Below are 72,089 nucleotides of genomic sequence, written 5' to 3'. Positions count from 1 at the left end.
TTGGCAGTTTCTTATAAACATATGCTTACCATATGATACGTCAATCCTATCCCTAGGTATTTACCCTACAGAAATAAAAGCTTGTTTCAGACAAAATCCTATATATGAATATTTATAGCAGCTTTATTTATAACTATTCCCAAATTGTAAATAAGCTACATATTCTTCAATGGATGAATGAATAAAGACACACTGGTACATCCAAAACATGGAATACTATTCAGCAACAAAAGGAACAAGCTATTGATGCATGCAATTATGTGGCTCTCACAGGCATTATCCTGAAAGAAACTAGTTCCAGAGACTGCACATCATGATGCCATTTACCTGATATGTATGTAAGAAAGCAAAACATAGGGATGGGGATGGGTCAGTGTTTACCAAGGATAAGAGAGGGTGAAGATATTACCACTGCATAGAGGAATTTCTGGGTGATAAAAATGTTTGGTATATTTTTTTAAAGATTTTTTTTAATGCTTATTTATTGTTGAGAGAGGCAGAGTGCAAGCGGGGGAGGGGCAGAGAGAGAGAAAGATACAGAATCTGAAGCAGACTCCATCAAGCTCTGAGCTGTCAGCACAGAGCCAGACGCAGGGCTTGAACTCATGAACCGTGACATCATGACCCGAGCTTAGGTCAGATGCTTAACGACTGAGCCACCTAGGTGCTCCAAAATGTTCTGTACCTAGGTGGTAGTGAGGTCTATGTGCTAAAACTCATAGGACTGTACCCTCAGAAAAGGGAGATTGGGTTTACTGTATGCAAATTTTTACAAAGATAAGCCATTGGCTCCAGTCTTCCCACCACACTGCACTGTGTCTCTTAAGGTGGGCAGGCAACACTCGGAGCAACTCATAGCAAAGGGCTGGTCCTTCACAACTTCACTTCATAGAATATAATGCAGAACTGTTTGATTTTGTCTCCCAGAACAATTAATTACAACTGTATCTTTAATAGAGGAAATCTCGCTTTTCCATTTCGAGTGTTCTGGGTGGTGAGGCCATTAATTCTGGCCACGAGAATGTTATTTTTCTGTGTCCTGCCTATTTCCAAGTCTTGTTCTGCCACTCCTTTTCAATTAGGTCACTCCTGGTTACAAGTAACAGCCTTCTGAAAAGAATATGGAGATTTTATTATCTCACATGACCAGCCCTTCAGAGACTTAGCAGTACGAGGATTGGTTAGTTTTGTGAACACATGTCTATAATCAGGGATCTGCCATCTGGGAAAAAGGTGATGGAAGAGATTGTCCAGGCTTTGCACAACCCAGAGTGCCTGCTGCACCTCCCTTCTCTTCCACCCTCCCTAGTAGCCTTCTAAATAAATTGCCCTTTGTTGGAGGTACCCAGCGTCTGTTTCTGAGGCTTGTAACAAGGAATCTCAGGTGATGTGCTGGCCTGATGCAACCCTGTACTACCACTGGAATATGAACCCCCAGAGATCAGGGGCTGATCATTATATTTCCAGAATTGCCTGGCATAAAGTAGTGATCAATAATTTGATGGTCAATGACCAGCCAAGAAAATGACTAGAATGTAGAACATAGAGCATAGGCTGCATGAGGGAACATATTTTTGTTTTGTTCACTGATGAATTCCCAGTGCCCAGAAAAGGGCCTAGCACATGGCTAGCACTCCATAAATGTTTGTTGGGTCAGTGAATGAATTTCTGGAGCAAGTGGCCATGGTCCTGCACTGAAGTCTAGAAACATAACTATAAAGAAACCAAGCAAATAAAATCTGACTTCCCAGGGATATTTGGGACACACAAATAATTAGCCTTAGGAGCTTACTTCTAACAACCACTCTCAAAAACAGAGAACAGGAGTCTGAGAATCCAAGGGCAAACCAGGCCACTTTCCACAGCATCGATCTGCCCTTTCTTATTGCCATCTGCTGCCTTCAGGATGTTCCTCGGGAAGAAAAGAAGAAACCAAATAAAATTAAAGATGTTGCCAGATGCTCCCAGCAGAAGTAACATCTTGGGTGAAAATCCCCCAGGCCCATTGATACAATAATTGTTGCTGGGAGGTTGGAGAAGTTAGGATGAGGCAGATATAAAACATGTGTTGTTCCAGAGTCAGTCTCAGGGAGAAAGGATTGAGGATCCCAATTAGAGGTCATAGCTCGGAATATTGGCATAGTGCCTCGCCTGTCAGAAACGGCTTAGGTGACACCATCTGCCCTACCTCACTCTGCCTTTTGGGTTTTCGAAGGACGGAACCTGTGATTCTCAAATTCCTTTTTGATAAGCCTGTTGTGCAAGCTAGTTACATCCTAGATTTCCCACATCAAGATTTAGCTTGTTTTAAACTTTGGGTCAAGTTTTTCTGTAGTTTTTAACATGTTGTTTATAATGGGTAAAATCTCCTCACCTTTGAGTGCTTGCTTCCAGATAAAGAGGAGGTTAGAAAAATTGGGGAAAATCCAAATATTTGGAGCTTTGATTTTATTTTTGTATTGGCATCAATACCCTGGTTGTGATATTATTGCAAGATGTTACCATTGGAGAAACTAAGTGTACATATAACCTCTGAATGATTTCTTACAGCTTCATGTAAATCTACAATGATGTCAACAACAATTAAAATTAAGAAAAAAGAAAAACTTGGACCCAATAGCCTCCTTTCATACTGAGGGTCTACTAGGACACTGGCAGGTTCTGTGTGTGTGTGTGTGTGTGTGTGTGTGTGTGTGTGTATGTATATATATAATATACATATATAATATACATATATAATATATTATATATAATATATTCATATATATATACTCATATATATATTCATGTGTGTGTATATATGTGTGTATGTATGTATATATGAATATATATAATATATTATATATAATATATTCATATATATACTCACACATATACTCATATGTATTCACACATACATAATATATATATATGAAGAAGGGAAAAAAAAGGAAGTCTTTGACAGCTATCAGAGCATCCTTGAGCTGAAGACTCATACTCCAGGACTAATGTTTCACCTGTCAGCTCTGTGGCCCCTCCAGAGTTCTCCAAAGGGATATCAGTTGTTTCAACTGCTCAACAACATTTCCATCCTACAACTGCAACTGCTTCTACTGACGAATTCCCCCTTTCTTGCTCCACGTGCTTCGGAGGGGCTGTCAATCACACTGCTTTCCCCATGGGCTAGGGAATGGGCATATGACATAGACCTGGCTAATCATAGTCCCCCTCCCCACAGACAGCAATCAATGCCCAAGTTTGGATTCATGACCAGAGCTGGGCCAATCACAGACCATCATAGATTTCTTTTTCTTCCAATAGTGGCTGAAGAAGCACTATTTCTTTTAACAGTTGCTGAGTTACGTGATGTTAAACCTAAGTAAGGTAATGTCTACTCTTCATGAACTTTAAGAACAGAGTCCATCAGTGGTTGAGCAGACTGAGGCCAATGCATACAGAAAATTCAAGAATGAGAGAGCCAGGGAGAGATTCAGAGAGACAGAGAGAGAGAAAAACTTTACCTGACCCTCTGGAACTCACCCTCTGGCCTCCAGTACAGACTTTGTGCTGGAGTCATTTTGAGTTGTGTTTCTGTCACTAACCCATAGCTTAACCTTTTGTGAACTAGGCCTATGAACTTCAACTTCCAGTTCATGTCCCTGGGAAGTGGACCACAGTGAAAGCCCTCCAATTCTTCCTTAAGACCCTGATACTGAAAATAGAGGCGTGTTTCTAGCAGTGACAAATCATTAGTTCCATGGATGATAAATGGGATGAGACAGCAGAAGAGCCATGCTTGGCCAAGATGCAGCAACCAGCTCTCCCATACATGCGGGTCCTGAGCTGAGATCTTTGCAGTCCCTCTGCTGAAGTGGTGGCTATTACAAAAGATTAATATTGTTTACATGAGCTATTAGTCTAGATGCAGGAAAATATGAGCCAGGGAGAGGAAAGACTATGATGTAAACAACTTCATTTCTATCTCAGGATACAGGTACTGCTTTGGACACTCAATTCAGAATAGGTGCAAATACCCACTAGGTGCCAGACAAAATTCTGCACAATGTGGGAATAGAAAGATGAGCAAGACCCAGGTCTTTTTCCGGGAACTTGTGCTGTTTGGGAAAATGAACACCATCTTGTTTAGGTATATATATATATATATATATATATATATATATATATATACCTAGGTTGGTGTGTACTTCCATGATAGGTGTGGTAAAATGAGGTTGCCAGCAGGGCTCTGGAATCAGAATTTCTGGGTTCAAAATCCCAGCCTGGCCTGAACTATGAGCATCCGGGAGCCAGAGGTAGAGATCAGCTGTATTTCTTTAGCAAGTGGTCTAGCTTCTTCTGGTCTTGGTGTCTCAGTTTCTTCTCAGCAAAGTGAGGGTCACAACAGTGCCTATATCAGGGTTGTAGTGAGGACTGAATCAGATAATGCATGTGAAATTCCCAGTAGGTATTACATGCTTAGTAAGTTTTATCTGTATTGTCATCATTACCATCCTTGTCACCAATCATTATTACTATCATTATCACCAGTACTACCGTGAGGACTTTGGAATAAGCCATGAAGGAAATCAAAGTTCTATAGAAATAAGAAGAAAAGAGCTTAATTGGAGATCCAGAGAGACTTTCTGGAACAAATGGCACTTGAGCTGAAGATAGCCATGCTTGAGGGCAACCTAACCCGGTAAGCTTGCACACACACACACACACACACACACACACACACACACACACACACTTCTTAACCCAATTTAAGTTGGGTTTTCTGTCACTTGCAAGTCTTGATGACACAAATGGCAGCAGAGCCACCAGCTCATATATCCAAGAAAACCCTGTCTCAGACCCTCGGAGATCAAAGAGCTTTAGTCCCTGGGAACTTGTTGTCTTTTCTGCTTATTCAACAAGTATTTATTGAGCCCCTATGAAAGGTGCCAGGAAATTTTTTTAATCTCCAAAATCCTAAGTATGATTGATATACTGGTTGTCAGGGTAATCAAAAAGGGGACTTTGAGGATGTGAATGGTAAGTGAGACCTGAGGAAGTGGAGAAATGCACAGTGATCAAGTGGGACAAGAACATGTTGAGAAGCTTGGGTTCTAGATTCTGGCTCTAGCAGTCTCCAGCTGCATGATCTTCTCAGGCAGGCACCTTGGACTCTCTGACCTTCAGTTCTTCTACTTTTACAATGAGGATATGAATATCTGTACTGCTGAAGCCACCTGGTTTTTGCCAAAACAAACAAACAAAAGATACTTTGAATGTTAAAAGCAATATGTACTTGGATGAGAGAAAATCATTTTATAGGTTGATATGAGGCCCTTTAGCTTCTGACCAAGACAGAGGAACAGAAAAAAGATTTATCCTCCCTCCATAAACAACTAAAACACCACACAAAATATATGGTAAAATGGTTTCTAGACATGTGTTAGAGTTGATGCAGGATTCCTGAAGAAGGGGGAAACAAATAGAGTGAGTCCTTCAATTCTGCCAGCTTACTGTCTGAATTGAGTTTCCAGAGTGCAGTGCAGAGAGGGACATCCCAGGCAGAGCCTGGTGGCATCTCTGAGTTGAAAAGATATAACTGGAAGTTTGAAGAGGCCAAAGGAACTGAGTTTTCAGGGTAGAGTACCACAGAGGGGAGATTTATACAGAGAGGTTGCTGGAGAGTCCCCCTCTAGCATTCAAGAGAGTCCGGAACTGCATATATATATATATATATATATATATATATATATATGGAGAGAGAGAGAGAGAGAGAGAGAGAGAGAGAGAGAGAGAGAGAGAATATCCAAGGCTGGTAAAAGAGCCATTGGAAATGAAAAGGCAGAATAATTCCTAGAGCTCAGACAGCACTGGGAATAGCTCACATTCCCAAAATCCAGAATAGAGAAATCTCATGATACACAAGGGATCAGGTAGAGTACTCAGAAAGGCATTGCCTCAGTAAGGTCAAATTAGTTTTGTACTAAGGACTGGTGTGATCCAGCCTAACAAAGCTTAAATCAAGTCTTAACAGTATCAAACTGTTTAAAAGTAACTTAAATGAGCCTGAGAACAAATTTCAAGAACATTTAAAGGAATATGAAAAATCCAGCACATGAGGTAAAATTCACAATGATACTCAGCAAGAATGATCAGACATGCAAAGAGTAAGGAAAATACAACTAATAATGAAAAGAAAAATTAACCAACAAAAACAGACCAAGAAATGATGCAAATCATGTAAATGGTAGACAAGGACATTAAAATATCTACTGTAAATATACTCCATACGTTCAAGAAGATAGAAGAAAGTCCAAACATATTAAGGGCAGACATGAAAAATAGAAAAAGACCAAAATTGAACTTCTAGAGATGAAAAATACAATGTTTGAGAGAAACATTTTTTTCTGGAGGGAATTAAATTGACATGAAGGAGATGAGGTGTACCCTAATTTAGGGTACTTTGTAAAAGTGGAATCAAAGCATACGGGGCATGGAAGGTGAGAATTAAAGATTCAGAGCAGCTGCCAGAATGTACTGGGTCATTTTGAAAATTATTTAAAAGTTCCTTAACTAGAAGGACTATCATAAAGAAGACTGTTTTTCAATACTACCCAAAGCTATCTACACATTCAATGCAATCCCAATCAAAATTGCACCAGCATTCTTCTCGAAACTAGGACAAGCAATCCTAAAATTCATATGGAACCACAAAAGGCCCCTAATAGCCAAAGTAATTTTGAAGAAGAACACCAAAGCAGGAGGCATCACAATCCCAGACTTTAGCCTCTACTACAAAGCTGTCATCATCAAGACAGCATGGTATTGGCACAAAAACAGACACATAGACCAATGGAATAGAATAGAAACCCCAGAACTAGACCCACAAACGTATGGCCAACTAATCTTTGACAAAGCAGGAAAGAACATCCAATGGAAAAAAGACAGTCTCTTTAACAAATGGCGCTGGGAGAACTGGACAGCAACATGCAGAAGATTGAAACTAGACCACTTTCTCACACCATTCACAAAAATAAACTCAAAATGGATAAAGGACCTGAATGTGAGACAGGAAACCATCAAAACCCTAGAGGAGAAAGCAGGAAAAGACCTCTCTGACCTCAGCCGTAGCAATTTCTTCCTTGACACATCCCCAAAGGCAAGGGAATTAAAAGCAAAAATGAACTACTGGGACCTTATGAAGATACAAAGCTTCTGCACAGCAAAGGAAACCACCAACAAAACTAAAAGGGAACCAATGGAATGGGAAAAGATATTTGCAAATGACATATCGGACAAAGGGCTAGTATCCAAAATCTATAAAGAGCTCACCAAACTCCACACCCGAAAAACAAACAACCCAGTGAAGAAATGGGCAGAAAACATGAATAGGCACTTCTCTAAAGAAGACATCCGGATGGCCAACAGGCACATGAAAAGATGCTCAACGTCGCTCCTCATCAGAGAAATACAAATCAAAACCACACTCAGATATCACCTCACGCCAGTCAGAGTGGCCAAAATGAACAAATCAGGAGACTATAGATGCTGGCGAGGATGTGGAGAAACGGGAACCCTCTTGCACTGTTGGTGGGAATGCAAATTTGTGCAGCCACTCTGGAAAACAGTGTGGAGGTTCCTCAAAAAATTAAAAATAGACCTACCCTATGACCCAGCAATAGCACTGCTAGGTATTTACCCAAGGGATACAGGAGTACTGATGCATAGGGGCACTTGTACCCCAATGTTTATAGCAGCACTCTCAACAATAGCCAAATGATGGAAAGAGCCTAAATGTCCATCAACTGATGAATGGATAAAGAAATTGTGGTTTATGTACACAATGGAGTACTAAGTAGCAATGAGAAAGAATGAAATAGGGCCCTTTGTAGCAACATGGATGGAACTGGAGAGTGTGATGCTAAGTGAAATAAGCCATACAAAGACAGATACCATATGTTTTCACTCTTATGTGGATCCTGAGAAACTTAACAGAAACCCATGGGGGAGGGGAAGGAAAAAAAAAAGAGGTTAGAGTGGAAGAGAGCCAAAGCATAAGAGACTCTTAAAAACTGAGAATAAACTGAGTGTTGATGGGGGTGGAAGGGAGGGGAGGGTGGGTGATGGGTATTGAGGAGGGCACCTGTTGGGGTGAACACTGGGTGTTGTATGGAAACCAATTTGACAATAAACTTCATATATTAAAAAAATACTGTTTTTTATTTAATTTAAAGCTTATTTATTTATTTATTTATTTGAGAGAGAGAGAGAGAGAGAGAGTGAGTGAGTGAAAGTATGAGTGGAGGAGGCGCAGAGAGAGAGGGAGACAGAGAATCCCAAGCAGGCTCCATACTGTCAGTGTGGAGTCTGACACAGGTTTCAAACTCACGAACTGTGAGAAGATGACCTGAGCTGAAATCAAGAGTTGGATGCTTAATAGACTGAGCCACCCAGGGGCCTAGGATTATTTTTAAGGGTATTCTTTTATTAGGGCTGATACAACTCTGTGTTAGGGCTACCCAGCATGGTGAGCAGAGCATCAGCTCCATTTTGGTCCCACATGCCCATCAACCAGGTCACTATCTGTACAGCCACAGTACACACAATGGCCCAGTCTAAATCAGTCAGATAAAAGAGAAAGAATACCACAGGCATCATGGACCAGTGCTTCCTTAAAGACCCATAAACTGAGCACAATTCCAACTCTGCTTGAGAGCTTTTACCTGCTTCTAAGAATCAGCAGAAAACCTACCAACTGCCTCTTCCTCTCTCTCTGCCTTCCTCCATCACTATCTGAATTCTCCTCTGCCTCTCACTGTTCCATATTCTGGGAGTTGATTTCACACTGGTCAACAACAATTATATGCACCAGCCCTCTGATGCACAGAAGACATTAATGAAGGGGGCTTCCCAGTGTCTTGGTTAATCAGTGCGTGGGATCCCACACACAGGCCACTCTCAAGATTTAAATGCTGGAACAACGTATCCAGGAAATGTCTTGATGCAGATCCCATTCTGACCAGACTCTATATAGAGTTAAAAAATTGTAAGTAGAAAAATCTTTGACCTGTTACTGGGCCAGTCAGCAACAGCAGCAAGGGGTTGCTCAGATCTTCCCTGAGAATCTACTCCACATTTGCCAAGAAGATGCCCTCGTTCCAATTCCATGCAGCCTAAGAACCCCAGGGAATATTTAGAACCCTGGAGACAGAAACAATATAAAGACAGTCATTTCTCTCTGAAACAACAATTTGTATTTTCATATCTTTGATACACAGTCTAATACTCAAATCAATAGGCCAGTGGAGATTCACCCAGTGCAAGTTTAATAAGGAAAATAGTTTTTAAAAAGGGGGGGAGAGATTGGGAAAGCAAGAGAGATATTACCTGCAGGTGTGTTCGATTGTGAGAGTGGGGTTGTCAGTGCTTTCTTCTTTCCCTAGTGTAATGAAATAGAGAAGCTAAACCTCTGAGTTGATTATGATCAGACAGAAATGAGAGCTTCTGGCTGTTTTCTGCTCCCTATCACCCTTCCTATGCTTGCCTCAATCAATACAACAAGTTTTATCTTCTCTGATGAAAACTCGACTTTCTGGCTGTTTTTTGTTTTTGTTGTTGTTTTCGGGTGTTTTTTTTTTGTTTTGTTTTGTTTTGGTTTGGTTTTTTTGTTTTTGTTTTGTTTTGTTTTGTTTTTTTGCAATTTAGGTTTCTTCATGCTTGGTCTGGGTTTGCAGTCAGGCAAATCAGCTTCTAAATCCAAGGCATGAGTTTTGGAAGCCCCCAGCAAAGGCCTATTCCAGAAGGTGGGTAGGCAAAATTGATTTTTTTAAAAAGTCCATAAAACAGGGTTAAGAAGGCCCAGAGAGGCTGGGCAGCAGATAGAAGCTTGTTCTTGAAGACCCCTTTCCTTATCCCATGGCTGTCTTCTCCTTGATGTGTTATGATTCCCTGGTTTTTAAGGTCAAACTCAGTTCACCAACACAATGGTTTCTGGCTCCTTTAAGAATAAGAAGTGTGACCATGAAGCTTCCATATTAGTGTTTGGTTGGAGCAATTACCTTCCAGGCTGTATCTGTTCAATAAATATTCCCTGAATGCCTATTGTGTACCAAGTACTTTTCTAGGCCCTGGTGATACAGCAGTAAACAATATAGACTAGCTCATGGAGCTTATATTCTAGTAGTTTATATTTTATTGTCTATATAAACACATAAATGAACAAGTTAATAAGATAATATCATATAGTGAACATGATATAAGGAAAATATTTAAAGAGGTACTAGAAATTGGAAAAGTACTTCTTTAAAAAAAGGTGGAGGACTTGAGCTAAGGTCTGAATGAAATGAAGGAGCCAGTTATGTGAAGATCCGGGTGAAAGGTCTTTCAGGTAGTTAAAAACTGCAAATACAAAGGCCCTGCGGTAGAAACAAGCTTGGTCAGAAGAATAAAGAATTTCTGTAGAGCCAGAGTATAGCATGGAGAGAGTTGTATGAGATAGTTTAAAATTTAGTCAAAATAAAGATCATCTAGAAACTTGTGGACTTTTATAAAAAGTTGTGATGGGAAATAATTACTCTGATTTACGTTTTGGAAATATCTTTTGGCTGCTGCATGGATAATGGACTGTTAGGGGTGGGGTGGCATGGAAGAATGAATGTAGGGAAAACAGGGGCACCTGGGTGGCTCAGTTCGTTGGGCATCCAACTCTTGATTTTAGCTTAGGTCATGATCTCAGCGTCATAAGATCAAGCCCCACATTGGGCTCTGCAGTGGTCATGTAGCCTACTTAACATTCTCTCTCTTTCCCTCTGCCCCTCTCCCCCACTCGTGCTCTCTGTTTCTCTAAAAGTAAAAAAAAAAAAAAATTAAAATCAGAGAAAACAATTAGAAGGCTAAGGCTGTATCCTAGGCAAGGGACAATGAACAGTTGATCCAGGGTAGTAGTAGCAGAGAGAGAGAACTGGATAGAATTGGGGAATATTCTGGAGGTAGTGTTGATGCAACTATTTAATGCATTACTATGTAGGGAGAAATACAAAGAAAAAATTCAGAGATGACCCTTAGGTTTTGACTTAAGCATCTGGTTGATTGGATGTTTGCCCACTCCTGAGTTAGGAAGACAGGAGACAATCTAAGAGTCCTGTCTTGGATGTCTAATTTTTGGGATCATTATTTGACATCCAAGAAGAGAGGTCAGGAAGGTATTTGGATATAGGGGCCAAGAGCTCAGCTGTGGGAATTTAAATTCTCTGGACCAGCCTTTCTAACCATCAAGCTGTGGATTTCATTCTTGCAATCAGCTCATTGTTCATTTATTCAACAAGCATTCATTGAGTGTCTACTGTGCTAAAGGATCTATGCTCTGTGAGTTAAGATGAAGAAAATAAGACCTGAGGCATGACCCTGCCAATAAGGACAGGACAGTCAACTCTGGATCCTTGATATATAACGGGACACTCTGAATTTTGTTTTTCTTGAAGAATGGCCATCTCATTCAATATTAGTGTTCTACTCATTTATTCCAGGAATTTCCCATTTTGGGATCCCAGAAACTCATTTAGAAAGGAATCTCAGAGTTATTACTCAAATGTCCTCCGGGTATATTCTTACATCAGATTTGAGTCAACTACTATGCTCTTTGAAAAATTCTTTTTTTTACTGTTATTACCCTCATTTTAATTTTTTTAATATGAAATTTACTGTCAAATTTGTTTCCATACAACACACAGTGCTCATCCCAACAGGTGCCCTCCTCAATACCCATCACCCACCTTCCCCTCCCTCCCACCCCCCATCAACCTTCAGTTTGTTCTCAGTTTTTAAGAGTCTCTTATGTTTTGGCTCTCTCCCTCTCTAACCTCTTTTTTTTTCCTTCCCTTACCCCATGGTCTTCTGTTAAGTTTCTCAGGATCCACATAAGAGTGAAAACATATGGTATCTGTCTTTCTCTGTATGGCTTATTTCACTTAACATAACACTCTCCAGTTCCATCTACGTTGCTACAAAAAGGCCATATCCATTCTTTCTCATTGCCACATAGTATTCCATTATGTATATAAACCACAATTTCTTTATCCATTCATCAGTTGATGGACATTTAGGCTCTTTCCTATGACCCAGCAATATAGCACTGCTAGGAATTTACCCAAGGGATACAGGAGTGCTGATGCATAGGGGCACTTATACCCCAATGTTTACAGCAGCACTTTCAACAATAGGTCTTTGAAAAATTCTGATAAGTCTTTGGAATTGGGCTTCTCAGGGAGCAACAGAAAGTGTGGGGTCAAACTACCAAAATTTATAGTTACATGGTAAATCTTTTGTGAGCTGCCGGAGGGCCTCTAAGGGTACTGTGGAGGGTTTACAGATGGGTTCCAGACTTCCCCAGGATCTTAAGTGTTTTCATGTCTAGCCAGCCCACACTTAGAAGCTGAAGTATTTCTGGAAGAAGATAACACAGGCAGAATGCATAGCTTTATTTTGGAGATAATTGAGCTCATGTTCCCAGGTTTCTGCAGAGATAAGTCTTGGTTAAAATTTATTACCCCCCTGAGACTGACAGAGCCACACACAAAACCCACAAGCTTTATTTATGGACTTTCTTCCATGGTCAGAGAGGAAATAGTAAAATCCCCCCTCCTCCCATTTAGAGAAGTCAATCCTTGGTACCTCCATCTTTGACTCTGCCAGGGCCTGTGTCCACCCACCCACAGATGTTAGCTGCTCTCTCACCCCCTCAACCTCCACCTCCACCTGCTGTCATGTCTCAGCTCTCCTGAGTCACCCAAGCTTTAATTTGGGCTAATCTCCACTCCTGACTCAGGTAGGTGTGGTGGTGATAAATCAAAATGAGGACACAAGCTGTCAGTAATAAAACTGGAGAGACTTGTCAGTCTAATCAACTTTATTAGCAGCGAGTCACAGGAAAGTCTCCGGCAGCTTTTTCTCCTTTTTTCCTTAATTCTTCCCTTTAACTTCCATGAAGCTGCCAGCAAAGCAGATGCAACCAAGTTAGAGCTGAATTAGCAAAGAAGAGGTGGGGGCAGAGGAAGCTTCATGTGGCTCTCCAATGGGTGGCCATAAATACCACTGTGACCAGGGAAGCCTGGTTTTCTCAGGTGGTATTCTGAGGGTCTTCTCCCCCTGTGAATGGTGAAATTGTAGAGCCTTAGAGAACCTGTCTGGAGGTGGATGGGATGGAAAGACTCTATTAAAATTAACTTTTTGCTTCAGGAAAGATCTTTAACAAACTCTCCCCAAATAAGAGGGAGATAACATGTGATAGAAGTGGCCTTTAATACGTGGTGGCTTTGCAGCCTTAGTTCTAGACTTTGCTGAGGCCATGTTTCTTGCCTTGGGGTCTCAGACCTGTGTCTTTAAGATGTATCTTCCCTTTTTTGCTTTAGTAGCTTGAGTGGGCTTCTGTTTCTTACAACCATGGCAATCCTAATTAAGAGAGTATATTAAAGCACAGCATTTTGAAACATGCATATGCCAAATAAGTCTGCAAACTGGATTTTCTCTGAGCCTCAGAGTTGTACATCCAGCTGCCTGGTGGACTCACCCGATGGGGTCTTCCAGGCCCCTCAACTCAACAGCAGTCCTATTGTAAACATGGGAGGTAGAGCTAAAGGCCTTAACCACATTCTATGCTGTATCGCCTTTTTATATTTCAGATTATAAATAGCACTTCACAGAAATTCCTTTCAAAGGCTCTTTGGGACATGTGCAAGGGCTTCTCTGGGATAGGCACTAAGGGCTAGATTTGCCACTTCTATCTTCTTTACCTGTCATGCAGCCCAAGGAAACCATGAGCCTGCCTTCTCACTGGCACTAGCCAGGGTCTTGCCTTCCAAACTCATTTCCTCTGTTAGTCTTCCTGGTGCCTCTCTCCTTCAGACCCACTCCCCTCCTGCCTATACCACTGTACCACTGTGACTGACCACTTCCTTATTGCCTGACCACCCCCCCTCCAAGCTCAGGCTTGGCCACTTCTGATCCACCTCTACCCTCTGCTAAAGAGACCTCTGAGAATGGAAACATAATGGGGTTGTCCACTGCCTATCCACAGGCTGCCCAGTGCTCTAAGGGTAAATGCAAGGCCTTTGTGATCCAAGTCAGTTCCCCAACACAGATCATTTCCCTGTCACTTCTGCCATTAGCTCTCTAGAAACAGAGAACTGGATATAGTTCTCCACTCATTTCCAAACCACTATATTTTGACTCCTTGCTTTTGCACATGCTGTGTCTTCTGTTTGGAGCACTCTTGCCCTATCTTGGATTAATCCCTACACCTTCTTTAAGATGAGAGCACCAGCTCAGGTGTCCCTCCTATCTCTCTGGAAGTATGTGCTTCCCCTCTAGTGCTGTCCTTCCTACCAGTGTACCTGTTCTTCCACCAGACTGAGTTCTGTGAGGCGAACACTTGGTTTCAGCCACCTCTGTGCCTGAAGAGCATAAAACAGCTCTATCCCACTCTTAGCCCATCCTTTGGAGGGATTAGGCTTTACTTCCCAACTCCAACAGGTTGCCATGCGACCCAGGCTAAAGTCAGTCAGTGGAATTGGGAATCAAGCCCAGAACTTTTGTTCAAACTATTGGGGAAGAAAGGCTCTCTTTTCAGCTGCACTTGGATGAAAGGATATAAAGCTGGTGAATCTGCAGCCATCTGGCCACCCTTGGGAATTTACCCATGTGAGAATGGAAGCCAAGAGAAGGAAAGAATAAACACTGGGTCCAAATAGCTTCATTTGAGCTCCTAGATCCAGTCATGCATACTCCACTGGACTTTCCATTTCTCAAAATCAATATATTACTTTTCACTTTAAGCTTGCTTGAATTGTTCTCTGTCACTTGCAACTGAAGGAGTCTACTGATCATGCCAATAAAGAGCATGTATGCCTCATACTTTTGTGTAGTCCCTCCTACACTGAATAGGCTGTGACAAATAGGATACTGTAGATGTGACTATTTGTCACATCCAAGGCTAAGCCAGAAAGAGCCCTATAGTTTTCACCTTACTGCCTCTTAGATGGCACCAATGGGGGTGGGGGTGGGGGATGCCAGACACCGTACTGCGAGGACACTCAATAGTCTTGTGGGCCAGCCCATGTGGAGAAGAACTGAGACTTCACACCAAATTGCCCACCATGTAAGAGAGACACCTTGAAACCAGGTTATTCAGCATCGGTCAAGACTTAAAAAGATTGAAACCTCAGGAGAGACTTCAAGCCGGCACCCCCAGTTAACCCACTCCTGAATGAATGACCCACAGAAACTGGGAGAGATAATAAATAATTATTGTTGTTGGCAGTCCCTAAATTTGGGAGTAATTTGTTATGCAGCAAGAGATAAATAATTCACCCCTCCCAAATCTGCTCCAACAAGGAACCCCCAGCCCTCAAAGCTCCTCAACCTTTAAATGGTACCAGCATTTATCTAGCTTTTCAGGCTAAAAAAATATGGGAGTCATCATTGAATTCTATATTTTCCTCACAACCCACATCCACTCCAAGTGTTAATACTGTTGGTTTTGCTTCCAAACTATATCCTGAATCCCACCATCTCTCTTCATTTCCACCTTTATAACCTCAACCCAGCCACCATAACCTCTCAGCTCGACTGACATAATGGTCTCCCAACTGGTATCTTGACTTCACTTCTACACCCATATAAAAAGTTCTTTACTTACAGACCAGAATTATTGTATTAAAATTCACAACAGATCCTACCATGTGCCTGTTTTTTCTAGTGGTTTTTCAGCCCAATTTGAATAAAACACCAAATCCCTGCCTCAGTTCAAAGCTATGCATACTCTGACCTGGGATCCCTTACCAAAACCATCTCCTTTTGTCCTCTGCTATCTACTGTGACTTCCTTCTGCCCCTCACACTGGCCAAGACTGCTGTAGATCAGGGCTCTCTGTCTGGACTACTTCTTCTCCAGATCTTCATGTGACTGTCCCTCCTCCTTGCTCAGTTCTCCAGGAGTCATTGCTCATCTGCTTTGACAGCCTCCTCTACCAGTAGCCTCTAATTAGTACCTTCTCCACCTACATTTACCTCAACAATATTATTTTTTTCAAGTGTCTTCCCTGCCTCCCCCACAACTGAAATAAGCTCACTAAAGGCAGAGCCATGTTTCAGTATTCACTGCTATAGTCCTATTGCCTCAGTGAGTGTTTGGCTTATAGTGGGTGTTCAATAAATGTTGTCATCTGTGCAGCTGATTCTTGTTGCACAGGATAGACTTGGGGCAATACTTAGCTAAGTCATCTCAAAGGTCTGTAGCAGTTCCCAAATGATGCTTATACTTGTTCAGCCCAACTCTGCCCTTCCTTTAGCCAAATACCACCACGAAAGGGGGAAAACTTGCTTTCTCTTTGCAACTGGAGCTTTCCCATCATTGAGGCAAGGTAGCCATGGCTTATCTAGGGCTGATGGCTTCCTGAATGCAATACAACCAGTGTGGGTCAGAGCTGGGAATTTGAATTCCACTATGCCAAACCTGAGAAGACATGAGATGGAGGAGAGGGAGGACAAAAGGGCTGGCAGAGTTTGATTATTAGTGGAATTACCACAAAACAAATGGAATTCCAGGATCCTCACATGCAACAACTCCTTCCAAAGACCCGGGAAAGGCACTAACAAGGGGTTCACATGCCCAGATGTTTTTGTAAAGGTTGCAAAAGTAAGACACTTGAACTACATCAGTTAGGACTGCTGTTTCTTTCCCCTGCAATGTGCTTGTGTCAGGAGGTTTTGGAGAGTTATGGGCATTTGGGGATCTGCCTAAGAAGTTGGGTCAGAGTTACATTTAGCATGAGTATAGTGGGATATATAGAGAGCTTTCAGTTAATTTCATGTAGAGTAAAGCTATTGCCAACTGTTCTGGTGTGGAAATGGCTTCCAGGGATATTCCAGCTCTCACTCTTACTGACTTACCTAGCATTACAACATGAAGGTGTAAGGCCAGGGGTCATATCTCGAGAAGAACATGCTCAACACCAGAAGGAAGTGAGTGAAGGGACAGAGCTAGAAGCAGCCTGTGGGATGTTATTCTAATCCTTAGACAATGTACCATGGGAAGTGAAGGAGTTCATCCTCATTGACACCTTACCAAAATGAAAGCTTTCTTCTGCACAAAGAATCTTTCTATTCTCTCTATAGAAAAATCATATAACCTAATCACTGATGTATAAAGAAGCAAAGAGAATATGAAGCCAATACACATAGAGAATAAAAAAGTATTTTAGAGGTATACCAGCAGTTAATTAATACAAACATTACTGTTTTTCTGATATTTGTGCATCTTGTCAGGTTTTAATTTTTTTTCTTATTCATTATGAATTACTCTCTTCATTCAAAATCAATATTCACTTTCATACCTAAATTTGTGTTCTTTTTTTCCTTAAAGAGGATCCCTATGTGGTACAAGCTTGTAGCCACACCTGAAAACCAGCCTGGACTTGGACTTGGGTCAGGAGGTAGGAGAGGCAATGGAAGATTGAGAGGAACCCAGGGTGGGCATTCTGGGTGGGGAGGTCTGTTGTGGCCAAGAAGAGCTAGTCCTGGTTTGTGCTGCCGGGAACAGCTGCTGTCCCCTCCTCCAACACTGAAATCCTCATCCCTGCAGCCCTCATTTTGGGCTGAAGGCCAAATGATTTCCTGTGTTTTCTCTGTTCATCAGCTCTCTATTATCATGATGGTGAGAGCCACCCACTCAATAAAACAAAGCAAACAAACTCCCACAAACCCACAAACAGCTCTGAGTGCATAGTCCCCGATTTCATTTCCTAATTAACCAGTCATTCTCAGCCAATCAGATGATTTGCTTGTCATCCCATTCAGCTTTGTGGGCAAACAAATCATCCCTGGGTCTCAGACAATAGCTCCTGGGGCCAGAGAAGGGAGGGTTTGGGAGGGGCCTCATTACTCTTCACTGTGGCTTCCTAAGTCCCTCCTCCCTACCCCTCTTCTGCCTGTCTGTACAGAGTTAATAGGCTTGCTGGGCTGCCTGTTTTGGGACTGCCAGAGCCAAGGCCATGGACCAGGCCCCTGGGGAAGCCCCTTTCCTCTGAAGCTCCACAGTTCTGTCTTTTTCCTTTTGCTGTACTTGTTGGTGCCCAGGCTCTAATCAGGGAGGTGGACCCACAATGACTGCTATTCATGCAGAGAACATGAAGGTAGCATCTTCATGGCAAGCAGATCAGGGACTGTGGCCTGGCCTTTCCAGAGCCTCTTGCCAACACACTGGACAAGGAAGTGCAGGAACCCCAGGGAGAGAGGGAAAGGAGTCCTGCCTTCCCAGAAGGCTCATGGATGCTCTCAAACACTTCCTTGCCATTCTCCTCACCACAACCCTCTGCTTACCACTGGCTCTGCCTCCTTGGGCAAGCCACTCCCCATCTCTGGCCTTTGTCTTATCACCCACGAAAGGAAGAGGTAGTATTTTAGTCTCATAATGGTGGGTGTCACACCAAACCTAGCCAACAGGTATATTTTGAGGGTATTGCATACTGATTTGTCTTATTTTGTTTTTGTATTTGAATTAGTTGACAAAACTTTATAAATATGAAGACACCATTTTTTCAGTGTAGATTTCAGGCTTTGTTCAAAATACTCTAGAGGTGCCTGGGTGGCTCAGTCAGTTAAACATCCAACTCTTGGTTTCAGCTCAGATCATGACCCCAGAGTTGTGGAATCTAGCCCTGAATTGGCTCCATGCTGAGTGTGGAGCCTGCTTGGGATTTTTTCTCTTCCTCTCTCTCTTCCCCTACCCCACTCAGGCTCTCTCAATGAATGAATGATTGAATGAATGAATGAATGAATACTCTGAAGATCTGGATTTATTGGACCCACATTCCCTCCTGGAAACAATTAGCTGAAAATGAGAAGCTGCCTCTGAGAGATGTGACATGCCCTCTCCAGTTCCCACAGTTCCCACACTTTCCTATCAGATTCTACCCAACCCATTTCACTCTTCAACATTGTTTGTGTGACCCTTAAAGACATGTAAGTTTGTGATGATGGACCTTCTTTTGTTTCATATTCTGTAGTTTTAATTCTGTGTCCCTTCTGAACATTTATAAATCATTCTACAGGTATTTATTGACCCTCTCCCATTCTCCTGGTCCCACATTAAGCACTGAGGAATACATGGAGTAAAATGTGGCCTCTGCCTGGGAGAGCCTGAAGTTTGGTTCCAGGGAAATGGAGACTGGCTAAATAAGAATTCATGCTAATGAAAGAAACCTTTCTCCCTGCTGTAGGGAAACACAAGACCAGTTTAGATTCTCTCTGTTATGCTTGCATAGCCATACAGCTAACATTGATGTGGTATATGAGAGTTTTCAGGACACTTTCTTATCTATTAGATCTTTGAGACCTTACTACAACCTAGAAAGGTAGGTATTCCTTCCAGATGCTCACAGATGCTGCTGTGGTCTGAATGATTGTGTCCTCCCCAAATTCGTACTTTGAAAACTTAAGACTCCACGTGATGGTAATAAGAGGTGGAGCCTTTGGAAGACGCCCAAGGCTATTAGATCAGGATTGCAGAGCTCTCATAGATGGGATTACTGCCCATATAAAAGAGGCCCTAGAGAGCGAGCTCAACCCTGCTGGAATATGAAGTTACAACAAGTAGTCTGCAACCCAGAAGAGAGCCCTCATCAGAACTCAACCATGCTTGGGACTCTAATCTTAGACTTCTCAGCCTCCAGAACTGTGAGAAATAAATTTCTGTTGTTTGTAAGCTACTCAGTCTCTAGTATTTTGTTATAGTTGCCTGGACAGACTAGGATAGATACCTAGTGACTTGCTCTAATCCTCCACAGGTTGTGCTTTTGATACTCAGCACAGACAACTCCAGACATAATTTTAAGACTTGGCACCTGCCATTCAGAGAGCCAGGAGTGCTGTACCCACCACACTCTTCACCCTGGTCATTGGTCTTTGTGCTCTAGAAAAACAGCCCTGGTTCATAGCCTAAAAAGATATTGGAGAGGTATCTCAACCAAAGACAGAACCAAAATCTATTCCTCTGCATGTCACTGACCTCTTAACTTCCCATTTTCTCCCAAATCTGCTTATGTCACCAACCAGCACCTCAAAGAGCAACAGTCAGCCCCAGACTGCCTGACTTCCTATGGCCCAGTTAGCAACCTGGCCAGCCCTCTCTGATTGTGTATATGTGGAGGGATAGTTGTATTCCATTCCCATTTTGGACTGATCAGAGAATAAATGTCCAAGATCATTTTGAATGATAGTCTTTCAGTTCTAGAGAAACCATCAAAGTGATCCTAACCATCAAAGTGGTCCTAACAAACTGTAAAAGATGTGGGGGTTGGGGTCTATAGATCTAAGGGTTCTCTCTTCCTTGGAGGACATAATTCTGAATTCTCTTTCTAGGCTTCATTCCAGGGGTCAGAAGCCTGCTTCATGCTTGGCCGGTGACTGCCACAAAGATGGGCATGAGTGGTGGTGGTGATGGATAACCCCTTGACAGGCTGCCAAGGACACTATGAGCTGGGTTCCCATCTTTGCAGGCATGTATGATGCTTCTCTTATAACAAGCTTCTCCCTGGTTGAAAGTAATACATCTCCTGTGATTTAAGTGACAGGCTGTTGGAATTGTTTCCTTTGGCTTTGGCATAAAGAGGAAATGTGAATCCAACATGATCTGGAGTGGAAAGAATATATCAGATCCTAAGACTTGGGTTTTTACATCTGGGCAGAACTTAGGAGACAGACCCCATTAGGGACCTGAGGTTACTCACCTGGTAGACAATATGGTTAAGATACAGAAGTAGATCCTCAGACTCCAAATCAGGTGTCATTTTTCTCCTTCATGCTGTCCCATTCTTCACTTCTATCTGCATGTTTCCCTACTCCACTTAGGTGCCCAAGACCCCATGTTATTAGTACATTCTTCTCACCCAACTAAGCTTCCTTCATCAGTGTCCCAGACAGCATACCTTTTCTTTCTCACCCCCTCACCCAAAAGGATCTTCTCCAACTAAGGGGCACATGCTGACTCACTTTCTGGTGCTAATGTCTAAAGGTTACCACAAACCCTTACTCATACAGAGAGTCATATTTTCTCCAAATTCTTTCTAATTGTTCCCACATTGTGTGGACCTAGAACTGGCCAGACTTAGGCATCAGTCAAAGAGATGGACTGAGCTAAGGTGAAGCAAGAGGTTTCACTGAGCCAAGGAATGAGGGGAACCATATAGGATGCTAACGTCATGGGGACACAAAGCCAGAGCTCCTACACAGTGCATGACCCCAATAGGTGTTCAGTGCACTGTGATTGGATGAGTAAGCAAATGAATGACTGAGTAAAGACCTGAGGTGAAAACTTCAGGAGGAATGCTTGGAAGTGCCACATCTGTGAATGGTATAGCAAGCAAAGCATGGAGGGTTAGCACAAAGATATAGAAAATCAGGGTCGGTTGGTGGGGACATAATGCTGTGGCTACATAGCACCATGTTCCCTTCCTCTGGTAACAGACTTTGGTTTTCCCCTTTCTTCACTGCATGCAGTAGGACTGCCAATCAAGGTGATCCTGGCAATGTCTGGCATATCATCCCAACCAGGCCAATTAGTCCTTCTCTCTCATGAGAATTTGAGCCTTGAGCAGAGTGACAAAGGGACAGAAAATCCTGGTTGCTGATTCATCCCACCAGTGATGACTTGAACAGACTGCCCATCATTTCCTGCTGCTTTTTCCACCAGAACTGGCCTGGTTCTGTCTCCTCAAAGCTTTGGAGTCAAGCATTTCCTATGAACCACCTCCTGTCCTTGTAATGAATTTCTTTTTTTTTTTTTTTAAGTTTATTTATTTTTTGAGAGAGAGGCAGTGCAAATGGAGGAGGAACAGAGAGAGAGGGAGAGAAAGAGAATCCCAAGCAGGCTCCACATTGTCAGTGCAGAGCCCAAAGAAGGGCTTGAACTCACAAAACCATGAGATCCTAATTTGAGCTGAAACCAAGAGTCCGGTGCTTAACTGCTTGAGCCACCCAGATGCCCCATGAATTTCTTTTTTAAATTTAGATTAGCCAGAGTGATTTCTGTCATTGGTAACCAGATAATCCTAAATAATATAAGATCAAAGGTCAAGAATGTTGGAAGTGGCAGGGTCTTAGACAGTTTCCAAGGTATCTCTCTAGAAATTATGGTTTACCATGTGCCTGATGTGTGGGAGAATCTGCCTGGTTTTGAGACCAGGAGAAATGACACCAGTAAGTCCCTCCCCAAGAATTGCTCATAAGCAATGAGTCAGTAGGGTGGGGGCAGCCAGTGAGAGCTTTCTCCAGGACATTTGTGTCTCCAGACTCAAAGCCTCAGGCCCACCTCAGATCCACTGGGCCAGGACATTCCTAAGAGGGGCCTGGGATACTCAGGGGGGCAGCACCGATGGGACATAAATGCCTTCAGTGTAATAACCACAGCAAGAGATTTTCCTTCTGCTTCCACCAGAGACTGACAGCCCAGCCAGCAGGACGTGCAGGTTCATATAAGAAACTACTTGACAGGTTTCTCCAGGAAATTCTCTCTCCAGCTCTCTCTTTATCAAGTAAAATCCTCCCACACCTTTGTCAGACAGCATTTTTAAAGAGCATGGCTGCTTCATTGTCCCACTCCAAGGAGCTCTGAAGTCTCATTTGAGAGAAAGACTAAGACAGAGAAAGAGGGAAGGAGACAGGGAGCAAGAACGAGGAAGGGCAGGTGATGGGGGAGGGAGTCAGACTCTGAGCATCACATCAAGTCTCCTCTGATGATGGACCGGACAGGAAAGGAACTGGAGAAATGATTCAGTTGGACAGGGAAAAGCAGCCAGTTCACCTAATGAGCTAAAGTCATTAGCAGAGTGCAAGAGTCAGGAGGTGCATCCACTTGGCTTTTTGGCTCCCAGGGCCGGAATCCTGTTCCAGCCCCTCACCAAGATTACATAGGATTAATATTAGGATACAGGGCAGAATAGAGAAAGCTGGCCAGCTCCACTTTAAGACCCAGGATGGATACAGGGGGTTTGGGGACAACTCCAGCAGCTGGATCTTATGTTACTCCCTCACTAGGGCTACCCTTTACTCCCTAGCCCCAAGTGTCTCCCATCACATATCATGAGATATGTGATCTCATCTCTGCCCCCACCATTCCCACTGCCACCACCTTTTGTTCTCCCTATGCTTTCTGTCCCTTCATGTCTTTCACTCTTTTCTCTCTGTGGCTCTTTGTCTCACACTCCACCTTCTACCAACTTCTCAGTTGTTACAGCTTAAGTTCAAAGTCCTCAAAAGGGAAGCTATGATAGATTTATCCAATGGTCATAAGTATAGGAAACTCTGACTTGCAGGACTTGCACACCAAACTTTTTTCTGGTTTGCTGGCCTGCCTGGGGACTGGCTCCCCCCTGGCTGATCCAACCAGCTACAGCCAGGGTAGCTGGGTCATGTGGTATAGGACAGGTCAACTAGCTGGAAATAACCTTCAGAAGAAGGTGAGGTGGGACTGCCTGGGGCTGTGTAACTGGAGGCCGGTGTGCTCTACCTGTCAGTCACTGTTGCAGAGACCCCCACCCAGTGGGCACCAATCAGTGACATCAAGACCCAGAATAGCCATGGTGCTGGCACAGCAGCCACTGGCCAGTGAACAAAAAAAGTCTGAACATGCAAAGACAGTCAGTCATCTGAGATGTCAGAACTGTAAAAGACCAAAAGGACCAGTCAGTCGAAATTTCTCCTTTTAATCAAGTGGCCATTTAAACCTGCAGATTAGGTGAGAGGAACAGCCAAGGCTGGAGCTTCTGATCTAAGCAAGCAGATGATGAGAAGAAGCTGCCCACTCTGGCTTCAGGGTCCTCGTCTATACAATGGGATGATAACAGTGCCAACCACATGGGGCTGCAGAGAGAGGAGGTTAAGATCACATACAGATGGCCTGCTCAGCATCTGGGCCACAACAAAGGCTCCATTTGGTTAGTCTTTTTAAAGTGATTTTCATCCACATTAAAATAATTTTTATTTCAAATTTAATATTTTATGAAAATGGTGATTAATACTATTAGCCAGGCCCATCTCTCAGAGAAACAGATCTGAGCAGAGTGGGAAATAACTCAGAAAGAGACTCCACCAAGAACGCAAACCTCAGTCGGCCTCTCCATCCTTCCCTTTGTTCGCACCAAGAAATCCCCCCTGTTGGGGCATATGAAGAAGGTTATAACAAGAGTCACATTGAAAATTATTAATCCTCTGTTTTCAGCTGTTGCAAGGTAATGTTCTTCTTACCGAGTTGCCTGAAGCCAAGTTGGCTGACCTCTGGGGTAGGACTTTTCCACTGCAGTGACAGTGGCATTCTCCTGGAAGAGGAGCAGCCTCAAGCTACAAGAATGGGGCCAGGGGTCCCTCCCACTGGGCTACATTGTGTTTCCTCCTCACTGTGTCCTGACCAGATGACAGCCACTGACAGATGCTGGAGGTGGGGATGGTGGGTGGCAGCAGAAATGTTGCTAAAAAACTAGCAGCTCTTGGTAGTGGAGGCACTTTCTAGAAGCTATGTTGGCATTGCAGACATGGAGAATGGTCAGTCTGCCCCCTTCCCTATAGCACCAGAGGCTGTTAGAAGAGGGGATCTTAGATTCTTTACTGCTAACCCTAACCGGTTGCAAAGAAAACAGTCTTCTTCAGCATGTTTTTTCTATGAAGCCAGGTCCCTTTCTTTTCTATGTCTTCTTTCCTTCAATCATTCTCTTCCCCTATTTCCCTGTCCCTTTATGTCCTCTGGTTTTTAACTGAGTTGACTTGTCTGCAGTCCCAACAGAGGCATAGAATCCAAGAGCAGAACCTCTTCATGCACAAGAGAAGCCTGAGGCCCAGAGAGAGGAAGGAACTTGCCAAGGTTACACAGTAAGTAGTGACAGAGATGAGGTCTTCAGGTAAGGCCCTGATCTCAGGTGCATCCCCCAGCAGGAAATGTGCCTCATCTGAGTTCTACCTAACACTACTTCTGCTCAATGCTAATAGGGATGAAGTCCAAGTGAAGAGGTCTGTGGCCAATTATCATGGGTAGCCCTGGGGTTGGACAAGGTTAAACATGCTTGCTTGGTGCAGGATTTCTCAGAGCCTTTGATATGTTATGGTACATAGGACATTAGGGTAGTTTAAGGAGGGAGGTATTCTGGGACATACAGTATTTTCCAAACTTATTTGACCTTTCCCTTTTCCAGTGACCATCTTGCAGCCCAACATCCAGCAAACCACATTGGAATACAGCGTGCCACAATGATGGTGCTTCATGACCCAGCCCCAAGAATGGATACCCCTTTTGAAGTGTCTACCCAGAGGAGAAGCACCTCCATCCACACCAAGAGACTGGGCTGTGTTCCTGGAAACATGAGCCTTTATAAGTGAAGCTATAGTGTAAAACAAATTCAAACATAAAAAAGCTTTTTCTTTCACCTGATTTTTGTTCTGGAGCTCTACATTTAATGAAATATTTAATGAAATATCAGGGTGGAAGGGGCAAAGAGAGGAAAGGTTGCGCTGCTCCCAAGAATACACCACATTTCAGTCCAAAGCAAATTAAGTCAGGGGCTCTTTAGACTCAAGTCCCGGGATGAGAAGCAGAGAGTAGGCTAACGGGTTCTGGGCTGAGCCCCAGCCAACTGTGGTAATAAAACACAGCGCATAGACATAGAGGCTTTGGAACAAAAATACCTTGTAGCTATTATACTCACGAGTCTCTCTGCCCATCTGCACACCCCCTCTTCCATTCTTTTAATCTGGAGCTACTGAGAATCAGTATTTTTCTCACCTTTGTAATATGAGAAACAAGTTAATTAAAATCAATCCCAACTCCAGTCTCAGAGCGTCCCTGCTTTGGCTGCAGATCCATCAACAGTGTGTTTTGATAGCAGTGCACGAAGGTGGTTATTCGGAGACACTGATAATTGCATTAATTTAGGAGGCATTAGCTAAGCCCTACAATTAATTACACAGGGAGCAGACAGAGCTGTAACCCACCAGATCGCTGAATGAATAAGATAGAAACGTCAGCTCCTTTTTATCCAGATCCAAACACTCAGAACACTCAAATAACCAACCTGTTTTCACTGCTCGCAGATGTCTTAACAGTGACCTTGAGACACTGAGGCCTTGAAGGTCTTTCTGAATCCTGAAAGAGAGATTAGAGGGCTATTTGAATAATGTTCATGTTAAGGGAATTTTATTGGACTCCATCTTTTTGAAAGCTGCTCATTTATGAGGGATATTTGTGACACATCTCATGGAATCAGAATCTCTAGCTAATTAGTTTTGATCCCATTTCTTCATTCCTTGACAAATCTGAGATGAATAGAAATTAGAAATCCTCTCTCTCCCCACCTCTCTCTTTCTAACCCCTCCCCACTTTTCACAATACACACACACACACACACACACACACACACACACACAGATTAATGTATATGCACATACCTTTCCTATTAATATAAAAATTACATACATGTACAGTTAACCCCTGAACAATGTAAGAGTTAAGAGCTCTGACCTCCTGCACAATCAAAATCTGTGTATAATTTTGAATCCCCAAAACTTAACTACTAAGAACCTATTGTTCACCAAAAGCCTTACTGATAACATAAACAGTCAATTAACACATATTTTGGATGTTACATGTTTTATACATCATATTCTTATAAAAATGTAAGATAGAGAAAAGAAAATGTTATTTAAATAATCATAAGGAAGGTAAAATACATTTACAGTACTGTCCTGTATTTATTAAAAAAAAAGTCCGTATATAAGTGGACTCATGCAGTTCAAGGCCAGTTGTTCAAGGGTCAACTGTATATACATACATAAATAGTAAAAAAGAAAAAATGAGAAAATAAGTGAAGACTTAGTCTGAGCAAAATAATTTTAAATATAGAGAAGGCAGAGGACTATGTGGGGAGGTGGGAGGAGTTTTCTGCCGCTGTCAGAGTCCTATAGTCCCTTCTCCTCACCTACTAAATTATACACATTTCTTAGGGCCCAAAACTCAAGAGCCTTGCTTTTTCTTGAAGAGTTCACAAATGCCTGCTTGGAATGCCAGAGGTCTGGGCTTCAGGTAAATTTTAGGCATATTTTCTGGCCCATAAGTGAAATGTGAGCCAATACTAACATAAGCAACTGGCCAGGGTGTGGCCTCAGAAAGGACCCCTTGAGATGGGTGTTAACCTGGTCTTGCAGATGGGAAACCAAGACTTAGAGCTGTGTCATAACTTGTGCAGCACTCACGACTGCCCAACTCCAAGCCCAGGCTCTTGGCCATACTGCTGCCCAGCCCTCCAGGCACAGACTGTCAGTGCCCAGTAGGCAGAGAATGACTCAACCCTGCTCAGGTTCTGAGAACTGCTTTCTCCATGGAGCCATGGAGACCCTCTGGGGACCATGTGGTTTGAGAAGTACATTCTTTGGGTGCAGTCTCACCACTGGGTATGGAAAGGAAACAAATTTTATGTGTATTACTCAAGTAATATATGAGTGCATTCTCATTATAAAAGCTTCAAATGATCAGAAGTGTGCCAGGAAACCCCAGATGGCCATTTGTCCACCCTTACTCCCTCTCTTCTCCCCAGAGCCTACCACTGTTAACAGTTTGGATCATGCATCCTTCTGATCATCTCTATGGACATCTACAAAAATCAAAGTTATGTTCTGTTTTATGAGCACACTGCCTTTTATAAGATGCTTCTTTATTTAATAATATACCTTGGAAATCAGTTCACAGTAGCATATATAGATCTACCTCCTTCAATGCAGCCTATTCCAATATTGCTTTTACCAAACCATCTTATAAAATACCTGTTTGTGAACACATGCAAGTAGATTGGCAGGGTGGCTTCCTAGAAGTGAAATTTCTAGGTGATACAGATTGAAATATGTCCCACACCCCAGTTTCTCATGTTGTAGTCCTAACCCTCAGTACCTCAAAATGTGAATTTATTTGGAAATGGGGTCATTGAGAGTGTAAGGAGTTAAGATGAGGTCATTAGGGTGGGGCCTAATCCAATGGGGCTGAAATTCCTTATAAAGGGGAAATTGGGACATAGAGACAAGCCCACAGGGCTTATGCCATGTGAAGATGATGTCAGAGATTGGGCTGGTATCTCTGCAAGCCACACAAAGCCAAAGATTGCCTGCACACCATAAGAGGCTAGGAGAGAGGCACAGAGCAGATTCCCTCTCACAACCTTCAGAAGGAGCAAATTCTGCCAACACCCTGATCTTGCACTTTCAACCTCCAGACAGGTAAGACAATAAACTTCTGTTGTTTAAACCACCCAGTTGTTGGTACTTTATTATGGCAGCCTTAGCAAATATGCCATTTATGTACGTTCAAGTTTGGTGTATAGTGCCAGATGGCTCCCCACACCAAAAAATTGTTGTCATTTCACAGTCCCAAATAGAGTATGAGATGGTGAGAGGCTTCAGACCCAGCAGGTACCATATGCATATGCATCACCAGTCGTAAAAGCCCTTGTCACCTTTGTGAACTGCATGAGTCCTGCTTAGTACTGGCACTGAGTCTGTTCTGATTTCACTCCCACCAATTTGAGCCTTCTTAGCGATATTATCACAACCTTTTGGGTGGTAAGGTGAAGAAAAGTGCTTCGCTACAAATCCGTATAGGCTAAGACCAAAGAAGCAATAAAGGTAGGGAATGCTCAAGGTTCAGAAGACGGAGAACTCACTCCTTGCTGGCATGACCTATGGAGAAATGGACCCCAGAGCTTGGGAGGATGGAAGTATTCTCTGCCCACTGGGCACCAAGAATCTGTGCCCAGAAGGCGACACTATGGCCAAGAGCCTGGGCTTTGGAGATGGGCAGTCCTGAGTGCTGCACAAGTTATGACACAGCTCTGAGCCTCAGTTTCTCATCTGCAAGACCAGGTTAATACCCATCTCAGGAGGCCCCTTCAGAAACCACACCATGGCCATACAAATGTGAAGACTTCCCTCCATCGTATCCTCAGGTTTATATTTGCCATGTATCTGACATGACTGTTTTCTTCAAAAAGAAAAAAAGAAAACCCAGAAGATGATGACAGTCGGGGCCAGACTGACACTGCCCTCTCTTCTCTGGCCCACAGTGAGGTTTAGTGATGGGTCAAGGGGAGTGGTGAGGCACCTTTCTGATGTGTTTTGAGAGAATAGTAGAAATGATAAGTGGCTCCAGAATCATGTAAAATATGCTGAAGGGGCCACATTTGCATTAAGTTTTGTGATTATTACATGAAAGTACACTGAATCCACTTAACAGATAGGGTTCAAACTTGTCCCTGTAGGACATCTAGGGCCATAGAAGTATCCGTGGAACTTGATGTGTATGGTAAATATAGACAATATCAGGAGCAGGGTGTGATGGGGGTCCCATCAGCAAGTTCAGGGACTTTTCTGCCAAACTGTTAGAGAGGGAAGTATTGCATAACCAAGGTTGTCTGGTTGCAAGTGACAAAGATCAGCTCATGTTGTCTCAAGCAGGGGAGGAGATTTATGGTCATTGTCATTTGGTCTCTGTCCCCTTCCATCTTCCAACTCTGCTTACTTTGGTTTCAATTCTATTCAGGCAGGCTCTTCTGTGATGGGAAAAAAACTCACTCAATGAGTCTTGGTTTATACGCTCCTCTAAATAACTCCAGTGGAAATCACAACTATCCACGAATCTTATTGGGTCAGCTTGGATCATGTGCCCATCCTGAACCAGTCAGTATGACCAAAGGGATAGGGAATATGCTCACTGACCGCCAGCAGCACATGGCAGTTCAGGCTTGGGAAGTAGGACTGAGAGTTTGAGAGGTTTTGGGGAGTGGAGAGGACCTAATAAACAACACTCCTTTTCTCTGCCTGAGTTCAGAACACTTGAGAGATGGATTCAGGGTCAGGCAGACAGAGCTCAAAACATCACAATTATTACTGGTAAAACTAGGCACATGGAATGTTGCTTCAGTGTTCAACAACAGGCTTCTAAATACTAAAATCCCAGAAAGAGCCAGCCTATCACAGGCAGAACTGGATAACTGCAAGTGTCCCCCCTTGGTGTCCTAAGAATCATGGACACCTAAGCTTATAGAATCATGGCTTAGAAGAGAAAGAGCTATGTGTTCCCTGAGAGAGAAGTGGGGGTGCCCTTCCCTCAATGTACCAAACAGGTAAGTCTCTCCTTCTCCCAGGGGAGGGATGAAGAATAAGGGGGAGGCCAAGAGAGTTACTGTGGTGGAAGCCCCTCTCCTTGGAAACAAGAAGAGTGAGAATTAAAAGCCCTGCCCCTTGCCCCATAATAGATGGGGTTCCGCAACAGGAAAATTGGGCAATGGTGCAAAGGAATTAGAATGGTCTCAAAGCCAATAACAGCAGCAGTTCTGTGACAGGCATAAAAGAAGAAATGTCTTCACCCATTCTCTTTCTTAAGGATGCGGATTAATAGTCACACCAAGGTGTATACTCAACATGTCTACATTTATAAATGGAGTGACATAGTCCAATCTGACTTTGACATAATCAAAATCTCAGATTGTTTATAGAATCCTTTGTATGTGAAAAATTCAAAGGAAAACAGAATCAGTCACCAGTGTGGTCTGGGGCCAGTCCTAAAAATCACAGGTGGCCTCACCCAGAGTTCCAGAAATGGACTCAAAAGAACTGGGCTCTGGCTCAGCATCTGGACCTGCAGGGTGCTCTAGGACAAAGACCCTCCCCCTCCAGAACTTCTGTTGCCTCCTATGAAGAGGATTCTAACCTGGAGGCCCAGTTGACCTCATAGTGTGGTTAGGGTCACATAGGACAAAAGGAAAAGCACTTCTAATGATAATAATAGTTAGCATTGGAAGCATTTATCATGTGCCAAATACTGTTCTAACAGCTTCACATGAGTTAACCCCTCTAATCTTTAAAACAGCCCTACAAAGTAGATGCTCTTAGTGTAATTGCCATCTTATAGATGAGGACACCGAGATACAGAGCAGTTGGGAAGTTTGCCCAAGGCCTTGCAGGCTATAAAGGATGCTGCTGCTGTGGTCACAAACAAGGTAGTCACTGTTGACAGGAGAGCCCAGGGTAGTAGCCAAAAGAAGAATGGTCAGACAGATGGGGTCAGTGGCCATGCTGGCTTTATGTCTTCTCACAGAGGAGAGGTTTCTGAGCAAGGAGGGAATCTTTATTTTTTTATTTTTTCAATATATGAAGTTTATTGTCAAATTGGTTTCCAAACAACACCCAGTGCTCATCCCAAAAGGTGCCAAGGAGGGAATCTAAAGACTTGGTCATGGGTCCACAGTGGGGCAGGGTATACAGAGCCAGGTGGGGGCTTTATCCATGTCTCATCAGAAGGACCCAGTACCAGTCATGGATGCTTCTAAGCCCTCTGCTCACAAGTTAGCCCCTCCCTGGATACCTCCTCTTCTTGAAGTATGGAGACAAACCTAGGTGACTTTATTCAGGCCTTTGAGGAGGTAAGAAAGCACGTCACTCAGGATTGGTCCTAGGCCAGTGATACCTTCCCTACCACATAGCCCTCACTTACAATCTCTTAGAAAGCCTAGCTCTCCTTTTAACCAAACAGATCTCAGAGTTTACTCAGCAAATTTAATATTACTTCTGAAGCAATCTGTCTATTGTAGCCTGTGCTTTCTAGAGAGAAGGAAGAACATTTTTACCAAGGCCTCCCAGTTCCCCAAAGACAGGGGGAATATAGATGTTCCCTCTGGCTAAGAGAGAGAGTGAGAAGAAATCATTTTTTACCACCTGGCCAAATTGTGGTATACTGTATTAGATGATTTAACTTTGTTTTTTAGCCTACGTTTGATTTTGTTTGAAGATTTATAGTAAAGCTGCAAAAAGATGTCACAGTGTTTCCTTTGCCCAAATAAGAATGGCAAATGGCTACCACACATAGCCCTACCTTCCTCTCTCATGTCAGTGGCAGGCATTGCCAATCAATCATGATGCTCTGCCCCACCAACCCCAGACATGGCCTTAGAAGCCTCAATGTAGCTCTCCAGGCTATCTGAGCTGGCACAAGCAATGAAAACCATTTGCTATCCCTGCCAAAGAAGGAGGAGAAGCTGAGGAGAAAAAAAAAAAAAAAAAAAAACAGAAGAGACAGGCATAATATCAGGTGACTGGGAAAAAAAAATACTGAGAAGGAACCAAGAGCTTTGCCAAGTGGATGGTTCCGGGAGACAAGTGATAGAAAACAGGCGTGGAGAATTTAAACTGTGTTGATAAGCTGTAACTCTGGTAACCAAGAAGAAAGTGTAAATGTAACACTTAACACATGGACTGTAACTCTTTAAGAGTTGCAAATAAGCTGGGCAAAGAGTCAGAGCTATAAAGGGGGCCAAAGACAGTCAGTAGTATTTGTAGGATAAACACAATAATTATTTAACCCTGAACTTTATGGCTATTAAATGAGTATAAAAGTAGATACAGGTATAGATAGGCATACATGGAAACAAAGCTTCCTATTAATACTGACAATAGCTAACATGTGAGTGTCTGCCATGTGTCAGGCACTGTGCCAAGGGTTTTTCACACACTGTGATCTAGGGACTATTTTCCCATTTTACACATACAGAAACTGAAACTCAGGCAAGCGAAATAACCTACAAGATCAAATGGTTAGAATATAGTCGAATCAGAATCTGACTTTAAGCAGTATTACACCAGCTCCTTCCTAAATACACAAATTCATATCTATATAAGAACCTACAAAGCAGGGAGGAGAATCTAGTCCAGGTGTTCTTATGTCTGGGGAATTGTTGTTCTTATGTATGTATTGTGTACTCATTCATTCATTCATTCACTCACTCATTTACTCTTCCACAAATATTTATTGTTTGCCATTATGTGCCAGATACTGTGCAGGCACTGGAGATGCCAAAGGAATAAGACAGTTGAGGAACCTGAACTCACATAACTTTACTGGCCTTTCCAGTAAAATTACTGGCTTTTCTAGTAATCAAAGAACTGTGCAGCTGCTACAATAACTTAGACCAAGACCTTCATGTTATAGTTGGGGAAATGGAATTGGTATTTGGGATGGGAGGAACTGGAGGCAGCCCAGGTTCACCATGTGCAGTTCAGGGCTTAACAGACCTGCTGAGCCCACCTCACACCCAGCTCTTGGCTTGGCCAGGTTCAGTGGGAGGTGTAGCCTCTTCTGGGTTGGGCTGGGGCAACAAATATCCTCTCTGGTCAGAAGGGTTCTTTGCTTCTGGATGATTCTGATGTGTAGCTGAGGTTGAGAACAACTGGGATGGAAGAGGACCCAACAAATGCACCAGTCTGAGGTACAGAAGACAGGATGGCCCTGACTTCTCTGGACCTCCTGGCCCCAACTGTAACATGAAGAAAGTGGCATAGGGTGTCCAAGGGTCTCGACCTATGACATTCTCCAGTGCAGACCAGCTTAGGATTGGTGCTATGACGATCCAGCCCCTCACTGTTCCTTGGAAAGCCTTGCAAAAAAACGCACAGGCAGCAGGCAAAGGGCACAGGATCAGCAATGACGCTAGTAAACCAGTCTGGGCAGCCCAGCGGCAGTGGTTGTTTGGATTCATTTCAGAGAGTATTTTGAGAATCTGATCCAAAAGCCTCAGACAATTTTAAGTTCATTTTAAGTTCAAACTGGCTCAATGGGTATTAGGGTCTTTTCCTGATGTTAGAAAGAATAAAATTACCTTGGCACAGTACAAAAATCTGACTTGGTTGGATACAGTTTGGGCTTTTGCAGATAAATCGATGTTTTTAGCTCATTGTTTCACACATTCAAACCCCTGAGTACAATCTTACTGGGCAAGATCAGTCTGATTGTCCTAACCGGAGTGAGGTTGGAGGGATGGGAGACTGCAGCATCCATTAATTTGGACCCACAGAGTGAAGAACATTTTGTGGAAGGTGGGGAAGTTTCTGTAAAGGAGAATTCATTTCTCCCCTGTGTCTCGCCTTTACTACTCATACAGAACACTTCATTTCTGACACTTCTGGTTGCCAGTTGGCGGTGCCGGGTGGGGGGGTCCCCCACTAATCAACTGTCACCATCTGAGTGTCCTACAATTCAATTCAATTCAATTCAGAAATTAACTGAAGTTCGTGCAGAGCAGACCCTACGGGCTAAGGATTCAGTCCCACAAGGATGCCCCTGACTTCAGATGCAAATGACAGTGGTATGTCCCTAGATTACCCACAACTTCTGTCCAATTTGGCTACTAATTCGAAGTCCCATAAACCAACCCCCTCACCTTGGATTCAATTATTTACTAGAACAACTCACAGAACTCAAGGAAATACTTACCTTTGCCAGTTTATAATATAACAAAGGATATGATAAAGGACATAGCTGAACAGCCAGATGAAGAGATACATAGGGCAAAGTCTAGGAGGGTCCTGAGCATGGGAGCTTTCATTTCTGTAGAGTTGAGGTACATCACCCTCCAGGCAGGAAAATGGTTCACCAACACATGAGCTCTCTGAACCCCATACTGTTGGGATTTTTATAGAGGCTTCAACATGTAGGCATGATTGATCATTAACTCTGTTTCCAGCCCTCCTTTCCTCTGTCCTCACTGGAGAATTGGGCATGGGGTGTGTGGGGGAAGATTGAACATTTCAAGCTTCTAATCATGGCTTACCTCTGACCCCTTACATCCAGGAGTTCAACAAGAGTCACCTATTAGAACAAATGACACTCTTATCACTCAGGAAGTTCCAAGGGATTTAGGAGCTCTGTGTCAGGAACTGGAGCCAAAGACTAAATGTAAGAACAAAAGATTTTCCTAACATCTCTCTTTGCAAGGGTTTAGGAGTCCTGTGTCAGAAACTGGGGACAGAGGCCAATATATACGCATATCTCATTTTATTGGCCTCACTTTATCGCTCTTTGGAAATACTGCATTTTTTACTAATGGAAGCTTTGTGGCATTGTGCAAGTCTATCAGCACCATTTTTCCAACAGTATTTGCTCACCTAATGTCTCTGTGTCACATTTTGGTAATTGTCACAATATTCCAAACGTTTTTATTGTTATTATATTTGCTATGGTGATCTGTGGTCAGTGATCTTTGATGTTACTATTGTAATTGTTTTGGGGCAACCATGTAAGACCATGAATTTAAGCAATGAATTTTGTGTGTGTTCTGACTGATCTACCAGCTGACCATTCCTGTATCTCTCCCTGTCCCTGGGGCTCCCTGTTCCCAAACACAATATCATTGAAATTAGGCCAATTTAATAACCCTACAATGGCATCTAAGTGTTCAAATGAAAGGAAAAGTCACATGTCTCTCACTTTAAGTCTAAAATTAAAAATGATTAAGCTTAGTGAGGGAGGTGTGTCTAAAGCCAAGACAGGCTGAAACCTGGGCCTCTTGTCCAGTTAGCCAAATTGTAAATGAATGCAAAGGAAAAGTTCTTGGAGGAAATGAAAAGTGCTACCCCAGTGGACGCATGAATGATCAGAAAGAGAAACAGCTGTATTGTTGATATGAGGTAAGTTTTCTTGGTCTGGATAGAAGATCAAACAAGTTACAACATTTCCTGAAGCCAAAGCCTAATCCAAAGCAAAACCCTGACTCTCTTCAATTCTCTGAAGGCTGAGAGAGGTGAGGAAGCTGCAAAAGAAATGTTAGAAGCTAGAAGAGGCTGGTTCATATGGCTTAAGGAAAGAGGCCTTCTCCATAATATCAAAGGACAAGGTGAAGCAGCAAGTGCTAATATAGAAGCTGCAGCAAGTTGTCCAGAAGATCTAAGATAATTAATGAAGGTGGGTACAGTAAACAACAGGTTTTCAATGTAGACAAAACAGGCTTCTATTGGAAGAAGATGCCATCTAGAACTTTCATAGCTAGAGAGGATAAGTCAATGCCTGGCTTTAAAGCTTCAAGGACAGGCTGACTCTCTTGTTAGAAGCTAATGCAGCTGGTGACTATAAGTTGAAGTCAGTGCTCATTTATCATTTCAAAAATCCTAGGGCCCTTAAGAATTATGCTGAATCTACTCTGCCTGTACGGTATAAATGGAGCAACAAAGCCTGGATGACAGCACATCTGTTTACAACATGGTTTACTGAATATTTTAAGCCCTCTGTTGAGAACTGATGCTCAGAAAAAAGGATTTCTTTTCAAATATAACTGCTCTTTGGCCATGCATCCAGTCATCCAAGAGCTTTGGTGGAGACGGACAATGAAATTAATGTTGTTTTCATGTCTGCTAACACAACATCCATTCTGCAGCCCATGGATCAAAGAGTAATTTCAACTTCCAAGCCTTATTATTTAAGGAATACAGGGGCACCTGGGTGGCTCAGTCAAGCATCCAACTTCAGCTCAGGTCATGATCTCATGGTTTGTGAGTTCAAGCCCCACATCAGGTTCTCTGCTGACAGCTCAGAGCCTGGTGCCTGCTTCAGATTCTGTGTCTCTCCTACTCTCTCTGTCCCTCCCTTGCTCATACTCTGTGTCTCTCTGTCTCTCAATAATAAATAAATGTTAAAAAAAAAGAAATACATTTCTTAAGGCTATAGATGCCATAGATAGTGATTCCTCTGATGAGTCTGAGCAAAGTATGTTGAAAACCTTCTGGAAAAGATTCACAATTCTAAATGCCATCAAAGCACTCATGATTCATGGGAAGAGGTCAAAATATCAACATTAACAGGTGTTTGGAAGCAGTTGATTCCAACCCTCACAGATAACTTTGAGGGGTTCAAGACTTCAGGGGAGGAAGTATCTGCAGATGTGGTGGAAACAGCAAGAGAACTAGAATCAGAAGTGGAGCTCAGGGTCACCTGGGTGGCTCAGTCGGTTAAGTGCCTGACTTCAGCTCAGGCCATGATCTCATGCGGTTTGTGAGTTTGAGCCCCACGTCAGGCTCTGTGCTGACAGCTCAGAGCCTGGAGCCTGCTTTGGATTCTGTGTCTCCCTCTCTCTGTCTCTCTCTCTCTGAGCCTCACCCACTCACACTCCATCTCTCTTTCTCTCTCTCTTTCTCAAGAGTAAATAAACATTAAAGAAAAAAAGAAGTGGAGTTCAGAGGTGGGACTGAATCACTGAAATTTAATGATCAATCTTTAATGGATGAGGAGTTGCTTCTTAAATGAACAAGAAAGTGGTTTATTGAGATAGCATCTACTCCTGGCAAAGATCCTGTGAATATTGATTGTTGAAATGACAACAGAGAATTCAGAATACTATATAAACTTAGTTGATAAAGCAGCACCAGAGTTTGAGAGAATTGACTCCAACTCTGAAAGAAGTTCTACTGTGGGTAAAATGCTACCAATCAGCATCACAGGTTACAGAGAAATCATTTGTGAAAGGAAGAGTTAAACAATGTGGCAAACTTCATTCTTATCTTCTTTTAAGAAGTTATCACAGTCACCTCAACCTTCCAGTAGCCACCACCCTGATCAGTCAGCAACCATCAACACCAAGGCAAAATCTACCAGAAAAATAATTACAACTTGCTGAAAGTGTTTTTATTTTCTTTGGGTAAATACCCAGTAGTGAAATTTTTGGATCATATAGTATTTCTAATTTTTTTAATTGACGAACCTCCATACTGTTCTCCCCAGTGATTTCACCAATTTACATTCTCACCAATAGAGCACAAGTGTTCCTTTTTCTCTACATTCTTGTCAACACTTTTTATTTCTTGTCTCTTTCAGTTTAGCCATTCTGACAGGTGTAAGGTGATATGTCATTGTGGTTTTTATGATCATTTCCCTGGTGATTAGTGATGTTGAGCATCTTCTCATGTGTCTGTTGGCCATCTGCATGCCTTCTTTGGAAAAATGTCTATTCATATCCTTTGCCCATTTTTAATCAGATTGATTTTTTGGTGTTGAGTTATATAAGTGCTTTATATAAAGTATTCTTGAATTCAAGAATATATATTGTTATTTTAGACATAATGCTATTGCACACTTAATAGGCTACTATATAGTGTAAATGTAACTTTTATGTGAGCTGGGAAACCAAAAAATTCATTTGGCTTACTTTATCGTGATATTTACTTTATTGTGGTGTCTGGAACTGAACCCACAATATCTCCAAAGTATGCCTGTATTCATTTCTTATTATTTCACAAGTTTCCAAAAAAGGTAAAAGCAACAAGAACCCCAGAGAACTTCCCTCTGTGACAGAGCCACCCCCAAATCCCTTTGGATCCCAGGGCCCCAGGGGATAAACAAAATGTGCTCATAAATACATCCTAGTAAAAGGTCAGCAGAGGCAGTTACAAAATGAGGCCTGGAAACAAAAGATGAGTGGCTCAGTTAAACGTCCAACTCTTGACTTCCACTCAGGTCACGATCTCATGGTTTGTGTGTTCGAGCCTGCGTTAGGCTCTCTGCTGTCAGTGTAGAGCCTGCTGCAGATCCTCTGTCCCCTCTCTCTGTCCCTCCCCTGCTCTTTCTCTCTCACTCTCTTTCAAAAACAAATAGACAGTAAAAAAAAAAAAAAAAGAAACACATAGATGAATCTTGGGGGAAGGAGAGGTATGAGGCTCACTTGGACAGGTGACACAATGAAGTTGGAGGCTAATCTTTTGCTTCATTGACAAGAGACCTGGTAGGCAGGTGCCAAGGACAATTCCTGGAACCAGAGAGTAAGGTCCCCCAGGAAGGGTAGGATGAGCCAGCACTCCATCCTGGGCAGGAACAGATGGAGCTAAATTAGCAGCCTTGCCTATTCCACTAGGTTTTACTAAGCCTGGCTGCTAACTCCCTTCCTAAGGATTCCTAGCTGACAGACCTAGGGGAGAAAGAAGTATCTGCAGGGCAGAAGCACCCAGGAAACTCATACCATACTTGGGCCCCATTAGTGTGGCACCAGAAGTCCATTCAGCCCCCTAAAACCAAGTCATCCCACAGAAAGATGTAGCCCAGTCTTGCTGTCTAAAGTTGCCCTTACCTCCTCCATGTCCTCCTGCTGAGACTGTCCGTGAAGACACTTGCCATAGTCTTGCTTATTTATCTTTTTCATTTATTTGTAGTCTTGTCCATGGTCTGCCACCCAAAATTGTGTTAAAGAAGGCAGGGACTCTAGTCTATGTGTTTTTGTGTTTCCAAGACATGGAACAGTGCCTGATCCATTAAAGGTGCTCAAAATTTGTTCAACTGAATGAGTGGATGGATGGATGGATGAGTCAAGAATCCAGAATTCTATCCAGGGGTGTTACAAAGAAGATGAGGAGAGGGAACTGTAGTCAGTGGCTCAGGCAGGAGAGAAGGGATGTGACAAAACTGAGGGTCTTCAAGGGCCTGAACTGTTTTGCTCTAGTTTCTTGCTTGGGCCACCCAGTGACAATGGGGTTGTGGGATAGAGAGGTGGGAGGTGGCTCAGGGTACATGTAGCAGGGTGTGGCTGGGATTGTTAGGAGCATAAGCAGAAGGAAGAGCCAAGAGGAAGGGAATCAGTGAACCAGGAAAGGAAAGTAAATTCTCCAAAATGAAGATTGGGGGCAGGTTCCATCTCTTTGGGGTTAGACTCACCACCTCAAGTTCCAGCTCTACTTCTGGGGCAATAAATCAAGTTTTTTGAGCCTCATTTTCCACATCTGTGAGAAAGGGTAACAACAGTTCTACCTCTTAGGGCTGGGCTGAGGATTTAGAGAGATGGTGTAGGTAAGAGCATGGCACAGGGCCTGGCAGGTAGTTGTTTTTCTTGTGGCAGAAGCTGCGATTCTACGGCAGCTTCTCTGGAGTCTTTCTGAGCCCCTGGCATAAAAAAAAAGATCTACCTTGGGAAGATGCTGGGGAAAGAAATCACTTTAGCACTCTTGGGCTTAGCATAGAGACACAGAACCCATTCTAGTCCACTCAAATAGTTCACAGGATTATTCTTGCACAAAGGCAACCATTAGGTGCCAGCGACCCCCTGTATTCTTTACTGGTTTGCAACACTAATGGGTATTTCCAAAATGCACTGACCATAAACCTAAGTAAGTCTTCCTAGCAGGCAAGCCTCTTAACTTCCACCAGATTGAGATGCTGAACTTGGATCCTTCTTTCAAAGGAGCAGACTATGAGAAATCTTTTCTCTCTGACCTTCTGAATCATGGAAACCACCTTCCTCCCAGGTCCACAAGGATCCTATGTCACAGGTCAGAGGATCAAGTTATGAGAGAGACACAAAGTCTTTTTCTTCTGTTGAACAGAGTGTGCTGGGGAGAGGAGTCAATTGGCTACATTCTCAAACTGCCTTGGGATGGGACAGCAGCATGGACAATCCCACAATACCTCAGATGGCACTTGGCTGGGCTCCCAGCAAGTAGTCTGGGGCTTGCTCTGTCTGGAGGCAGGTGGGAGTTAGTGACCTTGCTTTCTCTACCAAGGGTATGGGTAGAAGCAAGGCCTTGATTTTTCAAAAACATGGTAAGTACCTGTAAATTTTCACCAATTTACAGGTCAAAGATGCTTAAAACATTCTATGATTCTCCCTTGTGGAGTTTCCAGGAATCTTGGGGTGCCTTGTTTCCTACCCTCTTGTTGGTTTGCTCTAGACTTGAGTACAGAGAAGACACTGTTGACTCCCCTGGGCAGAAGTGTACATTGTGGAAGAGTTGTCAGTAGGGAAAGCAGAGATGAGAAGCATGTTCATTCAAACTAGCTCAGGTAATGGGGAACTGGGAAGGATATGACTGGCCAAGGACAGGAAACAGAGGACAGCTGGGCCACTTGGGGCCTGGCACTGGGTGGCCAGTGTCCAAAGCTGTGCTTCTCTCTCATACCTCCTCTCCTCAAACATCCGCTCCATCTTCTAGTTGCTTACATGCCATTTTATGCTGGCATGTGACCTCTCTGCTCTTCCAAAATGTTGGCTACAAGGGTGGATTGGCTTACCTGTCAGTTTAAGTTCTGTGCCACCATAACTGAGATAATGCAGACTCAGAAGCAGACTACCTGGTTCAGATTCCCGCTCTATTGTGTACCGCATGTGTAACTTTGGACATGTTCTGTCTCAGGTTCCTCCTCTGTAAAAGTGGAATAAAAATTGTTTCTATATCATAAAAATGGTGCAAGTATTATATGAGTTGACTGATGAAAAAACTCAGAAGTAGTGCCTGGAAAATAAGTGCTTAAAAACATTAGCTACTGTAAACCCCCATGAGGGATACAAACTCAAATGCCCACCCAGCAAGGAGATTCCTGAAGACATCTGCAAAGTAAAACTGGCCCATGATTACCAAAAGAAGGAAAGGATAGAACTGAGAAACAAAAATGGCAATTATCCATCCCAGTAAGATCACTATTTCTAAAGAACACTGCTAGAAAACTCTGTTTAAAACAATAACAACACAAGAGAAGTTCTCCCTGATATTTACCCAAGTTTTGCCTGATTTTTCTATCTATTCTATCCACTCCTTTTAACCTGTCCTCACTGAGTCAAAAAGAAGCATTCAGCATGGGTTTGAGAGTCAAAAAAATTTGGGTTTGAACCAGCTTTGCCCTCTTATAATGTGACTTTGTGCAAACTACTCAATTTTTGTGATTATTAGTCTCCTCATCAATAAAATGGGGATAATAACCCTACCTCCATGACAGCATTATAAGGAAGGAGAAAAAATATTTTTTTCAAGCACTCTTCAAGAATTCAAAGCTGAATTCCAATACCAAATCTTCTTGTCTCTAGGCTAATGGCCTTCAACTCCTCCAGCCACTCTTTGGGTGGCCTAGTGTCCAAATCCCTCCCAATTTTACCAGACTTGTGTTGACTTTGCCTGCCTTCCTAGATGTGTTCCTTCTTCTTTAGACAATGACACCCTATTCTGTTTGAGGGAAACCACCTCTCCCATTGTACACAGTCTGATGGGACTATCAATAAAAGTGCCCTGGCTTCTGCTTCTTAGGCTTAGCCAATCAGATGTTCTCCCCTCAATCTTCCATGTTAAGATGAGTGATACAAAAGTTGGTGCTCATTTGCCTTGACTGGAGAGATGGTCCAGCTTTCTTGCCACCTCAGTGCCTTATTTTTTCACCTTCTCAACCTATGTCTTCAGCTTTTCAATGACAATGTGTCACTAACAAATTCTTTTTCTGCTTGTTAGACAGAGTACATTCCCATTACTTATAACCAAGGAACACTAATGTAACACATTCCAGATGGAAAATTGGGGGTTTTGGAGGAGGTTGTGAGTATTCCTGTGGGAAAGTTTAGGATGAACTCTGAGTCTGATGAGATGGGAAGTATTAGAAGCAAACATCAGAATGAGAGTGTCATTTGGGAGAAAGACTCATTAAATGGAGAAAAATTCACACCTGCATGTGGTCCAAGGAAGAAGTTGGATGTGGTAGGATTTTAGGAAATATCTGTCCAGGTGAACTAGTTGGGAGATGTCACCAGAGCACCCCTGCCCTTTCTGCCTGCTACCAATGTAACACTACACCTAGAATTGAGAGGACACAGGAAGGTTTTTCTAACTGGCACAACTCCCAAGCTTTGAGGGAGAAAGGGAGAAGTGCTAAAATTTGTTTCCTCCAAATGTTCTGGAATGCATCCAGGTGCACCCATAAAAGAAAGTTGGCACCCACCTCACCAATAAGGAGATATATTTCTCTAAACTGCAGTCATAATTCCTAATTGAATGTCTCTCTCAAAAATTCATGACACGAAAGACTGAATTATTAAGTAAATAAAATCATAAATGAGGATCATAACGGAGCTAATGGCTGCACTACACAGCTTTCCATTGTGCAGGAGCTTGCCAACAGCTCCCGATGGTCCAGTGTAGCTGTATCCCTGCAAACTTACACAACTGTCCCTTCACCCAGAAAAAAAAAATTGTGTGCCCGCCCTTCAAATCTTGTTCGCAGATTGAGTTTTTCTACCAATTAACACAACTTAGAAGCACAACTTTTTTCCCCTGAGGATGATCTCAAACTTGGAGGCAGCCCCAGTTTGCCTGTTTCTCATTGAGCTGTCACTCACATTCTCTCGCATCAAGTTCTGCATCCCTGATAGCCTTTGACAGCTACAAGTCAATGTACCATTTAGACCCCCAAATCTGATTTTGATTTCTAGCTACTTTGATCAATATTTTAGAAAGTTCAGCAGTTTTCTTCCATAACCTTTGTATTTAAAGTCTGAACTCCAAAAACTAGTGGTAGAGATGGAGATTTTTAAGTGACTCATGTTCAGCCCATTCTGACCATCCATCATTCAACAAATGTCTGGTGAGCTCTGCTTTGTGCCCGGCACCGTGCTGGTGAGAAGTATTCTATAGTGGACAAAATAGCCATTCCACTAACCTCCATTACTTCATCATTCAGCAGAGGGGAGGAGTTCAGCAAATAGGCCCACAAATAAAATTAAATTCTCAAATTGGGATATGTGCTATGAAGAAACAAAATGATCCCATTTGAGGAGGAGAGGTTAGAAAAAATTTATTTGAGCAAGACATGTAAGCTGAGACCTGAGGATGTGCAGGAGATGGACAGGCAAGGCGGGAGGAGGGCGATGTGCATGGTGAGGAGAGCTTTCCAGAGGGGGACACGTGTGTGAAATCCCTGAGGAAAGACAGATCTTGGTCTGTTCAAGGCCCTGGGAGCCAGCCAGTGTGGCTGGAGTAGACACTGGAAGGAAGGGTGGCCAGCTGCCTCTGATGGACAAGGAATGTTGGTTAAGCACCCCACCTCTTAGGTGGGGGTGGAGCAGCCCCATGCCCTTAAGCAGCAGTTGTTAGGGAGTCACTGAGGTACAGTGTGAACCACCCTAATCTGGATGTCATGATGCCAGGTTCTGGGGAAAACCACTTAGCACTATGGCAGGGGTTAAATGAGAGAAGGAGGGAGAACACAGAGCAAAGGTCTTGCATATAGGAAGCACTCAATAAATGGTGGCCTCAGCTCTCTTGTGCCGAGTAATGGTAAGTTCCTTCCTTTTCTTGGGTCACAGAGTCTATAACTAAAGAAATGGAGCAAATGTCTTGAAAGGTCCCTTCCTGTAGAATTTGGGTGGGGAGTTTGCACACTTGGAGGGAGGCAGCCCATCTGGATTTCAGGGTCTCTTCCTGGGTGGAGATGGTACATGTTTAAGACTCCTAAACCCAGGCCTGTCTGTCCCATCTCTTCTCCCAAGCACCACAGGTCCAGATGCCTGGCTGACTTGCTGGATGCTGGCTAGGCCCTGACTTGATCCGGAGGTCTCAGTAGTTAGCAAAGCATTAGTGACAGGACCCTGCTAGGTCAACAAAACTGCCCTGGGACCTTTGTCACTGGTGCCCATCAAAGCATCCTCAAATTAAGAATAAGTAACATGTACCTGACTTCTCCTCAATCCACCCTGACCTCTCACTTCACTCCCCACTGCAAGACTGTCTCCAAATTTCTAACCCCAAGTAGCTAAGTATAGTGGCTAAGAGCTACCACACAGTCCAAAGGACTTGGGTTTGAATCTCACATGTGATCTGGGGCAAGTTTCTTCTCTGAGTCCATTTCCTCATCTGTAAAGTGGGGATTACAATATCACCAGTGTTTTGGGGGGGGTCGCCTGAGATAAGACACACAGACTGTGTAGCATGGTGCCCGACTTACTGAACATTTTCAATATGGGCTAGTTGTTAACATCATTGAATTATTATTTAAAAAATTATTGTCATAATCAGGAACAGAATGACTTCATATAAGAACAGTGAAACTAAGGGGCACCTAGATGGCTGCTCAGTCTGTTGAGCAATTGACTTGGGCTCAGGTCATGAACTTGCGGTTGTGGGTTCGAGCCCCACAACAGGCTCTGTGCTGGCAGCTCAGAGCCTGGAACCTGCTTTGGATTCAGTGTCTTCCTCTCCCTCTGTTCCTCCCCTGCTCACACTCTGTCTCTTTCTCTCTCTCTCTCTCAAAAATAAGTAAAGATTAAAAAAAAAATTAAGGGGCACCTGGGTGGCTCAGTTGGTTAAGCATCTGACTTCAGTTCAGGTTATGATCTCCTGGTTTGTGAGTTCGAGCCCTGCGTCAGGCTCTGTGTTGATAGCTTGCTCAGAGCCTGGAGGCTGCTCTGGATTCTGTCTCCTTTTCACTCTGCCTCTCCCCCACTCACACTGTCTGTCTCTCTCAAAAATAAACAAACATTAAAATTTTTTTTAAATTAGAAAAAAAGAACAGTGAAACGGAGAGCAAAGTAGGGGCTGAAGTCAGATACTCAGCTGGTCCCAGGTCCCCAAAGTTTAGATCATCAAAGACAGAAAGAAAAGCAGAAAGAGCCTCAGGCTGGCTGGGCAGGAGGAAGCAGCAAGGCATAGGCATCCTGACAGCACCTGGGAAATGTCATAGGTGCCTCCCACAGTTTGGGGAGTGGGGTTAGAGCCCCACCACGGCCTCCTGAATCTCAGGCATGGCTCAGGAGCAGGAGGAACACTCTGGAAGCCCAGTCTCCTGTGTGAGCTGACTGCATGGCTGCAAGGCTACCGTTTGTCTGTAGCCTCCCTCTGACCACACTCCAACCCTCTCCAACAAGAAGCCCCTTACACAATCAAGCTGGACATGTCAACTAAGCTTAAGGAATGACTTTTAAGCTGTCCCAAAATTGGAAAACTAGGGAATTCATATATTTCCATATGATAAGTAATGTTGACAGGTTTGGGCACCAGATTTTTTTCTAAGTACTTGATAAGAATAGACTAGTTTAATTTTCATCCCCTCTGAGGCAGGGCTGTATCAGTAGACCTATGTTACAGATGATGGCTGGATGTGGAGACACCTGCCCCACGTCACTCAGCTGGTACCTGCAAGTCAGATCTGCTTGACTGAAACCTACCCCACTAGAGTAAATAAAATAGCTTATGGCCTCTGTGCCAGCCCATTTGGGCTTTATGCCACCACACTCAGACCCAGGAATCCTCAGCTGGCACAGTCAGGACTTCCACACCACCAGCTTGGCTCCAGACCCCACACATGGTGCCAGGCTGCCTCTCAAAGGGACCCACATAACAAAAACCAAATTTTCTTTGAGGTTCCTTCTGATTCAAGAGTCAGGGAATCCCAGCCAGAACTGAGTTCTCCTGGGGCTGTACTTAGCAGCATAGGCTTTGAAAATATACAGAGCTGAGTTCCAATCCTGCCTCCTCCATCTTCTGAGACAAATCACTCAGCCTAGTTTGCAGTAAGAGTACCTACTTCCTATTGCTTAACCAATGCCTGACACATAGTAAGTGCTCAGAACTCTGCCCATTGCCAAGAAAACCAGGAGCAACAAACTTCTCACCCAAGCCTAAGCCGCAGGCAGCTTTCCAAAAGTGACCTCCAACAGGTTTCCTTGGCAATATGACCACATTATCCCAACTTACTAGCCATCCATGGCTAAGAGTTTGCATCTTGTGACCAGTAGGCTCAGATCTATGTCCTGAAGACATCCACTGTTTTTGCCTTAATTGACTGAAATACATTTATTTGAGCCACATCCATCCACATCCAGGCCAGGAGTCTATCCCAACAACTGAAGGAAACAGAAAGGATTCACCCAGGAGCCACAACCAGGGACCCGAGCAAACAGCTTGACCCTGAAGCAAATTACAAGACCCTTTCCTTCCCTTGTGTCTTCATAACTGTTTAAGTGCATTAGTAATGGAAGAAACGTTGGTTCCTGGCTCAGGTAAAAGCAAAGCCTGAGAAAACCCTTGAATTATCCAAGTGGCCTGGGCCATTCTTCTGGCTCTCTGTCCCTTTTGTTCTGGGCTCCCCACTGTCTTCGGTAGAGGTAACACCTGTCCCTTTACACTTAACTTACAGTTAGCATTCACTTAGCATTTCTTCCAGAGTGTCAGAGTTATGAACTCCTGACACTCAGGGTGTAAGGAAAGCCTCTTCTCATAAAAAAAAAAAAAAAAAAAAAAAAAAAAAAGACTGAAAATCTTAGGATGGCTCACATGGAACAGTGTGAGCAGCAGAAGGGAACATTGCTTCAGACTGAGAATTCTCCCAGATGTGGTGCAGGGACAATGTCTTACTGAGACTACTTGTTTTGAAAAACAGCTTTGGCCCTATGCATCAGCACTCCTGTATCCCTTGGGTAAATTCCTAGCAGTGCTATTGCTGGGTCATAGCGTAGATCTATTTTTAATTTTTTGAGGAACCTGCACACTGTTTTCCAGAGCAGCTGGTACCCCTATGTTTATAACAGCACTTTCAACAATAGCCAAATTATGGAAAGAGCCTAAATGTCCATCAACTGATGAATGGATAAAGAAGATGTGGTTTATATATACAATGGAATACTACCTGGCAATGAGAAAGAATGAAATCTGGCCATTTGTAGCAACATAGATGGAACTGGATGGTATTATGCTAAGTGAAACAAGTCAGGCAGAGAAAGACAGTTACCATATGTTTTCACTCATATGTGGATCCTGAGAAACTTAACAGAGAACCATGGGGGAGGGGAAGGGGGGAAAAGTTACAGAGAGGGAGGGAGGCAAACCATAAGAGACTTAAATACTGAGAAAAAACTGAGGGTTGATGGGGGGTAGGGGAGAGGGGAAAGTGGATAATGGGCATTGAGGAAGGCATCTGTTGGGATAAGCATTGGGTATTGTATAGAAACCAATCTGACAATAAATTATATTTAATATAAGGATAAATAAGTAAGTAAATAAATAAAATATTGGACACACCAAAAATAAATAAACAAAATAAACAAATTAACAAAAATCGAAAAAAGAAAAAGAAAAACAGCTTTTGGATGGGGTGACTGGGTGACTCAGTAGATTTAGTGTCTGACTCCTGATTTTGGCTCAGGTCATGATCTCATGTTTCATGAGTGTGAGTCCTCCATTGGGTTCTATGCTGACAGTGTGGAGCATGCTTGGGATTCTCTCTTTCTCCCTCTCTCTCTGCCCCTCTCCCATTCTCTCTCTGTCTCTCTCTCTTTCTAAATAAATAAATAAATAAATAAACTTAAAAAATTTAACAATTAAAAAAAATAACTTTGGGGCACCTGGGTGGCTCAGTCAGTTAAGCAACTGACTCTTGATTTCAGCTCAGGTCATGATCTGAAGGTCGTGAGATTAAGCCTCACAATGGGCTCCATACTGGGCATGGAATTTGCTTAAGATTCTCTCTCTCCTTCTCCATCCCTCACTCTCGTGCTCTCTCTTTCACTCTCTGTTTAAAAAAAAAAAAAAGACTATATTCAGCTCTCTCACTAGCCAAATTATGAAAGAGCCTAAATGTCCATCAACTGATGAATGGATAAAGAAATTATGGTTTATATACATAATGGAGTACTACATGGCAATGAGAAAGAACAAAATATGGCCTTTTGTAGCAACATGGATGGAACTGGAGAGTGTGATGCTAAGTGAAATAAGCCATACAGAGAAAGACAGATACCATATGTTTTCACTCTTATGTGGATCCTGAGAAACTTAACAGAAACCCATGGAGGAGGGGAAGGAAAAAAAAAAAAAGAGGTTAGAGTGGGAGAGAGCCAAAGCATAAGAGACTCTTAAAAACAGAAAAAACTGAGGGTTGATGGGGGGTGGGAGGGAGGGGAGGATGGGTGATGGGTATCGAGGAGGGCACCTTTTGGGAGGAGCACTGGGTGTTGTATGGAAACCAATTTGACAATAAGTTTCATATATTGAAAAAAAAAGAAAAATATATGTATAAAAATTATTTAAAAAAGCTATATTGAGGTATAATTGTTTTACAAAGAGCTACACATATTTAATATGCACAATTTGATGAGTTTGTAAATATGCAAACATCTATGTTACCACCACCACAATGAAGGGAATAGGCATATCCAATACCTCCAAAGTGTCCTTTTGTCCTTTTGTGGTTTATTTTTGTTTTTGTTTTTGATTTGTGGTATGAACATTTAACATGAGATCTACCCTCTCAACAAATTTTGAAGTGCATAATATTGCATTATTACCTATAGACATTGTGTTGTACAACAGATATCTAGAACTTATTCATCTTGCTTAATTCAAATTTTATAGTCATTGAACATCTCCCCATTTCCCCTTGTCTGCAGCCTCTGGCAATCACCATTCTGTTCTCTGCTTTTATGAATTTGACTATGTTAGATATCCCTTATGTATAAGTGAAACCATGCAGGATTTGTCCTTCTGTGACTGGTTTATTTCACTGCCACTTTTGAAAGGTCCATCAAGATATTGGCAGTCATACAAATAAAATAATTTAATAGTCTTTTTTTTTTTAAGACTTCCATAGACTAATACTGAAGATTACCTTTTCAAAGTTCTTTGAGAGCTATTGAAACTTCCACTGACTCCTTCAGGCAAGCACCTCCCCAAAGGGAGATGCCTCTGGTGCCTCTGTCCTAACAATTTCTGCATGTATGACATTGCATCTCAGCTGCTCCTGTGTGTCCTTTCTCTCCATTAGAGCAGAGCTAAGAACAGAGGCTGTGTCTTTTTGCAGATGGCACCAGGCATGTAGGTGCTCAGAAAATGTTTGTGGGGACAGGGATAAACTACAACCACCATATGCACATTATCTCTAGCACACAAGAGGTCTGCAGTTGGTATTGTTTTTAGCCAGTTTATGGAAAAGTAAACAGGAAGGGAGAGACTAAGTGGCTTTGTGGGGACACAAAACTGAAATGTGCTACTGGGGCTGAAACACATGTGTGTCTAAGCTCCTGCTTTATGTTCCCTCCAGGATATCAATCTGCTCTCATAATGAAGTCAGAGAAGGCCTGCTCTCTTCAAGTGTACCCATTTTTCAGGTTAATAATGAGAGGTCCAGAGATATGCAAATTAATAGTTAATAAGAAACATGATCAGGAAATGCACCCAGGGTAATGACACCTTCCCATGCTGGCAACATCAGGACTCTACACCTTTCTTCCTGAACCCTGCACCTGCTGCTCCCTCGTCCCAGACCTCACTCACTAGCTCATGTGCATACACACTCACCTGGCCCTAGCTGCATCCTTATGACCTGCTATGAGCTAAATGTCTGTGACCTCCCTAAATCTATATGTTAAAACTTAAATCTCCAGTGTGATAGATTTTGGAGATGAAGTTTTGGGGAAGTAATTAGGTCATGAGATGAAGCCCCCACATGAGATTAGTGCCCTTATGAGAAGACACACAAGAGACCTTATTCTCTCTCTCTCTCTCTCTCCTTATGCCATAAGAGGATACAAGAGAGATGGCCATCTGAAAACCAGAAAGAGGGTTCTTGTTAAGACCTGAACATGATGGCACCTTGACCTCAGACTTCCAGCCTCCAGAACTGTGAAAGACAGATGTTTGTTGTTTTTGAAATGTTTTAGGCACACATGCTATGGTATTCTCTCAGTAGCTGCAACTGATCAAGATATGACCAAGAATTATCTTAAGCCCCCCCTTTTGTCCCTCCTGGGTCACCTCAATCACACTCCTGAATGACTTAGGTCTCCCCTGCAATTTTTGGAGCACTGTCATCCTCCCCACCTTGCCATGAGCCAGAGGGCAGGGCCTATGCCAGATATGTCTTTTGTGGAGTCCCATGAATGACCAACTTGCTATTGCAGATGACTGACCCAGAGCACAATGTTCCTCCAGTAGGTCTACCTTCTCACTCTCTTCTTGACCCTTGGCTTAACTAAACCAACCTATTAAATTGAAACACTGGTCGATTGTTTTTATAGCTTAGCCCAAACTTAAGAGAACCTAGCATTCTCATACACCAGTCTTGGGAATGAATACTGGCCTGGCTTTTCTGAAGGAGAATTTGATGCTTCAGCTACACCTGCCTTGGAAATGTACATGACTTTGACTATGATTTTTCTTCTAGAAATGTATTTGCACATTAATTGATGCTGTCCCCCAAGATTTGTGTTTGAGGACAGTCTAGGCAGTATTGTTTCCAACAATAACAAAAACGAATTATGGTCAAATAATTTTCCAACAATAGTAGAATTAAGTCAAACAATTGTGGTTGATCTACATAAGGAAACCCTCTACATACAACCTTGTGTGCTGTGTTATAGAGGTATATCTATGGATGTGGGAAAATTCTCATTATACAGCGTGAATTGTTCTTCTGAGTATATCATAGTGCATAATAGATATTTAAAAAGCAAATACAAAGAAAAAGATCAAGTTAAAATATACCAAGCTTTTAGCAATGCTAATTTCTGCACTGTGGCACTATTGAGTGTTTTTTTCTTTTCTTTCTACTTTTCTGTATGTTCTAAATTTACTACAAGGAAATATTTGGGGGTACATGGGGAATGACATCTATTCTACTTTATTACCTAAAAAGAGGCTTTCCTTTGAATAATTTTTGGATAATCTGTCTTTATAAAAACATGTAATTGAGGCAGAACAAAAAGGCACAGACACAAAAACAAAAGCAGCCATAATCTGCCTGCCCAGATAAGTCCTGTTGACCACAGTAAACTTTTATAATCAGAAATCCAAAAGTTACTTCCTCTCGTCCTAAACTCCTATCTCCATGTGGTCAGCTGACCTGGTCAGGGCTGGTCTAGGTTGTGGCACAGATGGCCAGTTGCCCACCCAATATCTATTCTCCCTTCTGCCTTAGTAGGGGACTCCAATTTTATTCTGGAGTCAATGTGCCCAGCCAGCAGGACCCTTATTTCCTAACCTTCCTTGCAGATCGCAATGGCCAGTGGGCTTCCCACAGACATGTCACGTGGGGTGTAGAGACACCCCCCCTTCCTTTGAGCAGGTGACAGCTGACAAAATGCCCTTTTGCCACCCTCCCCTTCTGCTTCCTGGTGGTAATGTGGCTGTGATAGTGGGGGCCCCAGGACCCTTCTGGACTGAAGGCAATCTTGATGAAAACCACACTGCAGAGGCTGGTGGAAGAGAAAGAGCCCAGAGCCTGGTACCTTAGTGATGGCATAGCCGCCACACTAGCCCTAGACTGCCCATGTCCAGACTCCTTTCATAAGTGAGGGAAACACTTGCTCTGCCTTGCTCCAGAGCTGTTAAGTCTGTGCCCTGTTACAAGTCTCAGAAAGTGCCCTTCAGAAGCTCGCTCAGCTGTTAATGAAATAAGACCACACAGTCGGTCCAGCATTGTTCCTGTGTGCACACCTCCCTCCTGCAGGAACCCCAGTGAGCAGAAGTGTTGTTGTGGTGCAAGGACACCTCCAGCTCCCCAGCACTGTCTAGTGAACATTGTTACAGGAGGGAGAATCTTGTCTGACTCTGGGTGGAACAGGGGAAGGGGATGGGAAGATAGCTTCCAAGGGGAGTCAAATACGCATACACATCTTTATATTCTTTTGTGGTCTGCTTGCCATTTTAATAATATTTTTCAAATGCTAATTTGGTGTAAGTCGTGCTGGTACATGCAGCTCACAACTACTGACCAATTAATCTAGGCAGACAGGAGGTTGAGTACTTATGAGGGGACTTGTCAGACCTTATGAAAGCAACACCACAGTAACTAGAGGCACCATGGCACCCCTCCCTCATGGCCAAGTCTGGCACAGCCCACAGAGCTGCACCTCACAGCCAATGGCCTTTGCAAAGCTCTGGGGCTCTGAATGCAGCCCAGATGGTGGTCTCCAGGGGATCATAGGGCCCTGAAAACTTGTCACAGACATGTTGTCGCATGACACCTTTCTGAGATCTGGCACCTCAAATGTCCTGCCCTGTGGCATTTTCAGACCTCTGCTCCATGAGCAAGCACCACAGTCCTCCGCACCTGGCCCTAGGGGAATGGGCACAGAGAATCCTGCAATCCCAGGGTTTGGGAAAGGACCTTCATGTGCATATGAGTTTGCTAGAGCTGCCACAACAGAGGACCACAGACTGGGTAGTTTCGACAACAGAAATGTATTGTCTCACAATTCTGGGAGCTGGAAGTCTGATGTCAAGGTGTCCCCTGGGCTGTTTCCTTCTGAGCACCATGAGGGAAGGGTCTGTTCCTGACCTCTGTCTGATTTGTAGATGGCCTTCTCCCCGTGTCTTCCTCTGTGTGTGTCTGTTTCCAAGTTTCCCATTTTTATAAGGTCACCAGTCATGATGATGTTATCTTAACTTGGTTACCACAATAAAGACCCTATCACCAAATAAGGTCATATTCTGAGGGGGTTAAGATATATGAGTTCTGGGGGAAAATAATTCAACCTGTAACTCTATTCTTCAAGTTTGGGGGGGGGGTTGGGTCACAACAGGAGCTATGAAGGTAACATAAATGAATGATCCCCACACAGGTGGGAACTTGTGTCAAAAAAACATCAGACAGGCACAGTGTCAGCCCCAGGTAAAGGTAACTGTTGGGCAACTTCTGTTTGCCCCTCCAGCCCCCTCCTCACCTTTCTCCACTCTATTCTGTGCCCAGCAGTCTAGTTTTTATGGGCTGCATCTGAAGGCTCCCTGGCCCTGTTTCTTTCAGAAGGTTCGGCCAATGCTGTAGAACATAGCAGCCACTGTGTTGCATATTAGAGTCCTCCAGAGAAAAAGAACCAGCAGGATATATACAAATATACATAAGCAGAGATTTATTCTAGGAATTGGCTCACACAGTTATGGAGGCCAAGAAGTCCTATGATCTGCCATCTGCAAGCTGGAGACCCAGGAAAGATAGTGGCGCAGTTCAGTCCAAGTCCAAAGGCCTGAGAACAAGGGGAGCCAATGGTGTAAGTTCTAGGCTAAGTCCAAAAGCCAGGCACATCAATATCCAAGGGCAGAAGATGGATGCCCCATCACATGCAAAGAGTGAATTCACTCTTTCTCTGCCTTTTTGTTCTATTCAAGCTCACCTGCACAGGGTGGGAGGTGGTATTCTCTACTCAGGATACTGATTCAAATGTTAATCTCTTTGGAAACACTCTCATTGACACACCCAGAAATAATGTTTTACCAGCTATCAGGGCATCTCTTAGTCTGGTCAAGCTGACTCAAAATTAAGCATCACAAGTAGCTATTTAAATTTAATTTCAAATTACTTGAAATTAAAATTTTACATTTCAGTTCCTCTGTCACGCTAGTCACATTTCAAGTGCTCGATAGCCACAAGTGATTGGTTGCTATGGTTTTGAACAGTGCAGATATATAGTGTTACCATCATCACAGAAAGTTCTATTGGGCAGCACTGGTTCAGACATGAGAAGCCCCAGGAGTTGATATAGAAGGTGAGAGGGGAATAGATAAGATGTCTGTTCCCCAGCTTCTTTCCTGCCAGGTTGCCTGAGGCTGGTTGTGGTTCTGTTGAGGCCACATCCCTTACCAGGGAGCCCTTTCCTACAACCATTCTCTCTGGCTTGCCGTTACTGCTCCCTCCCTTTGTGCCTTCAACCTTGGGGTGCTTATAGCTCCCCACTGCCCTGGAGTGCAGTACCTCCCCTTGCTGGTTTCCCTGACACTAGACCCATGCCTTTACCTGAATCTATCTATATACCCTGTCTAATCACTTACCTGCTCCTGTAACAAGGCCACACCCTATTGTATTGCCCAGAACAGTGTTGTCAATTCTTCTCATTTTGCAAGAAAAGCTGTAAATCTAGATTTTTATATGAAATCTACAACTTGAACATAGCAACCATCTCAAAAACAATTTCCAAACATTATGTATGCAAAGCAAAACTCATCTACTTCTGAGTGTGGTCCATAATTAGCAACCTAAGCTGGTGGTTACCCACTGTGTTTGAGCAAGCCCCCTCCCCACTGGTTTTAGGATGTCTTGTGATATCCTCTGGGTAACTACCATTTTCCTCTCTTTTTCCCAGGGACTGAAAGGAATATCACTTTCCGATCTCCAACTGTGACGTGCTCTCTGCCTTTCCTTGGTATGGTAGTTACCTATTATCATAGTGGCTTGAAACACAAACATTTCTTATCCCACAGTCTGTGGGTCAGGAATCACACACAGCTGTGTTGAGTCTGGCTCAGGGCCTCTCATAAGCTGACATCCAGGTGTCAGTCCAGGACTGTGGTCATCTCAAGGTTCTATTTGGAAAGATCCACTTCCAAGCTCACCCATGTAGTTGTTGGCAGGATTCTTCTAGGCTGTTGGACCAGGGGCTTTGGTTTCTTGTTGCCTGCCCACCAGCATGTGGGCCTCTACCCAGGGAGGCTCACAATATAGCAGCTGGTTTTGCCAGAGCAATGAGCAGGAAGAGCCAAGCAGAGAGTGAGAGTGTGGTATCAACCCTAATCTTGGAAGTGACACCCAATCACATTTGCTGTGTTCTATTGATTAAGAAGCCCCTAGGTTCAGCCCACACTCTAGAGTGGGGGATGACACAAGATTGTACAATCTAAGAGGGGATCACTGAGGACCCTCTCAGAAAGCTGCCTGGGATATGTATTCTGCAGGTGAGGAAATCAAACTGGGTTATAATTTAAAAATGAATTGGGGTAAGATAGGACCACCAGAAACTGGGGAACCCCAAGATATCTGTAAGCCAGGCCTGCCAGAAAATAATTCCCGAGATCTTCATAAAATTTCTTTCTATGTTGCCAAATATCCCTGTCTTTTTGTTCACTCTATTCTCTGCCTAAAATTAATCTCTACTTCTCAACATATTCTTTTTCAAGACCCAACTCAGACGCCTCCTTCTGTGAAAGCCTTCCTGACCCTCCCAGAGAGAAAGGTTGACTCACCTGGTCTCCCCTAACATCACTTACATAAAGCATGTTCACATCTATCATCTTATCTTGCCTCATTTGAGCCTTATAACAACCCAGTAAATGGCTAAATATTGTTATCCCCATTTACATCAAGGAAAACTGAGGCACAGAAAGATCAAAACTCAAGATCAAGATCACACAGGTAGTAAGTAGAAGATTTAGGACTTGAACTAAGGTCTTCAGACTCCAAGGTCTATTTTGTTTTGTTTTGTTTTGTTTTTCTGTTTCCTCTATAGCATTTAACATGTCTGTAGTTTTATTCATTTGTTTATTCAAAAATAATTTACTGAGGTGACCTGGGCTGCCCCACACAGAACACAGGCTGGGTCCTCCCTCTAATCCACTCTACCCAGATATCTTCCCTCATTTCTTTGCTTTGCTTAGCCAAACTCTGGCAATCCTTTAGTCCAAGTTTAAGTCATTCCTCCTCCATGAAGCCTTCGCTGACTCCTTCAGCCCACAGAATGCTGGACTTGGAAGTAACTTCAAACACTTTCATTTTATCTTGGGGAAGCTATAGTCTCCAAAAGGAACACAGTATGTCACACAGAAGGTCCCTTTTATGCTGAGTACACTCTATGTGCCTAGCCCAGATCCCATTGTTGGGATGGACACATCCAACCCTTGACTGCTGGGAATCCCAGCTTCTGCAGACTCCTGGTGTACCCTTTTGGGGATCATCCTCAACTGCAGAGAACTGCCTCACCCAGGGTTAAGCCTGTCCCATGGCCAGTGACTGGCTGATGCAGTGGTACAAAGGCACCTCCTTGCCTCTAATTGGGACAACTCTGAAGGATCACCCTACTCCAGAGCTCCCTATAAGACCAGCTTCACCCCTGCCCCCTCCTGTTTCCCTCACCTCCTTATAGGTATTATCTCCTAAGAACACTGCCCAAAAATCATTCCACACACATTTCTCCAACTTTTTAGGGGCCCAGTCTCTTAAAGACACAATTATTATTACTAATATAAATAAGAATGGCAATAAGTTACTGAGCAATACTGTAAAAAAAGCTAACATTTGTTGAGTGCCAGGACCTCTATTTCTTCCTCACATAAACATAAAAGAAAGATTTTATTATTATACTCATTTACCAGATAGAGAGGTGAAAGTTTTTGTTATGTTTTTCACACCTTATAAGTAAAAGGTGGGGTTGGGATTCTTATTCAGGGCTTCAAGTTCTGGAGCCAAGCTCTTAACCACCTCACTGTCACTTGGTGATTATTCTATATACACATCACCTTTCTTAGCTGTAAGATCTTTGAAGAGACATATCAGGTGAAGACTGTCACCAGGCAGACAGCAGGTACTCAATAAATGCTGGTTGGTAAGTGTCCATTGATGGATGAATGGATAAAGAAGTTGTAGTGTTTATATACAATAGAATAGTACTCAGCTGTAAGGAAGAAGGAAATCCTGCCATTTGCAACAATGCGGATGGAACTTAAGGGCATTTTGCTAAATGAAATAAGTCAGACAGAGAAACACAAAGACTGTATAATCTCACCTATATATTAGATGTAAAAAAAGAAAAAAAAACAAAGCCCTAGAAAAGGTGATCAAATTTGTGGTTACCAAAGGCAGGAGTTGCAGGGAGGAAGAATAAGAGGAATGTGGTGTAAAAGAACAAACTTCCAGCTATAAGATAAATAAGTATGAGGAGGTCATGTACAACACAACAACTATAGTTATCACAGCTGTATGGTACATATGAAAATTGTTAGGAGAGTAAATCCTAAGAGCCCTCATCACAAGGAATATTTTTTCTTCTTCTTGTTTTTTCTTTTTATTATGTCTATTTGAGGTGATGGATGTTAACTAAATATATGGTGGTAATAATTTAAAAACATATGTAAGTCAGACCATTGTGCTGTACACCTTAAATTTATACACTGATGTATGTTAATTATATCTCTATAAAACTGGAAAAAATTAAAATTAAAAAATTAAAAATCATTTTAAAATGCTGGTCAGCTAAATGGCTGGTAGGTTGCTTTGTGAACATGCCAAAATCAGGTCAGTAGCACAATGTGCAGGGCCAGTCTTCAGGACTTCAAAATTCTGGCTGAGGGTTCCCGCTCTTACACCTGCCTCTCTGCTATTTACTTGCAGACATTTAAAGGTCAGGGTGGTAATGTTCAGCCATGAACTTTTCACTTCTACCAGGATCATAGGCATTAAAGAAGCAGGTGTGTGTGTCTGCATGTGTGTGTGCATGTGTGTATGTGTGATCACGCATGTGTGATGGGGGCAGCTGGCTCTGAGTGAGGCAGCTGCTATCACACCCTCTTCTGGGTTTACTCCAGAGTGTCTGTTCTCTCCAAGCAGGTTTGGCAGGACTACAGTGTATTTGGGAGTCTTCTGTCAAGGGAGCTAGCTGCTTTGGGTCTCTGTGGGAACTCTAAATCCATGTCTGCTACATCACCAGGTCTCTGAGCTCCGATAGCCATTAGCTGCCTATAAGCCATTCAATCTGACAGCAAATTTTGATCTTTCTTTAAACCACTTAATTAATCATTTCAGGCAAGTCTTAACTTCATAACTAGACCAAACTCCCTCTAGCAGGCAGCAGTGAGCTCATTGTCTACTCATCATCTACCCAGCCTCCAGCTGGGTGCTGGACACATGAGAGCTGCTCAAGGGAAAGTTGAGGACTGAGGAAGGAGTCAGATGCCTACATCCTCAGGGCAGCTCACAAGACCCAGCCCTGGCAATGGCCCCATGATCTTGCCTCTGGACCATGGCATGGGGTGGTGAAGGGAAAGAGGGGACACAGGAGAAAGGCTGCTCCTCAGGAGCATTCTCTATTAGTGGTGGATTTGTAACAAATTTAAGGTATGGGGTTGTCATGACTAATTGTTAAGAATGTGACAAAAAGACATGAGAGGAAGCAACATGAACATCATAGTCTGGCCCATCAGATACATCAATGTCCTGCCTCTTAGCCCTCCAGAGCATTTGCGTCACAGCACTAGAGTCTGAACTCCTCACTCTAGTCTAAAAGGGTGGGGTTTCCAGTCCTTTACATGTTACCTACCTCTCATTCCAAAAATAAAACACTTTGAAAAAAGAAATAAAAATGAGAAAACTCAAAATCAGGTAGTGGAGACAGACTAGTAATCATACATTAGTGAATAACAGTAAATGCAATGATAAAATGTTGATGTAGCTTTTTGGGCTCTTGAAGAAGGGTACCTAACTTGGGTGGAAAGGTCAGGACAAACTTATTGGAGGAAGAGATATCTTGATTGACTCTTAACAGAAGAGTAGAATTGAGGGCTGCTGTCTTCCACATCATTTAGCTGTCCAAAAAGAAGATCCAGAAAAAGAGTTTATAGGTCTATTGTGGCCTCTTGGGACACCTAAAGGCTGATGCCATATGCTCACAGCAGAAGTGGCACATCCCCATATACCCCAAGGGTGTTTAGTTATAAGGGGAAATAGTAGGACAGTTACAAAGCTAGCCCAAGCTGGGTGCAGTTAAAAGGGGCATTTGCAGAAATCATTTCTTAATTAACATCATGGCCTTCCTGCCCATTTCAGATCTCCAGCGATGTACAAAGCTGGGTAAGGCCTCCCAGGCTTTGATTCCTCAAGTTTATCTTTTAAGCCCCTCATTTCTGTTGGGTGAGATGAAATCTCTAAATTCCAACTTCACAGAGACCCACCAATCCCCTCCCCACCCCCATTCCTTAGCAACCTCTCAGAATGAGTGTTCTTTTAAAAGAGACAAGGTCCTTGCTGACATCTCTCTTTAGAGAGCTCCATCAAAATCCTGCATTTGCCCAGTGTCCTTTCCTTGGCCACTGGTAACCAAGGAAACAAGATACTATGGTAACACTGGGAGGAGAGAAAGGGAGGCATCCAGAGTCCTTGCTCACTCTCTCTCCTCTCTCCTGGAATCAAGGCAGTTACCAGGGCAGAGAGAACATCTGTTCTCAGCTTCCTGGGAGAGAGCACCAGGACACCCACATGGGTGGCTTAATAGCTGACACTCAGAGCTTCCCATTCCCCAACTTGAAAACTGGTGCCCCAGGGCCCCCCAAAACAATGTGCTTTCCCAGGACTGAGGCTCAGCCCTCTCTAGAACTTATAATATAATGTGTAAATACCAGATGTAAGGGATGCATAGATGTTTATTCAAGTGAGTGAACAAAATAGAGATTGGGATCATGTATAAGCAAAGCCCTAAGCATATTTGAAATTATGATGTATGACAAAATTACCAAGTGTTTGCACAATCTTTAACAGTGTTGGATTTATCTCTGATTTCGCCCTGCTCTTCTGCCTCCTTGTTCAGTGCCTCCCACCCCACCGTCTCTATCTCTGCTTCTCAGGTGCCCTATCCCTGTATTTTTCTCTGCTTACCTGCCTCTCCCTCTGAGGCTGCAGTCCTGCTTCTTTCTGTCTCACTCTCCCTCCTCCTTCCTTCTGACCTGCAGTTCACCTGTCACTCTCAGGATGGAGTGGCTTAAAGAGAAAGATGCCCTGTGTTCTGGTGCCGGCTCAGCCCCTGCCAGTCCACTCTGTATAGAACGCCGCGTTTACTCTCGCCAACCTCACCGTAGACAGGCCTTATGTGGGGCACCTTGGGGTGAGGCTTGAAGGAGGCCCAAACATTACAAACTGTGATATATGCGATGATGTCATAATCCCAATGCAGTCCTCAGGAGCAATAGAGAAACCTACCTTTTTGTCTCCAATCCTTTGCTGATTGAATCTTATTTTACAACCTTAAGAATTCTCCATAGAGTTTTAAAATCTTTTCTTCTGATTCCTATGTTAAATCCTGCTCCACAGGAACTGCCTTTTCTAATTTTTCAGCATTGACTCCCTTCCTTAGAACAGTGTGGTGTCTGAACTGCTTTGATCACACACCCTTATCGATCAAAATATTTCAAACGTGTACCTCCTAGTATAAGTGCACGTATGTATTTATAAAGCACATACATGTACTACTGTACTAATATTTTGTGCATGATAAATATACACCAAAAGGGGAATTTGAAAGGAAGTAAAAAAAATAAAAGGAAGTGATATATCTAAAAGGAAGTAATATGTTATATCTTCTTGGGCCACCCTAAGGGACTGTCTGTACACCCCATGTTGCCTACTCAGTCCCTTTTGATAACTGAGAACCTTGCTTTGCCTCTTATGTCAGTGATTTAGGGTTCCCAGAGAACCTAGGGAAGATTGTTGAAGGACCAGAACATGATAGAATTTCTTTGTCAGGGAGGGTATTCATTTCCTGAGGCAGCTGTGACAAAGGACCACAGACTGGGCAGCTGTAACAACAGAAATGCTTTGTTTCATGGTTTTGGAGCCTGGAAGTCTGAGGTCAAGGTGTTGGAAGGTTTGATTTCCTCTGATGGCTGAGATGTATAACCTGTTACATGCCTCTTTCCCAGCTTCTGGTGGTTTGTGGGCCAGTTTTGGCATTCCCTGACTTGTGGGTGCATCACCCTGAGCTCTGCCTCCCGTCCTCACATGACATTCTCTCTGGGTACATGCCTGTCTCTATGTCCAAATCTCCCTTTTTTACAAGGATGCAGGTATACTGGAGGAGAGCCTATTTTAATGATCTCCTCTTAACTTGATGATCCTGACTTACATCTAATTTCCAAATAAGCTTACTGTTGTAGAATAAATTATGTCCTTCTGAAAATCTGCATGTTGAAGCCCTAACTCCCAATGTGACTGTATTGAAGATATGGACTTTAAATAAGTAAGGTTAAGCGAGGCTATGATTAGTTGGGCACTCGTCCAGTATGACGGGTGTCCTCACAAGAAGAGGAAGAGATGCCAAGAGTGCAGATACAGAGGAAAGGCCATGTGAGGACACAGTGAGAAGGTGGTCACCTGCAAGCTAAAGAGAGAAGCCTCAGAAGGAACCAGTCCTGCTAACCCCTTGATCTTGGACTTGTAGCCTCCAGAAACATGAGGATAAATTCCTCTTGTTTAGTCCTGCCAGTCTGTGCTATTTCATTGCATCAGCCCTAGCAGACTAACACAGGCACAGTGAGGAGGGGGACACAATTTAATCCATGACAAGGGGCTAATGGTAAATTGGATAACAAGCCAGGGCCTTTACACTGAGTTGTGGGCATGAAGCTTCTCCAGGGTGGGCAAGTTGGGACAGCCATGAGAAGCAGGAAAGAGTCCTCTTTGCCAAGCTGCCTTCTACCAGTGGGCAGGATGGCCTATATCTGAGAGTTGACATCACCAGGCTGCAGGTCTACTCATGGGCATGGGGCTCTGGTCAGCCACTACTTCTGCAAAAGTCTCCATTCACCAAAGCAGCCTCATGCTATCTTCTATTCTGAGGTTCCCAACACAGTAGCTGTTATTTGTAGAAGAGACTGTGCTCTGAAAATCTATAGTGTCTGCATTTGAAACAGCGACACGGCCAGGCTGCTTCTAAAGGAACAAGGACACACCCTCCCAACTCTTGATTGAAAGGAAGCCAGATCGTGGTGTTTGTTTCCTAAACAAGAATTGAACGTTTGTCACTCGTGCTATTTAATTATGACCCAAGAGGTTTCCTAACATTCACATTCTGTCTGTGGTGCCTGTTTAATTTTGGTATTAAAGACACAGTCTCTATTAGTTACCAAGTAACAAGTGTTTAAACCTCAATAAATAACATTTTTAATAATAAGGTTCTGAAATGCATAGATCACATCTCCCTGTTCATTCTCTAAGAAAAACATTTTAATTATCTATTGACACATATTGCACATGGAACAACCTTCTTTTTAAAAGATAAATGGGTTTATAGGCGAGTCGGGTTAATTAAAAGCCAGTGGAGTATTACAAGTGTATTTACGGGGGAATATTCACTGTAGGAGAGGAATGGTTCCTACACAGTTGTCAGAATTCTGTAAATGTATTGTTTAATAACCACTCGGCACTTAATTATAGTGAGATGGTGAGAGCTTAAATCTAAACTAAGTGTGCATTCCAGTTATCTCTTCTAAATGGCTTCTCCTCCGTGTCATAGATTCTCCAGGTCAGGCCGCGCTGAGGCACGAGCTGATGACCTGGGCAATTGCCGACCGGAAACTTCCCAGGACCACAGACCTGTCATGAACAAGTGCCCACTGTGATCCTGGACACCAAGAGGAAAGGTTCAGATTCAATCCCAAGGCGAGGCAAGTTCTGAGAAAGGCCTAGAAGTTGAAGTGCAACGTCCTTATAATGCCACTCAAGGGCTTTCACCTTTGAGATGCTACCAGCTTTTCACCCCCCACACCGCTCACCTCTAACCCTAAACTCCAGAGTGTGTCTTACCAGATCCATTTCCCCCTGCCACAGAGAACAGCTGTTCTCTCAGCTTGATCCCATGGGAAGGATGAACAGTCTGATCTACAGTGAGAACACAGCATGAACAAGAAAAACACTTTGTTGTTCAAGTCATGAAGATTGGGGACTGTTTGTTATTCCAGCATAACATACCCCATTCTGACTCATACACTTCCCTTCACCAATCCCAGAGTCTGGTCTGGAGCAGACACTCTGCAAATGCTTGACAGTGAATAAATATAGGAGTCTTCCAATAAATCTTCCCTTTCTTCTCTGGAGTATTATCTGATTATCTGATCCTGGAGAATCACCTCCAGACTTCTGAGGGACTTCAAGGATCTCTCCCTGTGTGGTGTGAGCACGAAGAGCCAGCTCTGAGCTGAGAAGCTTGAATTCTGGATCATACTCATAACCTACTGAAATGCAATGATCCAGGGGTGCCTGGGTGGCTTAGTCACTTGAGTGTCTGACTCTTGATTTTGGCTCAGGTCATGTTCTCACAGTTTGTGGGATTGAGCCTTGCATTGGGCTCTGTGCTGACAGAGAGTGGAGACTGGTTGGGATTTTCTCTCTTTCCCTGTTTCTCTGCCCCTCCCCTGCTCTCTCTTTCTCTCTCTCTCTCTCAAAATAAATAAATCAGCATTTAAAAACACACAAAAAAATAAAATAAAATGTACCAATTCATGGTTATTACTATAAGCAAATTGGCAATTATGAAGGGTTTGGGGAAAAAATTACAGGAAGAAATGTACCACTGAAACAAATATCCATGTTTTTGTGCTTGTGTCTGTGTGTGTGTGCTTGTGTGTGTCTGTATGTGTGTGTGCATGTATGTATTTATGTGTGTGTGTGCATGTATGTTGGCCTTCTCATGACCCATTCTCCTGTTTTTGGTAATGGCTCTCCAATTTTTCTTTGGGGGACCAGCTCCCAACCCCACTCTCAGGTGTTGTGGTTTGGGTGGCATAGACCACACCCCAAGTTCTAGGAGTAGCAATAATGGGTCTAGGTCACAAAACAAGGTAATGATAAAGTCAGACCCAGACCAAAGTCTCCTAATCTTGGGCATGATTCACTCACTTTACATCTGTCTGGTGAACTCCTGCTGTGAGCCAGGGCTAGGTTCTGGGAATACAGCAGTGAGAAAACCAGATGAACACTCTGCTTTCAGAGGGCTCAGATGCAATCCAGTGCTCTTTCTATCATGACACTGTCCCTCTCTCTCTACCTAAAAACCATCCTCCCATCCTCCCCCTGACCCATCCAGATGCCCCCTCTTCCCAAATACCTCTGCTGACTACTCCAACCATCACTGACTTTCCTCTGTATCCTGAATTCCTTCTGCCACAGAACCCAGCATGTGAATAGAAGTTGGACAAGTCACCCATGGGAGTGGCCAGCTAGGGACAAGGGATACATGGCTCAGAAGAGGAGGGACTAGGGGATGATTGGCATGATGTTCCTTCATGGCACCCCACAAATCCCACTGAAGCTGGAGCTGCCTCACTCATGGATGGCCCAGGGCAGTTGATGAACTAACCCCTTCTGACCCTAGATTGGGGAGTTTCTAGCTTGCCCCTCCAACCATTCAACCTCTGAGCTAACATCTGGCTCCCCACCTTCAGGGAAGGAAAACAGAGAGATCTAGAAGTGACAGGGCCCTAACCACTCAGTTGGAAACAAAGTCATTGGGAGCCACAGGAAGAAGGAATGGGCCCAGAAGTTGATTGCATTGCCCCTGGCAACCACACGTCCCAGCAGGTCGAGCCAATACCACAACGCTCACTAGGATGTGGTTTCCTGAAGCTCACAAAAGAAATCTATATCATTCTCAGGAGCAACCAACCTTTCTGCAGGCAGCATGTCCCCGGCAGTCTGTGGGAAGCTTAAAGGGACACAGAAATCCAGCCCAGAAGGTGGCTAAGCCTCAGTCTCTAGACCATTAGCCTAAAGGGAATATGGCATTTCATCTCTCACTGTCCCTCCCCCTCCCCCTCACCACCAACACCTCTCAGCCCCACAGCTGCAATGGCCTCCCAACTGAGAAGTGATATTTGTTTTAGTCTCTCTCCTTTCTAATCCAGTCTAATAATAGTAACTGATGTTTATGGGGCACTCATTATATGCTAGACTATACACAAGATACTTTACAAGTATTAACTCATTTTATCCTCAGAAAACCCAGGCTTATGGGGTAGATATTATTAGTATCTCCATTTTTAAGCTGAAGAATCTGAAGGGCAGAGCAGTTAAATAACTGGCCCAAAGTCACACAGTTCATCAGAGGTAGAAGTAGGCATTCTGGCCACCATGTTATACCACCCTTCACAGAGAACCCTTCCCATAGTTCTAATGGCTAAAGGCAAGAGCTTTGGAAATAGATCAATCAAGATGAAATTTTAATTCTAGCTCTGTGTCTTGGACAAGTTACCCAGCCTCTCTGATCCTCATTTTCCTCCTCTGTCATATGGAGATGAAGACAATAGTGCATATCTTATAAGATACTTGAGGGTTCAATTAGATGATCCCAGTGCTTTCAACTCCCAGTGACCATCCTACTCTGAGTTCCAGTAACACCAAATTATCCTGTTTCCCACATGTGCTTTGTATATCTCTGTTTCCTCTGACTGGTGTGTTATTTACCCTCTGAATCTGGCCAGCTCCTTCTCACCTCTCCAGTCTCAGATAAGTGTTGCCTCCTCTAAGAAGACTTCCCAGCTTTCCCATTCTGCACTGTCTCTTTAGAGCTCTCCCATAGCCTGCACCTTCGTACCATGTTCCTTATCATACTCGGCTGTAACTGTCCAAGGACATGTCTTCCTCTAGGCTGGATGATCTGCAAGGGTCATGACAGTGAGTTCCTCCCATCTTGAATGCACAGTGTCTTGCAAGGTACCTGGAATAAGTCAATAAATATTTTCTGTATGAACAAATGAAAATTTCTTTTTATTGATGCTTATATTCTTGCCTTGTCCCTTCTAATAGATGGCAAGTGTCTTGAAGGTGATAGCCATGCCTTATTATTTGTCTCTGAATTCCCCACTATGGCTGGCCCATAAAAGCTGACCTAGGACTAGGGTGATCCAAGTGAGGTATCTAGGGGCAAGATGTAAGGAGCCTTCAACTCAGGTTGGTGTAAGTGCAGAGTGGGCTCAGAAAGTTCTCCATTCATGATATGTGACATAAATTGATGGTTAGTCCAACACTTGGGTTATAAATCTCCATCTCTGTCCTCAAGGAGCTCTCAGACTCATGATGATTTATATTCATCATCAAGGACTGACAGAGCCACACCTATCAGCTTTCTTTGGGCTCTTCTCTGGGGCCACTCCCATCATCTGACACTATGACATCTGGCCACCAATGAGCCAGGCTGTGAGAGGAAAGGGTGCTCATGATGACCAAGGAAGTGTAATAGGCAACCCGTTGAGGGTGGGTTGACGTCAGACAGGCAGAGAGGGAGACAAGAATATTCCAGGAAGAGAAGTGAATGAAGAAAACCAGAAGAATGCCCAATTCATCAGAAACTCATCTGATTAGAAACCAGCCTGTACATCAGTGAGCACCACCAAAGAGATAACAACAACCCCTTGCCTTTGCATAAAGTCTGTTAAGTATTTTCCCATCTTTGCTTCACTTGACCTCTACAGAAGAAAAAAAAAACTTATAATTACTCCCATTTTAATAATGAAGGAACTAAGGCTAAGAAATCAAGTGGCTTGCTCAAGGCACACAGATAGTAAGGTTGGATTTGAGACCTTGCTTGTCTACTTGGCATTTCCCACCCTCATAACCTGGTAGTGATACCCATTGTCCAAGTATCCTACACCTTATGTCACATTACACCTCCCACGGAGCATTAATGGGACTGGAGCTTCTTGTGACCTGGATTTGAGAGGCTTAAAGTATCTGGGATTGAAATCCTTCTCTCGAGCAACTGGAAAGAGTTCTAGGGGGACCAGGAGAAGAGTGGCTTGTTCCATTACTCTTGGCTTCTTGCCCAGTCTGGCAAATGGAATAACTAAGGCCTCCAAGGCAGTGTTTCGGCTTAAGTGAAAACAGCAATTCAAGGACTCTCTGACAAACAATGCAGCCAGCATGTCATTGCTCTCTGATGTGTCATCCAGACCTCCATCCATTCAGCCCAGGGAGGATTGTGCCTGCTGCCTTTGCTGGTATGGATGGAAGAACAAAACAGGATGGATTAGCTAATCCCCTGCTGGTGGTGATATGGGAGGATGAAATTCAGCTCTGTGGACTCCTTGACTCCGGGGGTCGAGGAGTTTGCAGTGTCCAGAGCCAGCCCTGCATGACTCCCACCACTGACTGCTAGCTGAATGACCCACATGGGCTGGTGGGAGACCACAGCAAGGGAGTTTCCATTTTAACCCCATTGTTTAGCCAAATCAAGCCAAGATGCTCCTGCTCCCCACTGGAGAAGTCAGCCCAGCTTCAATAATTTCTGAGTGCTGACAGATAATTCAGAGATATTGGATATTTCACCACCTGGGGACTGCCCTTCACTACTACAGCAATCAGTTACTGCCTGCCAACCAGGGGCCATGCGGAGGCCCTGGGCCCCCTCACGCCTTTACGATCAGGCTCCAGCGTCTTGGAAAATATTGCTTGAATTTATTTATATAATCACGTTAGGAAGGCGGTGAGTTATTGTGAAGTCAGCATTCTTCCATTTTCCTTCCTGCTAATCCTTTGTTTGAGATTCTGCTCGAAGGACTCCGATTACTAATGCAATTACACGCTACCTGGTAAAGGGTAATCCAAAAAAAATTAAACCTCTTCCCATATTGTATTTTTCACTCAGAGCCACCCTTCTTCTAAAACTGAGTGCTAACATAAATCAATTAGATACTGATTTTATGACTACCTGCATTTAAGAACACATGGGCTTTTGACACCACCCTTCCAAGTAGTTAAGTCATCTTAAAGGTAAATGCTGCCTCTCATTGAGAGCACCAGCCCTTCAGAAGTTTCTTAGTGAAAGCAAACACTCTGAACTGGTTCTGCTAACAACAGAACACAAGACCACCACCAACCTGAAAATCTGTATGTGTTGTATGCTGGTATCACTAAAACCAAAGTCTTCAGGCTGTCTCTTTGACATTCATAGGCCCCTAATATCATGCTCTCTCTCTCTTCAATTCATCATGGAATAAATGTGAGAATAAGTAATATGGCACTGCAGAGTCTGGAAATATTCTTCTTTTTTTTTTTTTTTTAATTTTTTTTCAACGTATTTATTTATTTTTGGGACAGAGAGAGACAGAGCATGAGCGGGGGAGGGGCAGAGAGAGAGGGAGACACAGAATCGGAAACAGGCTCCAGGCTCCGAGCCATCAGCCCAGAGCCTGATGCGGGGCTCGAACTCACGGACCGCGAGATCGTGACCTGGCTGAAGTCGGACGCTCAACCGACTGCGCCACCCAGGCGCCCCAGGAAATATTCTTCTTAAAGTGGTTCAGGAGGCATGACATTGATCCTGTGGAGAAGGATTATAATCCTAGGGCACAGAGTGATTCTGCAATAAACAATATTGCAAAAATCACCTAAATACTATTTATTGGGCTTCAAATGTCCCATCAATCCATAGACAAACCACATAGGCTTAGCTATGGTTACAGAATAAAATATAAATGTTACCCAAAGTAATAATATAAAAGTAGATACAACACACCTGAGTGAGTGGAGGGGCTAGAGGGAATGGAAATCTTAGAATGTGGCCAAAGTTGCATAGATGTCCAGTAAATGAAGGAAGTGATTTAATTGTATGTGGGGAGCTGGGATAGGGAAACCCAGTCTTTTATTATGGGAGGAAGTCAAAAAACAATGTTTAGAATGGATCAATCAAAAAACTCTGTATAATTATATTATTTAGATATATGGAAGAAACTACCAGAAGAAATAAAAATAAAAACGATTAAAGTGTTTGCTTCAATTTATTCTCTGGTGTTAGAAATCAAGATAGTTACTAACCTTGGAGAAAGATGGATAGTGGCTTTTGGGGTGCTGATCATTTTCTATTTCTTGATCTGGGTGCCAGTTCCAAGAGGGTTCATTTCATGAAAAACGTTAGTTAGATACTTGTAATATGTGTGATTTTTTTTTCTGTTTGTAGAGTCTATTTCAACTAAAGTGTTCCTTAATAAAAATGGCTGCCTCTGGGGAGCAGGACTAAGTGAAGTGAGGGGAGGGACAGTATGTTACTCATTCTCATGATCAGCCCAGATGATGGTTCAATTATTGTTAGCTATGCAGATATTACTTGGGTAAAGATTAATTATTTTTATGCTATTTCATTCTGGGCCCTCAGATGACTTCTCACATATAAAAAGTTGCATGACCCCTAAAGGCAAAACTCTGAGCAATGTACATAAACTCCTGGGGGATGAGTATCAGCAGATTTGGGGAAGTGCTTCCTAAACATCAGAGCCCCTAACAGTTTGGGTAGTGAGTTCACTGTCACTGGGGTTCTCAAGTCAAAGAGATCAAGAAGGAGCTTTCTGCAGGTGACTAGGGAGACAGCTGGGTCCTTGCTGAGACTCTGTAGCTCTGGGACGCCTTCTGGGGGGCTGCATACAGCTTGGTCTCAGGTGCGTGCATTTTTTTCTGTACTTTTTCCTGTTTTATTTTTGTTTTTGTTTTTGTTTTTACCTTTTTGATCCCAAAAGAACTCAGAAGGTCAAGAATTCCAATGAAAAAAAAAATACCCTTTATAAATTGGACAAGATCAAAACTGGAAAGATGAGGGTCAAAGAGAGCCTTCTTCATATTGAAGGTGAATCACCAGTGGGGTGACCCTGGGGAAGAGAATACACCAGCTGGAACTAGGAGAGTATGGGCATTCACCACCTGGGAACTGCACTTCACTGCTACAAAAGGCAATTGCTACCTGCCAAGCAGGGGCTATGTGAATGGTCAATGACATCAGACTTCCAAAGGCTGAGAACCTAAGATATCTTCTGCTCTGACTGAGACTTCTACACCAAGGGTCAGCTTGGCCAACTGTGACCCATGGGCCAAATTTGGCCCACTGCATGTTTTTGTACACCCTGCAAACTAAGAATGGTGTGATATTTTTAAATAGTTGAAAAATATCAAGAGAAAAATAAAATACATCATGACACATAAAAATTATCTCAAATTTAAATTTCAGCATCTATAAAATCTATAAAGTTTAGTAAAACAGCAGTTAACACAGCATTGCTCATCACTTACATATTGCCTGTGTCTGCTTTTGCTACAACAGCAGGGTTGAGTGGTTTCAACACAAAACCTAAAATATTTATTATCCATCCCTTTATAGAAAAAATTTGCCAAGCCCTGCTCTACACCATAGCTAATATAAATAGCATAGGTTTACCCAGTGGTTTTAGCTCCCAAAGTACTTGTCTCACTTTGTAATTGTTTTCTTGCTTAACAAGCTATAGAAAGAATTTGGAGTCACAGAACTGGAATCAAAGAATTAACAATCATAGAATGTAAACAGGCCATCATTTACAGGACCTCCTCATTCCCCAATTTTACATCTGAAAAACGTGGAGCCTGGAGCAAGTGCCTCTACACCACCTTGCACTCAGGTCATTGCTTTGGGGCTCATGCTGTGTGCCACCAAATCCCTCTCAAGCTCCCTCCCAGCAGGGGGTTCAGAAGGGGAACTTCTGGGTCAGAGTTCAGGCACCAGAACTTTGGGCCATGCCATAGATACGACAAAATGGTCTACCTCAACTCATCAAAGTGCCAACTTACTGAATTCATGGAGGTATTGTTGAGGGGAAATTATAATTGGCTTCTAATCTTCCTATTTCTGTAAATGAGTGAGTTTTCCCTCAAGCACACCAGGTCTTCTCTATTGAAAAAAAAATGCTGTTTTGATTTTTGGTGGGAAAACAGTAAAGGAAGAACTGGAGTCCTCAGGTCTGTCCATTACTGGAGCCCTAAGGGGTGGTGATGATGAGCCAGAGGGGCCAGCAGGCAGGTTATTTGTTTGGCCAGTCCAAATGACTTATTATACCAGCCCCTAGCAAGGGAGTAGAAAGGAAGAAGATAAAAAATCATAGCATCGATTTTTCTAGCATGTGAAACCAGCGATGTTATTTCCAGATCCATCCTTTCTGAAATTAAATTAAATAAAGTTTAGCTCAGTTTGTCAATTTGCTGAAAACCATCTCCATCTGACTTTCTGCTTTGTAGTGAAGGGGCTCATGGAGGATGTTTTTTTCCAGGGAAGCATTATCGCATTAGAAGAAGTGAGAGCTTTTGATGATGTTCCAGAATTTTAAGAGCTTTTCAACCCAATGAGGCGTCAATTTGCAAGTGTGTTTTCCATAACCATTAGGTGGACATTTTAACAAACAGGGGCTGTGGTGTGAGTTTTCCAGAAGTGAGTTATAGCTGCAGAATTCTACATTCTTATTCAGAAATACAGTCCCTGAGGTGGGAAAATTGTCTCCCTGCCTCTTAGATACACTTTTAAAAAACCCAAAGTATATTCCTCTTTTACTTCAATTATGAGGTTTTTCTTTCCTTCAAAAACAATAAATGTTCCAGTTATTTTGGGTGAGAAAACATAATCTTGAGACTGCCTCAAGGAGAGGTATTTTCCAAGCCCAAGTTCACCCAGGTAGGGGGCTAATAAAAGCCTCCAGAAGGGCCAGGCAGGGGCAGACAGGAGTAATAAGTGACCTGTCAATCATCCTAACCAGCCAGAACCAATCAGAAGGACTTGGGGAGAGATCATACACAGTTAACAGGCTGGGAGTGGGGTGGGGTTAATAAAAACCTGTTCTATATCCCCTGGTTCACTGTGAGGAAGGTTCAATAATTACCTCCATGTTGCTCAGGGTTTTAATTTCCCCCAAGATCCTTGTTCACTGAAAGGTCAGGATCATGGTTTTCAGAAAGAGGTAAAGATGGCCAAGGGACTGTGGTCCAAGGACTTGAGCTCTTCCACGTGGCCTGAGTTGCTTGAGTTAGGTCCTAGGTTTGGTGGGATCTCCAGAGCAGCTTCAACAGGGCCAGCAGTTGAATTAGTCTTCCAAAACTGGGTTCTCACTTATTCTTCAAAGCCTGAATTGAGTGCCCCTGACTGTATGAAGCCATCCTTAACCTTTTTGATACAGACCTAGCCAGTATTCCCTCCCTGTTCACAGATCACTTCACATATACCTCAGTGAGTACCCTCCAGGACC

General features: G+C 43.2%; 1 long non-coding RNA gene across 1 annotated transcript; it reads right to left on the bottom strand.

Moving 5' to 3' along the window:
- Positions 1 to 12,865: 12,865 nt before the first annotated feature.
- LOC121045257 (uncharacterized) lies at positions 12,866 to 60,168 on the bottom strand. The gene is made up of 4 exons (XR_005797659.1): positions 59,950 to 60,168; positions 40,864 to 40,994; positions 26,084 to 26,154; positions 12,866 to 12,961 (listed from the first exon to the last, which is right to left on the bottom strand). It is a non-coding gene; the product is annotated as an uncharacterized LOC121045257 (long non-coding RNA).
- Positions 60,169 to 72,089: the final 11,921 nt, after the last annotated feature.

This window comes from Herpailurus yagouaroundi, unplaced genomic scaffold, assembly GCF_014898765.1.
Source record: "Herpailurus yagouaroundi ecotype Mexico unplaced genomic scaffold, PumYag 190, whole genome shotgun sequence".
In the NCBI taxonomy this organism is placed as follows: domain Eukaryota; kingdom Metazoa; phylum Chordata; class Mammalia; order Carnivora; family Felidae; genus Herpailurus; species Herpailurus yagouaroundi.
The sequence above is the reverse complement of the archived record's forward strand: the minus strand, read 5'-3'. Positions and strand labels throughout refer to the sequence as shown.